The sequence below is a fragment of the Lolium perenne genome, chromosome 4 (assembly GCF_019359855.2).
Source record: "Lolium perenne isolate Kyuss_39 chromosome 4, Kyuss_2.0, whole genome shotgun sequence".
NCBI lineage: Eukaryota > Viridiplantae > Streptophyta > Magnoliopsida > Poales > Poaceae > Lolium > Lolium perenne.
The window spans coordinates 363,614,702-363,686,790 of NC_067247.2; the positions used below are offsets into that span (position 1 = coordinate 363,614,702).

The 72,089-nt window shown below is 41.3% G+C and overlaps 3 protein-coding genes across 3 annotated transcripts; 1 reads left to right on the forward strand and 2 right to left on the reverse strand.

Annotated features, from left to right (window-relative positions):
- The first annotated feature begins 312 nt into the window (after nt 1-312).
- On the forward strand, nt 313-5,837 carry LOC127296751 (4-coumarate--CoA ligase-like 1). The gene is made up of 6 exons (XM_051326957.2): nt 313-1,457; nt 3,142-3,334; nt 3,677-3,819; nt 4,991-5,058; nt 5,188-5,290; nt 5,436-5,837. The coding sequence occupies exons 1-6, from the start codon at nt 435-437 to the stop codon at nt 5,565-5,567; spliced, it is 1,662 nt and encodes a 553-aa protein (XP_051182917.1). The 5' UTR covers nt 313-434; the 3' UTR covers nt 5,568-5,837.
- Nucleotides 5,838-6,067: 230 nt separating this feature from the next.
- On the reverse strand, nt 6,068-7,653 carry LOC127347944 (uncharacterized). The gene is made up of 5 exons (XM_071818305.1): nt 7,299-7,653; nt 7,025-7,213; nt 6,803-6,891; nt 6,474-6,709; nt 6,068-6,349 (listed from the first exon to the last, which is right to left on the reverse strand). The coding sequence occupies exons 1-5, from the start codon at nt 7,611-7,613 to the stop codon at nt 6,300-6,302; spliced, it is 879 nt and encodes a 292-aa protein (XP_071674406.1). The 5' UTR covers nt 7,614-7,653; the 3' UTR covers nt 6,068-6,299.
- Nucleotides 7,654-9,566: 1,913 nt separating this feature from the next.
- Nucleotides 9,567-21,198, reverse strand: LOC127296750 (alpha-mannosidase At3g26720). The gene is made up of 29 exons (XM_051326956.2): nt 20,821-21,198; nt 20,644-20,727; nt 20,327-20,415; nt 20,050-20,224; nt 18,966-19,085; nt 18,551-18,637; nt 18,409-18,480; nt 17,977-18,090; nt 17,206-17,306; nt 17,020-17,113; nt 16,717-16,884; nt 16,542-16,631; nt 16,408-16,473; nt 16,215-16,271; nt 15,841-16,060; nt 15,621-15,754; nt 15,333-15,401; nt 15,184-15,243; nt 15,000-15,071; nt 13,625-13,672; nt 13,358-13,477; nt 13,035-13,100; nt 11,991-12,103; nt 11,828-11,912; nt 11,346-11,456; nt 11,170-11,265; nt 10,165-10,212; nt 10,014-10,082; nt 9,567-9,925 (listed from the first exon to the last, which is right to left on the reverse strand). The coding sequence occupies exons 1-29, from the start codon at nt 21,031-21,033 to the stop codon at nt 9,707-9,709; spliced, it is 3,060 nt and encodes a 1,019-aa protein (XP_051182916.1). The 5' UTR covers nt 21,034-21,198; the 3' UTR covers nt 9,567-9,706.
- Between the last annotated feature and the right edge of the window lie 50,891 nt (nt 21,199-72,089).

The following is a 72,089-nucleotide window of genomic DNA, read 5'->3' on the forward strand; positions in this document are numbered from 1 at the left end:
TTAGGTTTTACGAACAAAAGGGGGGGTCATTTCTGTTTGTAACGCATCTCCGGCACCTTTTCTGTCTATTTACCCGCATGTTTTAATTTATCTTGGACTCGTACCAGTGACTATGATCCACTTTTTTGCGCTTGATACGTAGTTTTGAACAATTTTCTAAGGTAGGTTTGAACAGTGTATTTCCAAACTTTGTCAATTAGTTTTTGCACGTGGTTTCGTCCGACCGTGAGCGAATCAGATCGATCATATGACACTACATAACACAGAGAGTACACAACATTGTACAGCGAACACGATAGCGTCGGGACTCGGCGGAGCCACCGGAGCCGGAGCTCACCACCACACCTCTCTTCTTCTCCCATCCCATAGATTTGGATTCTGCGCGAGCACAAACAAACCAGCAGACAAGGACCCGAGCAAGTACACTCGGCGCGATGGCGACAACCGTGGCCGTGCCGGCCGCCGGCTACGGCGCGGACGGCGTGTACCGCTCGCTGCGCCCGGCGGCGCCCATTCCCTCCGACCCGGGCCTCTCCATGACGGACCTCCTCTCCCGCCGCGCCGACGCCTGCCCGTCCGCGCTCGCGCTCGTCGACGCCGCCACGGGCCGCTCCCTCACCTTCGCGGGCCTCCGCTCCGCCATCCTCTCGACCGCCGTGGCCCTCGCCTCCCGCGCCGGCGTCCGCCCCGGTGACGCCGTCCTCCTCATCGCGCCCAACTGCGTTCTTTACCCCATCTGCGTCTTCGCCACCACCGCGCTCGGCGCCGTCGCCAGCACCGCCAACCCGCTCTACACCCCGCGGGAGATCGCCAAGCAGGCCGCCGACGCCCGCGTCAAGCTCCTCATCACCGTCCCCGAACTCCTCCCCAAGGTGGCCGGCCTCGCCCTCCCCGTCATCCTCCTCGACGACCCCGCCACACCCGCGCCTCCCGCCTCCAACGTGACCCTCTACTCCGACCTCGTCGCCGGCGCGGACGAGACCCAGTACCGCCGCCCGCCGACCAAGCAGAGCGACACGGCCGCGCTGCTCTACTCCTCGGGCACCACGGGGGACAGCAAGGGGGTCGTCCTCACGCACCGCAACTTCATCGCCACCTCCACCATGGTCACCTCCGACCAGGACCAGCGCGGGGAGGGGCCCAACGTCTTCCTCTGCTTCCTCCCCATGTTCCACATCTTCGGCCTCTCCGTCATCACCTTCGGCCAGCTGCAGCGCGGCAACGCCGTCGTCGTCATGTCGGGCTTCACCATGGACGCCGTCATGAAGGCCGTCGAGCGGTACCGCGTCACCAACCTCTTCTGCGTGCCGCCTGTCATGATCGCGCTCGCCAAGCAGGGGATGGCCGGGAAGTACGACCTCAGCTCTCTCAAGTACATCGGATCGGGCGCCGCGCCGCTCGGCAAGGACGTCATGGAGGTCGTTGCCAAGAACTTCCCCAAAGCCGAGATTGTTCAGGTAACTCTCATTCGCCAATTGCGCCGCACTACTCTACCTTCAGAAATCGCAATCACTTTTCAGAGTCTTTTTTCTTGTGCTTATGTGGGGACTGAATCTTCCTTTTCTTGTCCTATGGCTTAAAAGTTGATCAAGTAGGAATCTTTTGTTGATACAACGCACTAGATTATTAAGAAGCTTTAGAGTGAACAACAATATGAAACAGATGAACTGTCCTGTCCAGCTTGATTTTGCCATTGAAAACCCGGAGAGTGACATTTTGGATGTGAGCGATTCCAATTTTTTGTCCTGCTAATACCACTTGATTAAGACACAAGATTGCCATTTTTTTCTCTTGGAATGTATGCACTGTGCAGCTACACGGCACTGATACCTCTAATAATCAGCTGTGCGGATACTTCTTACTGCATATTAGTAACCCGTATGTATGGAAGAGGTATTTGCATCAGAATACCCATATCGAGCATCGGTGTTACATAAGTATTTTGCCGTGGCTGTTAATATGGAACAATTCAGTGCTGTTCCAACTTTAATGCCAAAGTCAACTATGTTTTTTTTTAACAAAATGCCGAAGTCAACTATTTGTTTGCTAACTTATAAAAGTAGCCTTGGTACCTTTGGAATCATCATCATGCTGTTTTATCATAACTATATATTTTTGATCGAAGCATCAACATGGGAATAGAAATGTATCTTGTCCCAATGTCCCATATAATAATAAAATGCATGGTCTACCTTCAGAACTCGCAATCACTTTTCAGAGTCTTTTTTATTGTGCTTATGTGGGACCGAATCTTCCTTTTCTTGTCCTATGGCTTAAAAGTTGATCAAGTCGGAATCTTTGTTGGTACAATGCACTAGATTATCAACAACTTTGGAGTGAACAGCAATATGAAACAGATAAGCTGTCCTGTCCAGCTTGATTTTGCCATTGAAAACTGGAGAGTGACATTTTGGATGTGAGCGATTCCAATATTTTGTCCTGCTAATACCGCTTGATTAAGACACAAGATTGCCATTTTTTTCTCTTGGAATGTATACACTATGCAGCTACACGCCACTGATACTTCTAATTTGTGCGGACACTTCTTACTGCATATTAGTATCCCGTATGTATGGAAGAGGTATTTGCATCAGAATACCCATATCGATAGTCGGTGTTACATAAGTATTTTGCCGTGGATGTTAATATGTAACAATTCAGTGCTGTTCCAACTTTAATGCCGAAGTCAAGTATGTTTTTTTAACAAAATGCCGAAGTCAACTATTTGTTTGCTAACTTATAAAAGTAGCCTTGGTACCTTTGGAATCATCATCATGCTGTTTTATCATAACTATATATTTTTGATCGAAGCATCAACATGGGAATAGAAATGTATCTTGTCCCAATGTCCCATATAATAATAAAATGCATGGTCTACAGGCAAGACGTTTTTATTTTCAAATTGCACTGGCAGTTTAACCATTTTGTTGTGGTGACTGCATAAAGCCTGATGCTAGCAATCTGTAGCCAATTTCAAAACTAATCTAAAGTGGTTCAGTGGTTTATTGCACAGCACACTTTGTTGCATCATGTAGTACTATGGCTTTATTCTCTCATATATGGTGGTACCTGATACCTGTAAACAATCTTATGTACTAGTACATATCTCAAGTTGTATTGTGTGTTATGTACCTCTGGCAGGGCTATGGTATGACGGAGACTTGTGGGATCATATCACTTGAATTCCCAGTAAATGGAAAGACTCGTCGGTTTGGGTCAACTGGAGCGCTTGTCATTGGAAATGAAGCAAAAATTGTCGATGTAGAGACTCTAAAACATCTGCCACCAAATCAACTAGGAGAAATTTGTATCCGAGGACCACACATAATGCAAGGTGATTTTTTTTTATTGTGCAAGGTGAAAATCTAGTTCTTGTACCCTGTCTCTTGAGACCAAACAAGAGCTTCTTCCAAAGAAATCAGGCCTCATTTGCTTGATCAACTATGACATAATACCGACCTTAGTGTAAAGGATGTTACAATGAAACTTTAGAGATTGTTGATATTTTTTTAGTTAAGCAATGAGGTAAAACTTTCACATGTTTATTGACAATGTACAGTTTACAAAGACCTAGTGATTTTCTTTAACATGAAACTCTAGTGATCATGAACAACTATTCAGTCCTAAAGGGAGTATAGGGCCAGCACTTCTACTTACTTGAGTCAATTTTCTGTAGGGTATTTCAACAATGTGCAAGCTACTGACTTTACAATCAAGCAAGGGTGGTTGCATACTGGTGATCTTGGATACTTTGACGAAGAAGGCCAGCTTTATGTTGTTGATAGACTTAAAGAGCTGATTAAGTACAAAGGTTTTCAGGTATTTTTATTTTTTAAAATACTCATATATTTTTGCTACTCTATGATCCATCAACAAAGTAGCGGTTCAAAGTGCTAATCATTTCTTCAGTACAAAATGCAATCATAAATTGAAGAATACAAGAGGAACACATTGGAACTGGGCTTTGGTTTTCATCACCTAGACAAGGTTATGAGTGCAGTGCATAGTGTTGTTTGAATAGGTGCCCAGTAAAATGAATGTGAGGAACATAACATTTAACGCTAAGCACAGTTTTAGTACTGCACTGATTAGTTTAAACAAATTTGCAGTGCATTTAATATGTGGCTTCTGCTGGTCTGTTTTAACGCGAGCAGTCATTGGCAAAATGAACTGAGATTAGTTATGTTAAGTATACTTAAGGTTAAGCACACTTTCAGTGGTTAGATCTGATCAGAATGAGGGAATGGTCACGGGTGATTTGCTGAAGAAAGAGAGGAACAGTGAGCTGAAAGGATTTTGTTTAGAAGGGCTCAACGTAGTTGTTGGCCAGCATTGAATTTAGCATAGCTATTGCCTATTGGGCTGGCAGCTGACAAGTAATACGGGATCATTAAAGGAAAAAAATATGAGTCATATACCCTCATATCCCAAGGGGTCATAGGGCTGAAAATATAATACAGGGGCGCATTCCGGTGCTCCTTGGCATTTCTCCATCTACTTAGTACTACTTTTGTTAGTTCTATATGTAGCCAAACATCACTGATAGGGTGTTCGATGAGTCTATGAGACTATGACCCCTTTCTTGTGCATGTTGATAGGTTGATAGCACAGCAGACGAATGTGAGATTATTGTGTGACATTATTCACCACAATACATTATCAATTCGTCTTGAGCAGACCAAGAGCCCATGACTTCCCTTCTTTTTTGCGGAAATTCTTCCTCTTATGCCATTACTACTGAGTTGTGAGTTTGTGACTAATGAGTTTAAAGTTTCACTAAACTTACTTTTTATAGCAAAACACTTATTCATCTTAACTTAATCATGGGGGTCTTTTGTGTTATCTGAATGGTAGCCTTTTTGTGAGCATCCAATCTAATTCTTCGCGATAGGAACTCATCCTTTTGCACTAGTGTTTTCTTGTTCGAACACACATCAAAGTTTGTCATCTTTACATAAACCTCTCATAATTTTTATTTTTTTATATGTAGATTGCACCTGCTGAGCTTGAAGGATTACTTCTATCTCATCCAGAGATTCTAGATGCTGTCGTTATCCCGTAAGTTGTACCTTCTAAAATTTAATTGTTTCCAGCAGCTTTTGAGTGCAAAATGTCGCGACCTTGTCGGTCTGGGCTCCTTTGTCTGCTGTTTCTTATCTTTTGAATTGGATTTGTGCCTGTTTCAAGGTTTCCTGATGCTGAAGCTGGAGAAGTTCCTATAGCTTACGTTGTCCGGTCAACTTCGAGTTCATTGACTGAAATTGATGTGCAGAAATTTATTGAAACTCAGGTAAGGCTGACTGTGGACTCCTTTACTAAATTGTTATTGTGGAGTACCTGTGGTCGAACACCATCACTAGCATGAAACATGGCTCCTCAACTGCATAGTTCCCATGGTAATGCACTTGTAATTTTTAACTTACATCACATTTCAGGTCACGTACTACAAAAGGTTGAAGAGGGTTACATTCGTGGACAGCGTACCAAAGTCAGTTTCAGGCAAGATTTTGAGAAGAGAGCTCATCGCCAAAGTCAGATCGGAACAAGCCAGATTGTCCAAGCTGTAGCAAATCTGCTGCTTCTTTCTGTTCCAGAGCAATTCTTGCTGCTAAATTTTAAAGCTTCACAACTCTACAATGTCAGGAGGTTTACAAATTCCTGAGCTGGAGCTTTCACTTTGTGCCCTGTGTGTGTTGCAACATGAGTTTCAATCTCAACATTGTACAGAAGTTTGTATGTGACAAAAATCATTGTTCGGCAAATGTACCAGTGTTCTATATACTATATATACAGGGAATGCAAAAAAAATGAATATGAATGGGTAAACGTTATGCGTATTTTACATCTATTCATAGAAAGAATGCATATGTTCTTGTTCAGTCGAATCGTAAGTACCCCAGGTGCTCATGGTCGCAATATTTGGCTCCTGAAGATCATGGCAAAACCAAACATTATTTCAGAATGTTCTGAAGATGGAAGCAAATTATTGCCTGAGAGACAGGATTCTGATCACTTGGAATCTCGGAGATCGTCCAAGATGTAGCAAATCTGCTGGTTAGAGGAGGTTTACAAATTCCGGAGTCGGAGCTTTCGCTTTTGTGCATTGTATTATACAATGGAACAACATAAATGTTAATCACAACATTGCACAGAAGATTGTATGTGACAAAAACCATAGTTCGGCATATGTACAAGTGTGTGTTATACTATCTATACAACGAATGCAAATAATGAATGTGAATGGGTAATGGCTATATGCACTCTGCATCAATTTATAGAAAGAATGCATATGTTGTTGTTCAGTCGAATCGTAAGTACCCCTGGTGCTCATGCGCCGCAAAATTGGCTCCTGAAGATCATGAGAAAACCAAACATTAGTATTTAGAATGTGCTGAAGGTAGAAGCCAATTCTTGCCTGAGAGACAGGGGACTCCGATCACTTGGAATCATGGAGATGCCTAGAATTTCTTTACCTGTGTATGTTGAGCCTATCATCCTCGTGCTTGTCATCACCGCTTCAACAGATGGGGGAACGGGAACGGCGGCTCTGATCATGTGAGTTTGTTGGGCGGTTGTTGCTTGGGCTTCTTGTTCATCCCCTTCGTTACTGGCACGAGGCAATGGTAGCAGAATCAGGGAAGGATGTGTGTACAGCATTTTGCCGTAGCTCCTCTCCAGAGTTCCCTTCTCAAACTGGAGGAAGAAAGTCCTGTAGATTCCGATGAAGCATTAGCACTAGATTATTAATACCGGGCCTTCTGCCTGCTAGCTAGCTAGGGATACGAACTGAGAGCAGCCATACTTTTCTGTAACATCTGCGATCCGCCGCCATGGAAGATGCATTCCTGGTGGAGGTGGATCAGCACGGTATTGCTCCGACGAAGATTTAACCTGCACAAATCAATTCGATAACTACAGGTGCCCATATGTAGATTACATGGATCATGGGAAACTACTGACAGACATGGTAACCTCTCAAAGAAAGATGTATAATGGGGAGGGACAGCAACAAATATATACTTGCCTGGATTCTCAGGGTATCGAATCTCGCGTCGTTGAAACACGCTTCCATGGTCTTTATGTTGGAGCAGAGGATGTTGATCTTGATGAACACGTCGCGCACGTGCCGTATGGCCCGTATCTGGCACACGATCTTCTTGGGCTTCTTGTACAGGAACTTGGCGAAGATTTCGACCTCATCTGTTCGAACGATCTAGAGGGAACACGGTAATAATCAACAAGACAATCCAAGCAAGAAAGAAAGAATTGCGATAATGAAGCAAAGATGAACCATGTACGTTGTGAGGGCCGAGCTGGAGCAACCGCACGGCCACCTTCCCCAGCCTTCTGCGGCCCATCCTCTTCTTCGCCGGCTCTCCCAGCTCCTCATCCTCAGCCCGACAGACGGCAACTTGAGTTCCAGCCGCGGCGGATCGCATGAATTTGATCAGTCGTAGCAAGGGCGCGTCGACCTTGAGTTCCAGCCGCGGCGGCGCCCTCTTGGCGTTGGTGCTGTAGTGGCACAGCATGCCTGCGGCCTCGTCGTAGCTCGTGCCACCACCGGTGGCATCCTCGGCGGCGGCGGCATGCTCCGGCGGCGTTGAGTTTGGCATGTCACCAGGTTGTGGATACACTGAGGGTGGGTCGTGCACGACGGCCGAGGGAACGGGAAAGAAAAGGGACCTGCTTTGGTACGTGGGTATATACGTGTCCAGTGGGTGCACGAGCCGTTGTAGATTGGACCCGCTTGTTTCTGCAACCGTGTGGTGTGCATGAATTACAGGGGAAACTCAGGCCGGTCTCCTACTACTCCGTATTGCCTCACAGCTGTGGTTCGGCATATAACGTTCAGTTTCCAAGACCTTATGGGATTCATGTAAAAAAAAGATCTTATAGGATTATACACGTGCATGGAGAGCCAAAATATATTTATTTTTTATAAAAATAATATATTAATATCAAGAAGATATCGATTACATTCCACTTTCCAGCAAAAAAAAAATGTTAAGAGTCAAGTCATTAAAGATGCACACGACTAAAAATAAAAAACGTGGCACCTACCAATGTGACAAACCACTTGAAGTAGCATGCATGAAACAACACTACTGCAAAGCACCGTTCACCAAGCTCACAATCACCACGCGCATGGTTTTTACATGGACATTATCACACATATGAAACTGTATCGGCACGATACACTGTGTAGTATCACCTTCCTCTCATCTATTGCTTCACCCAAATATAATTGCTCGCGCGCATTGTCTTGACATAGACATTGAGAGGGAGGTGGCGCTGGCAGAGGAGAGGAGATAGGCACTGCTACGGTGGAAGCTACTGATTCTCCAAATCAGTTTGGCGTCGCCGTGGGCAGTGGAGCAGATGGATAAGGGGTGGCCTATCACGCGCATTGTCTTGACATAGACATCATCACACGGCCAAAAAAAACCTTGCCTAGGCACCTATTGGCATATCATCATATTTCCCGCTCAACATCACTTAACAGTCTCAAACTTGACATGTGCCACTGAAATACTTTCCCTAACCTTCGGAGAGTGACCATTGTGACATACCTCGTCCCCATCAGCAGCAAAGTAATCAAGACGATGTTGCTTGATGCGCCGATGGCGTGTGGATCAGAGATACACACATGTCGTGTTGTTGATAGGAACAAGCATGACCCGGGGCCGTAGCGGCACACCGGCCGGCTCGCAAAATCCAATATAAGCCATTGTACTGATGGTAATTCTTGGAGTAATCTCCAAACCTTGCAAACCTTTTTAGAGTAAATTTCATATCTTGGAAGCTTTCGGGTGATCGCCTAGGGTTTCGTGATAAACACAAGAATAACAAATAAACACTTAAGGGGGATTTCAAATCGGCTTGGTGAAATTGTAGATAGGGGCTCCTTTTCTTTCCATCAAAGTTTTGATGAATCTTGAGCAATAAGGGAGGAGCTTAGCCAGCTTGGGAGCTTGAACAATGGTGGATTAGAGAGATTTCAAAGCAATTTAACAAGATAGATTGTGGTATACCTTCGAGATCCAACCTAGAGATCCTGAGCTAGGACTTTGGGCCGCCAGATTGTAGTTGACACTCCAGGAGAATCTCTTGGTGAACTCATAGCAACTAAGTCGCTCCTGAGCACTGCCTCGATTGATGGAGCCCCGGAGGTCCAATCTGTAACATTAAGGGCCTGTTTGGTTTGGATGGGATTGAGGTGGATTGGAAGGTGTTGACCTGTAACCGAACGAGGCCTAACTTGGGGGTTTTCTCGAATCGCGGAGGTCCAATCTAGACCATTCACTTGCGGCCTTTCTCAAACGTACATGGAAAATGGATATTTTCTGATAAATTTTGTTTCCATGCTCGAAATCACCACATGATCCCCTTTATAGGGCTGGATTCCTTCAACCATACTGAGTACGATAAATTGGCGAAATTTAAATATGTGTCTTCTCGTTTTTCTATGCAGGTTCTGCAAGAACATATTCTTTCCAGCCATATAACACCTATCAGTCCACCGAAGATCACCAAAACTGGTGGTGTTTTTTCAAAGAAGCTGATGATGATTTTGAGATAACCATGGCCACATTATTTCTTATTGCTAATCACAAATCACAAGAGGGGTCAAGCTTTACAATGCAGCATTTGAGTAAAAAACACATTACAACATCACTGATCATTGCAAAGCCACCTCCGCAGAAGCTCACATCACATGTTCTGTGAACCCGTGGTCGAAGCTGATAATGAATGTGCGGATCTCCATTGGTGCCAGCTCGACGATGAGCTTGGAAGGATCCACAGATCCTCCACGGACCACATCTTCTTTTGGGGGAGGCCCTTGCACCTTCCATTTCAGCCTCTTCTTCTCCATGGAAGCGCGCTCTTGGTTTGCTGATAGGCTCGTCTCGATGATCTTCCCAATCTGGAGCATTAGGGTTGAAAAGAGATTGAGAACATTCATGAAGATTGGCATAAAATTGTAAATCTAAGCGAAGTTTAATGAAGATAACCTTTTTATCTGGGAATACCCTCTTCAGCTCGACACTTGCCGGAGATGAAAGAAGTTTATGCTCCTCAGCCTATATGAACAGCACAAAATACTTACAAAAGAGAATAGTATCTAGTTGGAGCAAGAGAAAGTAAATGACCAGAGTATGAGACCTCATATAGGTGAGCCAACCGAACAAGAACACTTCCGTCTTCAAGCTCCTGTACCATGCCCAACCATTTAACGCGCACAACTTATAAAATGTTATATATATTTGTAAACGAGGAAACGAATCTAAATACCATGTTCATCTATTTTCTGTGACATATACATACATGAGCACATAGATGCATTTGTTGCAGCTAACTGGCTGATATTACTTGTAGCCACTACAACCAGCAAGATTGCACCATTGCACACACACAAACAAACAGTAAACTACTCAAAGAGTTGCATGTCCTCTTGAATTCTAAAGGATTAGAAAACTACAGGAATCTGGACCGAAGAGTATATATTCCCTTTATCGAAATAAAAATCTGGACCAAAGAGTGCTGACACCATAGGAAACAGAGGAATTGTAGAAAGATGTTTGAGTGAATGGAAATTTTCTTCTGACATAGAGTGCAAAGAAAACCTTAGGAAACGTTCCTAAGGATTCCAATCCTGCAAATCAAACTGATCATCTACAAGAGAATTGCCACTATATCACTAAAAAAACCAAGCTTGCCAAAAACATTACTAGCGGAACTCTTGCTTTTAAGGATCCAAATCATATCAAAGTCTTTGATGAAAGGAGCCCTATTTCAAGGATCTGGGTTCTTGTGGGGGTTAGAGCTTTATGTTGATTGATATGACTGTCTAAATGGTGTTATCTATGACAAAAGGAAAGGAAATTTCTGCACATTCTAGTAGCAGGAGTTCATGTTGGATGACAGCAAGAGAATGGAAGTTGTTGCCAGTGCATGTATGTCACAACATAGGTGGCACTACTGTATTAGGCTATGTATGTCCTAAGTTTTTCAGTGATTTGTATCTTATTACTCCTCGTTTAGTTTGTGTGTAAGTTTCGAACCTTGCTAGAGAAAAGAAGGTGTGTGAACTTTTGATGTACTCATTGGTGAATAGACATGTATAATTAAACATCTTTACTTATTTGCTTAAAATCAGGAACGACATACCTGAAGGGTAAGCAATACAACATTTTCAGGTAAGCTATAAGTCGGATCCATTGCAGAGAAGGATGGAACATGTGAATTCACCCAATTTCCCCCGTCCTGAAAAAACAGGTAGGGCAATGTTCAATATGAGAATAACGGTTAGATCAATCATAAGGGCAACAAACCCCATACTGTACCTGCTCTGAGAACGCAAGAAGAAGTGGGGAGTATATTTCCTGACCAAATGTACGACGCCACCTAGCCCCTTCTCCTTGTGGGTCAATTTTGAGATAGTATTTTCCTTCAATCTGTTAGTATTGTAATAAGTTGTTTTCAATAATGCTTCACAAGATGGTGTGCTTGCAAATAATATATGTGCTATGCCACAGCAAATACATCTTTAATAAATATGCTGATAGGATATGATCATAGGTAAGTAAACTGCTTCCTCTATGACAAGAGTTCACCAAGCCAATAGTTATAAACATCCATATTACTTTGATACCATTGGCTTATTGTCCTTATCAAGCTAGAGATACAAGTATCCTCTTCAATGATGTATTCTCATTAGAAACAATTTAATGCATATGTTGCTAATAAGATTAAATTTCAGTAGCAACTAACTGGCTTGATTTCTATCGAAAGCACATGGTCAGAAAGATAATTTTCTTTTACTTACAACTAGTCCTTCACATTGACTATTGGAACAGACTGTCTCATTTAATGCTTCTCCAACACCGCGGCCATCATCATGGAGTAGCCTCCTACACAAGGAGCATCATGAAAGAAGCAACAAACTGTGCAACTATGCTCCTTGACATCTACTCCTACACAACGAGTACCTGTGTAGCATTAGCTCGATCTGGCCATCTTTTATGCTCGAACCTCCAACAGACCTGTCCACAAGTACAGACAATTCTTTGCTGCCATCTTCCATATAAATTCCAAGATTAACCTGAAAATAAATGCAGAATTATAAATCGGTTTATGCATCAGTCCCAACGCAATCTATAAGAAAATATAAAGTTTGCGTGTGTGGATTCTCCTCAATGTGATCTCATACCTGAAAATAAATGCAGAATTATAAATCGGTTTGTGTCAGTCCCAACACAAACTATAAGAGAATGTACAGAAAATTTGCATGTGCGGATTCTCCGCAATGCAACCTCATACAAATCCTAGTTTCTTCAAATATTTACAAAACTATGAATAACCTGAGTCTGAGCATTTTAAACTGTCAGCCTTTTGTAATCACCAATAACCCCTCACCTAAGTTTTCCAAATATCGCCAAATATTAAATTCTTATGTCACCATGTTTATTTTAAAGAGCAACTTCCTATGTTCACCAGGTGCAAAGAGCTTCTTTAGCTATCATTAAATGTTTGTTGCCATCTTCCGGTAGAATGAATAAGTAAAAATATATCAAGTACAAAGTAGCCCAAAACTCCACCAAGGATAGATACCAACAACAAGCAAAAATAAGTAGAAACAGAGCGGAAAATGCAAAAATGAACTCCTGCTCACTTTCAGGTATTGACTTGATGACCGGAAAGGATTAAAGATGATAATTCTTAATGATACTAAATTTTATCATATAAAATATACTACCTCCATCCCAAAGCTTAAGGCTTGTATTATTTTTTAAAATTCAAACTATGTCAAGTTTAACTAAGCTTTTACCAAAAATCATTAACATGCAAAATATAAAATTAATATCATTAAATAGATAATGAAATATATTTTCGTATGGTATCTACAAAATATTATATTTGTTGATAGATTGTTCTAAAAGTTTGGTCAAACTTTACTTGGTTTGACTTTTCAAAAAAAATATAAGCCTTAAGTTTTGGGATGGAGGTAGTAATAGAGTAAACAAAGAGCTCACCGGATAATAGTTTCCAGCAATAGGTTGGTTCACTTCGATTTTCCATTCCGAGCGATAATCCCGTACCTAGAAGAAAAAAGGATACCTTATAAACTAATATACTAACACAGGTATGACATAATCGGGCACCATTACAACAATAATTTCCAATTGCAGTTATCCTCTATGACATTGTTTAGTTTCTCCTCTCCCCTTTCAAAACTAGCACATGAATCACCGACAAAATTATTTCTGAACTCTTTTTTGTGTTCAAAATACCTTTATTGGAAGGACAATAGATATGTTTTGCATGGAAAAAAGAGTAAAGTTCCAGTGTATCATACCCTTTTGATGAAATCGCGTCCACTGGAATCAGTATAAAATGTTTTGTTTGTTGCCATGCTTGTAATGATTTCAGTTGATAGTTCTTTTCCATTTCCATCGTTTACTGGTATTGGTCCAATCTATGAATAAGAGAAGTTACTCATGAGATGTTAGAAATCTGCAATGGGGGAAAAAGAAACAAGACGAACAAAGTATCATGCAAAATGTGAAGGGTTAATTGCCTAAACGAACAAACCAATACAAGGTGCATTTTATTGAGTACTCACTATGAATTCGGTTTCCACGTAGTCTTTTCCCTTGTAAACCCTGGTGATCTGTGCAAAGATAAGAAAAACTATGTCAATTATCAGAATACAAAAAGTAACAATCGGCTTCAGTGCAACCCCCCCCCCCCCCCCCCCCCACACATTCAGTTATTTTTTCTGAGGACGAATAGAACCTTCCATATAAAAAACATGCATTGCCTGATACGTTCCTGCAAAATTTTCAGAAGGACATGAGCGATAGGCGCACAATCACTTCGAATTAGAGCCTGACTAACCCATGTAGTTGTCCGCAGATTGCTGCTGCCCGTAGGAATTAGTTGCAGGAGATGTTGTGTCCATCAGGACCAAGATCTGTGCGTGATTGGTTATATTACGACGAGTTGGGGAGCTACTGCTGGTTTCAGCGGCCAGCGCTGAAGGACAGCAGACACGGAAGAGGGCCAATGATGAAGCTAAAGAGGAATCGATGATTAGATATGCATCATGTCGCGAGAGTAGGTTTAGGTGTGCGTGAGGAGTTAGCCGAGTCAGTTGTTCACAACTGTTTCTTCAGTTTCTTGTAAAATGCTTTTCTATCCTTCTATAAAGATATGGTGCACCTTTGAAGCACTCTCGAAAGAAAAGAAAAAAAAGATATGCATCACGTGGGAACGCCGAGCAGCACGAGCTGCAGTGGTTCTAGTCGTGCATGCGCATTGCAACTGTTGTACTTGCGTGCGTGTGGACTACTCGGCAGTGGCACTTGGCTGCATTGTTCCTCCCAGTGATTAACCTAGTCACCACATCCTTTCTCCTCGTCTCCATTATGTCGCATCGTTTCTTCTCTGCCAAAGTGCCAATGTCCGGTTCTGAATATTCTTCGACGGGTGTTTTTGTTTTCTCGCCAAATGAACAGACCATATTACCCTTATAACTTAAGTGTGTAATTTTAATGTCTGTTGATTTACATCAATATCAGCAAGCTTTTCAAAGGAGGTTTAACACAGACCCCCAAAGGTAATTACTTGTTTTTTTTAGATGAAAAGTAATTGTTTGCTGATTGACAAGGAATCAGGAATGAAAGCACATAATGATGTCAATATTTTTGTACTTTTAACCTCACATTTCTTCCACATGCCATTTCACCTGAAATCATATATAGGTGCATTCCTCTCATCTAACCATATGACAATCATGGATGCAAGAGATGTTGAGTGAAGAATAATAAGTCTATGGGTCTAGGGCGAAGAGATCATTCTCATTGCTGTTGTAGCAATGGAAATGTGAGCTATAAAATTGTTATGAACCCTAAGATATGTAACAAAAACAAAGCAAAAAAAAAAAAAAAAAAAAAACTACATGGTGGTGATAGACAAACAGTTTTCATATCAATAACCTGATATATCCATGAATTAATCCGCCGATGCACTTCATCCAATATTGGTCCACGCATAATCGTGGGAGGGACCTTGAAGTGGGAAACAAAAATTCATGTAAGACCAATAATGCAACTTTTAAAGATATCTTAGCAGGTACTGCAATGCACGTTATTATAAAGATATTTGATCCCTGCTTCATACCTGACCATCAGTGTTGATAGGAACAGTACCATTAGGGCGAAATATGTATGCTCCAGAAGCCTACAGTCCAGGAAAAAGCAAATAAATGACAGTAATAGTAACTGCTACATTTGGGGTAAAATGGATAACTTGTAGAATCCCTAGTGCACCTGAGGATCACTTCCGTTTCCATCTTGTCCTACGTAATACTTGTACTTCTGCTCGAAATTTGCTTCCACCTTGGAATAAATTAATGGCACTTCAGTACAAATGATTCTAGATTACAAGCAAAACTAAAAGAAAATTTTCATATCCAATACTACAATGCACATATGAGCTCCTACAGAAGATACACCTGGCAATCTTATGAGTATGCATCTTTATTTATTTAAGATAAAAGCAGGCCAAGAGGTAAAACCATTCCAGACTGAAAATAATGCTACGCGTCGGCAAATTACCCGGGTCTTGCTATCAGAGTACAGGGATAATTCTCCAGCTGCATCATATTGAAGTTTCAAATGCCCTTGCCCAACTTGCAGATTGCTATTTTCACTTCCATGAGAGTGTAGGGTGGATATTGTAGAAACAATTGCTGGAACCACAATAGAAAAATTGTCAAACTTTTTGAGAAATTCTTTCTAATTTTGACACATGTCAAGACGAAAGACATGAACTCACCTGATCTCTTTCCGCTTGAGACAAAATATGTGTTGAAACCAAGTGGTGGTACAGAAACAGGAAAAGCAATCCAAAACTTGGGTTTTGCAGCAGGCAATGTGCCCAAGTAAGCCTTGACATGTTTGTCCCGCATGTACAATGAGGCATTAGCTATAGGCAGAAGTTGTGATTCAACTTCTCTTCCCTCCGAATCATGAACCACAATTGAGTCGCTCATAACCTGTAAATTATGGGCACATTTAGTTTCATTCTAAACTTGAGCAGGTTCATGGCTGTGGCATTATTCACTAAACAAAACTTTTGCAATGACACAATGGATTAGCAATAAAAATCCAACAAAATATCTTGTTTTCGAGGGAATAAAAAATGCATACTGGTATGCGAAGGATATCCTCTCGTTTCCATCCAAGAGAGTTGTAGACAAGAACAACCTGTGACAGAAATGTTGAAAACAAAGTGATATAGGTTATACATATTTCCTTTCCAAGAAAGTATCGTGGAGTAATTGAAAAGCTACACAAATTTCATCTCTAGAAGATTCATACATGAGTTGAGACCAGAACTCACCAAGCTTTTGCCTTGAGAAAAGTTCATCTCAGAAGGGGGGCAATATGTAATGTTTAGGAGAGGACACTGGAAAAAGTAAATGCTGTCATTTTTAACTAGTAAGAGAATTTTACAAAGGAAACATGCATACTGACCTGTCCAAAATTTGTCTTTAGGGATGAGCAGTGAGATTTTGAGCCTGACTCACTCAAGCAAGCTAGAGAAGTCGAAACCAGCTCCTCGGCCTGGGAATGATCAAACCAAATCAATCCATCAAATCTCAAAACAAAACAACAAATATGAATTACAACAATTTTCTCGAGAAGTTACTTTCTTATAGCCAATTGACAATCTCTTCGCATAATCATTTGCAACGTGTTGCTTCTCTGTTCCTGTAACAGCATCGTGGTGCTGCGCAAGAGCTAGAGCATCACCTAAACTATCTGTTGTGATACCTGAGTTGGTTCTACCATTGAAAAATTCCAGCTGCCTAGCTGCCTGAAAGAGAAAACATATTGACCTTTACTCATATGACTTATGACTTTATGAGCGCTACCAAGTGACCAAGACAGCATATCATATGGTTTTTAGGACATCTGGAGGACACCGTATGGAAAGAGGAGATCAAACTACCAAGTAATATCCACTCATCATGCGGACATATTGTTTTAAGGCAGGTCTGCTTGTGAAGTAACCTGTCCAGTATGCATTCGGGTTATCTGCATATCTGATCAAAGAAATAGTCATATGAATGTAAAAGGAACAGAACCACAAGAGCTGAGATAGTGGTGCAAATTATGAACATAAGAGACAACATACGGAAAGAAATCATTAGTCTTGAGAGGCCATGGCTCATTTGCAGCAAATTTTGCATCAGTGTAAATGGAAGGTGTAGAGTACAGAGCATTGACACGGCCATCCTGGGGTATGGTCAAAAAGAAAAGGCATGGTGAGTTCTAATGCGTTGACAGGTATTTTAGATGAAATGTCAGCACTGTCTAGCTATTTTCCACTTTAAATTGCTCAAATAAAAAATCAACATGCATAAATAGCAAGAAAAAGAAAGGATGGAGCACTTGCTTAAGCAATTTATGTCTTTAGTTTTAGTTAAATGACACAAGAAGAAAAAAATCAAATGCATCCCGCTATACATTCATATATATTGATGCGAAAAGATTGAAACATTTCAATGTATTGCATAATCCATAACTGAAATAACCATGATGGTGAGAGCTCAAGAGATATGATTAAGTAATGCTGTCATTGCAACTTTCTGATTGAACCAACAAGTTACTAAGGAAATACTCCCTCTAATTCACAATACAAGTACGTTAGCACAATGACACAGCCCTGAAAGTAACACATTGACATTTCATTCTTAATAAGCTGTTTCAAACGAAATTAATTAGTATATATTGTGAAAATGTATGTCATGACAAATCCAGCAAGATCAATTTGATATTGTCTATGTTGGTAATTTTTTCCATACTGATGGTAACACCTAAACTTTTATTTGGCTCGCATAATTTGTAATACTTATATTATGAATCAAAGAGAGTAGTCAAGTTTTGTTCATGGCTCATACTTTACCTTGTTGACATAATGAATTAACTTGTCCATCTGTCTGAACCAACTTTCTGCGTACTGATATTTGAAGTCTGTTCCCATCGTAAACATGATATGGTTTGTCCTTGTGATATTAGCCTAGAAAAAACAGATGGAAATGACTATAACTTAGGATGATAACTTGTACTACTGAATAGAACAATAACTTTAAGTCTTCCAGTATGAAATATTGTGGTCCAATAATAGCTTTTCAGCATGGAATGTGAAGGTCAAAGTAACACAGAAAAAATGAAGCTACATTTGAATGTCAGACATGAATTTGTGACTGCAACCAGACGGCCGTTCTAATTCAATAAGTTTGTAGTACACTAATGGCTTTTCATCCAACATATACAATACAACTGGGCGAAGTTATACATCAGCACAGAAGTACAAGCACATGAGTCGCTAATGTACCTGTGCCAGAGCTGCAGCGACAAAATCATTCACTCGTTGTTCAACGTTGTAATCAAAAAGAAGCGGGTCATCCTGCATAGACAAAAGTAATAAAAATTTGCCTCATCCCTGGTGTTGGATAACTGAAGTTGTATCAATTTACCTGGACGACAGGGGATTCAGCATCAACTTCAAAATAAAAGTCACCAGGTGGTGGTTCATAATTTTTCGGGAAGATGCCAGCAAAAATCTGAAAGAAAATGATCAGTTTTCCACCATTACATATGAAACATATTGTACCAAAAATTAAGAACTATCAAAGTGATTGTTGTACGAGAAACCTTGCACTAGTGCTGCCTATTCATTAAAAATATAGAAACTGTTACAAAATATGTACATGCAAAAGGTCACGTTTTCGATTTTTAACATGCCAGCTCGTGAGGTGTGGACTAATCCCAGTGATAACTACTACTATGACCCCCTGGGTGCGTCCCGTTGGAGGTTGGACAAGATACCCAAAGGCCCTCATCATAGGGATCTAAAGCACTTACATTATGGGAAAGGAAAATGGTACTTACATCAGCTGATGAGCCAAAGGTCTTAGAGCCCCTCCATACGACCTCAAGTTCTTTTGTCTCCTTCCTTGTGTCACGATCTTGGTAATCAATCCGGAAAAAATAAAAAGCATCAAATCCTACCTGAAAGATAATAAAATGGGTTACACGGTTATATTACATATGCATAGTAGCCCTGAGTCCAGTGTAAGGTTGTGAAATATTGAGAGCAGAAAAGATGAGCTTGTAGAGAGAACAGACAAAACAATCATGACAAGAGAGAATTGATTTGGGAAATTGGATGCACAGTTTAAGTATAAACTCGAAGGAGCACAAGGATTTGTCACTTGACCTCTCAAATATTAACATAGTCATTAATCTGTTATTGTGCTCTTAATTAATTCTTTCATATCGAGCAACCGTCTCTTGGTTACTTATATCTATCTTTGGATGAGATATTGACCCCTCAGACTGCTATGGCCATACCTCATTGTTGTATATAGGCTCACTCATGTTCTCCAACTTCTCCTCCAATAAAAGTAGAAGTCCTTATGAAATTACATTTAGTATAGGAATCATTAGTCATACATCTACTAGTCCCGATAGGATTCATGTCCTAATAGGCCATGAGTCACCTTTCTTATCTAATTTTTTACTCAGCCATCTCTTTGCTGTTAAGTCTGATATGTCTGTCAGAACACAGCAAGCATAGCTGTAAATACACCAAAGTGGCCGAGTTGTGTATATTCAACAATTATGTTGGATGGTCAAGAAGTGTTGTTAATAACATCACTCTTGAGTCTTTATGGGATTCATGATGGCATGCTCTACACAAGTACATGTACTAACAGTACTATATCTCAGTGTTTAGGTGTTACCGTATTCAGGAAGTTAACAGCTATGATGAGTGATGACTGGTTAGTATGGTAATGGAACTAAAAGGTATGATCCTGAGTGGGAAATTCACCCTATCAAACAAAACTACAAATGGGGTGTATGCGGGAGTACCAATGCACCATATAAAGAACTTTGAGTAAGGTTTTAACTGTGAAAGCGTCGTAGTCACACGAAAACTGAAAGTAAGACATAAATGGATAGAATGGAATACTTCTGCCCCGAGGAGGTAAGCCTGAACTGCAGAGTGCCCGAATGGATCGATCTGCCAACCAATCCTTGGAATCTGACCAAACTCCTCCTTGATGAATCTGTGCCCCAGGGTAGTCTGGTCTATCATGTCAATGTAGTGTACGGTCGCCTCGTCGTGCATGCACATGCCCCCATTTCTTCAGCATTACAAGCAGTAATATGTCATCAAATATAGAACAGAGACATGATTGCCAATGCAACCTAAAAAGGAGAGTTTGGAAGAAGAAGAAGGAGCATACATGAATTCCAACCGTCCAGAGCTGATGAGCCCCTTCACCGTATCCTTAATAACGTCGTTTTGCTGCCTCCACCATCTCTGGAAGAACGCCTGCATCCATACAAAACGGTTACTAAGGAAAAAAAATCACACCACTGAGACCCAAAACTGAACCCACATGTGTAACAGCCCCGTCCATATGGTTGTAGCAGTTGCTGATCTAACTTCAAATTTTACTCTGACTAACACGAAATGGAGCCTCCCAGTTCCACAGCTCCAAGCTTCTCAGTTTCAATTTTTATATGGTTGCGCAGATCAAGATGGAAACTTGTTGCTTACCTGCTCGACGTAGATGAACTTGCGGTTCTCGTCCTTGAGCAGGGCCGGCACAAGCGAATCCAGCACGTTTTGAACGCAGGCGCCCTGCGACCAAAATTGCCCAAATTCTGGTTTAACGGCATCCATCCAGGGTAACAAATCTATAGAAAAGGGAGAACTCATCGGAGCAGCACAAACCTGGATGGAGTTGTTTGATCCAACATAGTACTGGTCGACGGTCTTGAGCCAGCCGACGTCGTCGTGGGTGTGGGGAACCACGTGCACATTCAGCTTCCCCTTCACCACCCCCGCCGACGTGTTGTAGGGGATGTACACCCCCTCGCTCCCGCCCCCGGGGCCGAGCAAGACGGCGGCGGCGACGAGGAGAAGGGCGACCCTGACGGGTCCCATGGCGGCGGCGACCACCAGGAAAAGCTTCTGGAAGGGCGCGAGGGCGGCGGCCGGTGGTGGTCGTCGGGTTGCGAGAGTGACAGCGAGCCCCAGCCGGCGAGGTCGAGTAGCTAAGAGCAGCAGGAGCGGGACCCACCTGGCGGAGCGTAGATGAAGGTGGTTGCGCAACTTGCTCGCTCTGCCACGTAGGCTTCTGCGTGGATCGTGTTGTGTTGTCATTGCATTTAAAGGGACCCGCGCCTGCCACTTCCTTTATTTTTGGGTATGGTGTTCAGTCAAATTTTGCGAGAGTATATTAAGCAATCAAACATAAAGTTTTGCCGTGGCGTGCTTAGCAGTTAGACGATCGGTTATAATATGGTACGTACTACAAGTGATATAATGTTAAGGATAATGGAGCAAGTCTTTTTCCAAAGATATCATAAAGAAGACACTATAGTGTCTTCCGACTAGTACACTGGATGGTGGAGTGTCTTTGTTTTTGAAATTGCTACAGAAGAAAATGCTACTAGTATTTTCTCTGGTTGAAAGCGGGTAGCGGGTAAAGTAAGCACACCTTTCTAATGCTACAGTATAATGAGGCAAATAGTATTCTCCTAGGGTATAGAATAAATATTTCCAACAGTACGTAGAAGGGCACAATATTATTTTTCATGTGTTAACTGATTTCTCGCCTAATTAATTGACCGAATTGCTTATTAGTCGCTAATTGCTTACCGTAGAAGGAAGAAAATGATTAAAAAAATAAAAATAAAACCTTCGAGATTCCTGTATGTTACACAACCAACTATTAGGGAAAATTAACAACTTTGAATTTTAAATTTTTCCAAAAAAATAGAAAAAAGGTAAAATGACATTAACTTTTGCATACTACATCGAAAGAAATGTATAATATGTCGAAATGATCATGGGAAAAAGTTACATCCAAATTCACTAGGTTTGTTCGGTTAGCCAATTTTTAGATTCTCAAAATTCTAAATGGAAATATAAAAACAAGAATATTTTAGTTTGTGCTAGAAATTCAGGATTTTATATTTATATTTTTTAAAATATAATAATTACATCCTGCATAGAGATTATTATTACTTGATTATTGATGCTTATTTAAATAATTTTTTAAAATTCAAAATAATAAACAGTTGTGATATCATGGTCTAATGATTAATAGGATTGATATGGTACTATAATCAGCAATATTTTGTGAAGAATATGGAAGAGAAACCGGAAGGAACCAAGATGTTAAGCGTGCTAGGGGTGGAGGATGGGTGACCCGGGTTGAAAGTTTGACTATGAGGGTGTAATTTGATCTAAAATTAGGTGTAGTTATAATTAAAATGATGCATGTGATACGTTAAAAAATTTGAAATAAAAAAATTAAAAAAAATTCAAATTATGTTTTCAAATAATTTGAAGTTAACAGACGGGACGGTGTGGCCTGCGCCGAGGCCATGTACGATGATGGCCACTGTCTACGCATAGGGCTACGTCGAGGGCCCACGTGTCTCTGCCGAGGCGGACCTTCGCCGAGGAGCTATGCTGGCGGTGGCCCTCGACGTAGACTACGCCGAGGGCTCTGGACTGTCGGTGTAACGCACCATTCTTGTAGTGCAAGTTGATCAAAAGATGGACTGCATGCGGTGAGAGGCGACGTGTGTATAAGGCTCGTGGAGTCTGGAATGTGTCGTGGATTAATCATGTACCAAAAGGCATCGAGCAACGTGGTGCTAGGCTGATACAGCGCGAGGTGGAGCATGATTGCAGTCGATATATTCGGTTGGGTTGGACTGGATAGTCTAACGGATACAGAAGACGCTGAGGATGAGCGACAATGACGTAGGAGCGTGATGGCTGATGGCATTCCAATTCCGTGGCGTGGAAACATGTGGCGCATACCTAAGGGTGCGTGCTTCAACATGCAATGGCGCGGAGTTGATTCAAGACGGTGCACACGTGGAAACTTAAAGTCGACAGGGCGCGGGGTTGGATGACCCTCTGCCAAGGAGTCGTGTTGAAGGTAGAGTTGGAATCTAGTGGAAGATTCCACTCCGCTGATGGAGGAGCTACGACGTAAGTCGACAAAGACTCGGAGCTTATTTCAGTAGGAAGCGAGAGGCACGTTGTTCGGACTGGAACTCAAGGTTCGAGAGATGCGTGGGACTCGGCATCGGCCAGGTATGACTGATGAATATGCAGTGGGGCCAGAGATGGTGTGGGTTCGCGACCTGGGAGGTCTTTGCCAAGATTGCGGACACTCGGCGCGGTGATAGCGACGAGGCGTGCGGTAAGCATGAGACACAACGACAGACCATGGCACGAGCAGTCAGACAGTTGGTTTGACGTGTGTGTAGGGGTGCTGAAGTAGTGTTGGTGAATACCGGGTTCAAGTTGGCGACTGGGTCTATCGAGATTCGGTCATAGGGAATCTGAGAAAGTGTTTTGAAAATTCTGAAATGTAAAAGGTACATAGCCGTATATTCTACGATGTTCAATGCACATGGGAAAGTGCATGTGGCAAGATGCAGAAGGAGGCGGAGTGTTGTAGCTACTGGACATGGAGAAGACTATCCAAAAGGATGAGATAATTGTGGATTTTACTAAAGGAGACTCAATGGCGACCCTGAAATTTCTTCAAGTTGGAAGCACTTTAACGTTGATCAGTGGTCAGTATGTGATGGTGCCGAACGGAAAGAAGGACCTACAGTTGCAGGTGGAGACATGTGGAGTCAGGGAGTAGCAGCAGAGCTCATGGAAGACAACTCGAGTCCGGAGTACAAGGAGGTTTGACGCTTAGATGAACTCAAGGTGGCGAAGAATATTCGCTAAAGTGAAGTTTGTTGTGTTTGTGTCAATTATTAGTGTACGAGTTGAGTTACGTTTAGAATATGAGTTGTAATAGGTGTCGATAGATTACCTGTAGTGTTCGAGTAAGACTTTAGTAGACTGGACCTCCCATATAATGTGAAGGGCACCACATGTTGTCACTCGTGACGACTTGGTAGAACCAAACCCGCAAGGGCAGCAGGCAGCTTGTGCCGACGACCAAGGCGGTCGGTACAGTGGTATCAATGGGGAGGAGCGCCCGTAGTCATGCCCGAAGTAGGCAAGTTGTTGAACTACGTTAACAAATCTTGTTGTCGTCTTCGCTATGTGATTGTTTGATTCTCGGTAGATCGACTATGCGCCTTCGACGGTAACATTTATTGTGTTCTTGTTCTTTGTTCAAACTTTTTGTCTCTTGCTAGACTATGGATTGTTCCAAACAAATTTAGTCATGTTAATATGATTTCAGGCGGTGGCCTTGTGGTGCATGTGGACTTAATGAAATGAAGTGTGTTTTCAGGGCCATGTGTGGAAAACATCAGGAATGGGTGGGACAGGCCTTCGACTAATCTAATTGTATAATCACTGGAGAACAACCAATCCTATCAATTAGTTGAAGGCCATGCATGGTGTAGCGTAGCAGCTTCAAGCGAAGTTGCATGACAAAGATTTTTCATAAGGGAGCTTGATCCCACAATAGCTTCACCTTTATCATTACGAATAATCGTGTTTGCAGCTCCTGATCCATTGGGGAAATTACATGCATCAATATTCAGTTTTTATGCATTTAGTTGTGGCTTGTTCCAAGTAACCTCCTTTGGTTCTGCATTTTCATAAGCACCACAGTAGTTCACTTTAAGAGCTTGAATAGAGAAAGGAGTTTGGGTTGGATGGGCAATCTTTTATCCCTTCACAAACTCTACTCTTTGCCACCATATATACCATACTCTACACAAATTAACTCCTTCAGGTTAGCTATGCCATTTTCGCTTGGCATAAAGTTTTGGTTTCTCAGAATTTCCTCGAGAACCACCGAGCCATATAGCTGTGGTGACCCTGCATACCACTGCATGTTGTAGTATGCCAGTCGTTGATATAACATTCACGAAGTACCATTCCGCAAATATTACATCCCTCAGAGTAGTACAACAGAACATAGCAGGTCCATAACTCATTCATTTATTATTACAAACATCATACACATATCGTCTCGGAGCTCCTCTTGGGTCCTAAGAGGAATACTCCTGGGTTCGAGGCGAACCCAACTTAGCTTACAATATAAGAGTCTCATTAAGTTATACATTTATTTTCTCGAGCAGCTAAATACCAAGAGTTCGGGCTGCTCGGCTACTACTACTACTGGATGTTTCTAGGCTTGATCTCCTCCGGAAGCCTCCCCGGTTCCGTAGACGATGAGGTAGTCTACGCCCTCGATACCTCCAGAGAGGTCTGGTTCTTCATAGCCGATGATCTCGGCTCCTTCAGTGTTGTCGTAGTCCTCCTCCAGACGATTCAGACAATCTAAGCATGGGATTTAAGAGTGGTATGAGTACGAGCGTACTCAACAAGTTCATTATAGATAAGAGGTGTTTAATGCACTAGCTACGATATTAGATCAGAAAGTCAAATACCAATGCAAGTTTTGATAAACATTTCTTCAAGAGGTTGCTTTTATTTCCAAGAGCTATGTCCGTCAGCCTTCACCGGTTTACTAGAACTTCATGGAGTTCCTTTCCGGCCGCGTTCGCAGTTCCTCATCCCGGAACAAGGAGTGACAGTCACGATTCTTTACACTGCAGAGGTGTGTTGCTTTACCCATAAGAGATCTTAACCTTGGTGCCAACCGGCAGCTTTCCGTCCACACTTCCTTCGGTGTGAGGCCCGGTATAAGGTCTAGCCAATCATGTTCCTCCGCTACCTCGAACACCCACCCTTTGTTGCATGCCCCGACCACGGGTCCACGCGGTCCCATTATTCCCATATATTTCGGGGTGGACCCCGACCACGACGTCGATGCGGGATCAAACCAAACTCCTTCGCCGGTAGCTGCAACCCATCATAGACCGCAATACCGTGGGGACTTAGGACTCCCAGCCTCACCATCTTGCTCCTTCGGGCGACAAGTGTACTACGGACAATGCCGTGGGGACTTAGGACTCCCGACCTCACCGACTTGCCCCCTTGGATTACAAGTGTACTACGGTAGAGCGCATCCGTTGATGAACGAGAGGTGGAAACACTTTTGACTACTCCGTCCCACTCCGGATCTTATGGTTAACACGGGTATTACGGCACAAGAATCACTGGCGACATTTGTTGTTTACTCCTAGATGGATATAAACCCTTGCAATGGAACCTCCACCATATCAACACAATCCATGGTTCCATTGCCCACCACATAGTCATATTCATAGTTATGAAAGTAGTGATTTTGGTTTTTATGCAATAGTGATAACCATAGTACTTTGCAAGTAATTTGATAGAAGTACATAATTGACATGAGCAAGTGATGAACTTGCCTGAACACTGCAAAGTTTTGCAGTTGGAAGGTGTGGACTGACCCTTGTCCTCTGTCTCTGAAAAATAGCATCATTGTCCGATAAGGGCAATGGTTAAAGAAGCAATTATGCATGATTCAGTTTTAGGGTTTGTTCCCCTTAGATGTCGTTGTTATTTTATGAGAGAGGTTAATACTAAGAACATCTTGTAGATACTTGATTTAGAGTAAATACAACCTTGAAATATTGTCAAGGTGTTTTTAAAGTCCAATTGCATTAATGGACTTAATTTTCATTAATGAAAATAATATGTGAGATTTAAATTATTATTTAATTCATCAAATTAAGACTTATTCTTAATTATCTCCAAAAATTCTCTTTGATATTTTATTTGGATAGAGAATTTTATGCTGATTGATTTTCATATTTTTAATTATTGTTTAGTGCGCTTATCAATTTTCTATTGAATTTTAAAGTTCTTGGTTTTTAAATGAATTGTGAAAAGTCACAATTGCCCACAGGCCCACTGTCGAGTGGAGCCCAGTGGGTTGGGTTAGACCGGCTCGGGTCCGACCGACCCGAGCGGTCGCTCACTCGCTCACTCTCTCGCGCCGCTCGACCTAACCCTAACCCTAACGAGCTCTGGCGATTCTCTTCGCCGCCGTCTTCTCCGATTTGTTCCGGCCAGCTCCGGCCGTCGCCGCCGGCGAGATCGGGTGGATACGATCCGCCGCTCGACGGCGAACACAGCTGGTCCGCGCCGATTCGGTCTTCGTCCTCATCATCGGGCGTCCTCATCTCGCCTGCGATCTGGCCGTGGCTATTCACGGCGCTTCGTCGCCCGCCGTCGATCCAGCGCCGTGGCCGTCTTTGGAGCGCCCCCTGCTCGGCGATGCCGGGCCGGGGCGCGGCTTGGCATCGCCCTGGTGGCTGTGCCGCCGTGCCGCCATGGCACGCCGGTGCTCGCTCGGTACATGTCCTATTGCTCTCCTCCTCTCTCTCTGTCTTGCCCGCTCTTCATCTTCATCCTCTAGCTTAGGCGTGGCTGCTCCACCTCATGGAGGTGGTTGCCATCTTGATGCTCTCTTTGCTCCAATCGAGCTAGACATCTTCTTTGTGCCTCTGCTGCCGCCATGGCCTAGCTTGGGTTCATGTGCTTGTACTGATGCTCATGCTCCTGCTAGCTTCACTACTGTGATGTGCTTGCCTGCCTAAGGCATGTGCTATTTCTGTGTGATGCTTTGCCATATCTCTGTGCAAGAATTCCTAGTCTAATAGGTTGCCATGCTCTCCTTTCTTGCTTAATTCTCTCTCTGTGGCGCTATTCTTGTTACTAAGCTTGCTAGATATCAAGTGTGTTCATGTATGCTGCTCTAGCTTGGGTTCTGTGTGTATTACTTGCAATTTGGCAAGTTCCAGAGCATTAGTGTGTTGTTCCTTGTGCTCAAATTCAAGAGCATGCTCAATTGAGCATTGCAGTGGGCTTAACTGTATGATTCAGTGATTATGGGTATGTGCTTTATTGGTTTAGCAAGATCCAGTGGTTCATCAAGCCTTTGATGTGCTTCTGGATACAATCATATGATTATTACTATGGTATCTGTTTATTCAGTTAAAGTTTGTGTGTAATTCTTCAGTGGCTGATTTATTTATGATGCTAAGCTTGGCTTGTAGCAATCAGTAGCATGAGTTAGCAAGCTCTGATGATCATCTAATCATCATTAGCTTGATGGTTAACTGCTGTGCTTCCTACTGTGGCTAACTGGTGCTTATCTTGGTGTCTGGGTATCACCATGCCTTGTCTTTGGTGTAGGTCAATGGCTCGATCCGATTACTTTTGTTGCTTGCAGTGATCCACTGGATCATTAGCAAGTGTCTGTTTCATGATTTACTTGTTAATATCAATTATCTGTGTTGCCTTTATTGATTGAGTGGATAATTGATGTGAACTGCTGAGCAGTAATGATCATATAGATTGTTGAAGTGAAGCTAGAGGGATGCCAACATCAGTTGAGTACCCTAGCTCCTTTTTGAACCCATCTGGGTAATGATAATTATTTATGGCTTATCTGTGGGCTTCTGTGAAGTGGTTGAGGTAACCCTGACAGTAATTCCTTGCTGTTAGGGTGGCTCCCACCAGTGTTGGCTTACTTTGGTGAATAGATGCTCACTGGCTAATTACTTGGTGAATTACCAGTGGCTTTGGTGTTGATAATTAAGATAGGCACATGCTGCCTATCAGTCTGATGGTTTAGCTAGACTAATAGGTGCTTGGTGAATCTGGGTGGCTACATAGGATTAAATCCATGCTGGATTTCTCTGGTTGTGACACTGTGTTGTCACAACCAGTGTTCCCTGGTTTGATTTCCTTCTAGCCTTGGTTGTACTTGCTGGCACCAATTGGTTTAGTAACCAAATGATGATACATCCAGGGTTTCATACCCTTCTTGCTTCTGTGTGATTGATGCATATGCTTATATATGAACAAAACCATCTGGTTTGTTCATGATGCTTGGTATACCTCACTCCAGCTCCTAGAATTTGATGTTGGTGTAGAGGGTTTGCTTCTGTGTGGTTCTTGTGGTTGATTTACTTGCCCTGCTCCTCCTGGTGAGCTTGATGCTCCTTGGTTATGTGCTGTGGTGGTGAAAATGTGTTGAACAGCAGTGGCTGTTCAAGCTGTCCTTGTGTTCTTGGCTGTTCTTGGTGACTTACCAATGCAGTTCTGTCGATGAAATGATCTAGGGTTTACTGTGGCAAGTTTTATATGCTTCTGGCTTGCTCTGTTGGTCGACAGCACTACCTGCAACTTGTGGTGACTCACTCTGGTGTGTGTGTTGTTACACATGCACACTGCCTTGTGTGCTACCTGGTTGTGTGTGTGTGCAAGTCCAGCTTGGGACTTGTGCTGATGGGTTGGATCAGCTAATGAGAACCTTGTTCATATCCACTCTTCACAATTTTTGCTAACCTGCCAAGTGGTTTTGCCACTTGGCTTAATGATCTCTTTGTTATGTATGTGTGCAGGTATCAAGTGCTGATCAGGATGAATTCAAGATCATCAGGATCAAAGAATTCATGAAGATCACAATGTAGTTTAGGTCATTTAGATAACTTGTAATTTTCCTTTTTCTTTTTCTATTTATTCAATTCTTGTAATGTGTTGTAATTCCATAATTCAAATCTGAATATTGTAAAGACAATGTATTATGTGTGTGATGATCAATAAAGCTCAAGTTTTCCTTATTGAGCTTAATGTAATTGTTGTATTACTCATATTCTTGCTTAATGATAATTGTTTGTGAAATTGTCTTAAATTTGAATTATGTGATGATCATTTAATGTTTGAATTTGAAATTCAAATTCAAATTTGGTTTGAATTCAATCAAACAACTTAACTTGTAATTCAATCATGCAACTTATGATTTCAGTGCAATATCACTTCTCTCTTCTCAAAACCCTAATTTTAGATAAGTAGGAACAAGTTCATCGCACTCTCGAAACCCTAACCCTGTAGGATGTCGAGAGAGAAACCTGTCCCCCTTCGATGCAGTTTTGTTTTAAAAGCGCGAAATTTCCCCGTAATTTACAATGCAATGCACATCCCTTTCTAAAATCTACCCCTCGATCGTCTCTAAACCTGGGATATTATAGCCTTTCCCCCTTAAAGAAAACTTCGTCCCGAAGTTGTGGTTGTAATACCTGAAAAGTTCGGGGTATGTTTTCCTCAGGTCTTCCTCCTTTTCCCAGGTGGCTTCCCTCTCAGGATGATGCTTCCATTGTATCTTGCAATACTTTATAGCTCGATTCCTGAGTTGTTTCCAGTTTTCCTCGAGAATCTTCGCTGGCTTCTCGATGTATGTCAAATCTGGTTGTAACTCGAGCTCTTCATGTGATACTGGTTCATCTGGGGTCTTCAAGCATTTTCTGAGTTGCGGCACATGAAATATGTTGTGAACCTGAGATAACCTTCCCGGTAGTTCCAATTCGAAGGCTATCCCTCGGTTTTGACTCAAAATCTTGAAAGGTCCGATGTACCTAGGGCTTAGCTTTCCTTTTACTCCAAACCTCTGAAGTCCTTTCATCGGGCTCACCTTAAGATATACCATGTCTCCAACTCGTGGCTCCCAAGTTCTCCTCTTTTGATCGGCATAACTCTTCTGTCGGCTTTGGGCTATCTTGAGCCTATCCCTGATAATGTCAATGATTTGTTGCTTTTCCTTGACATAATCAGGGTTGAACTCTTTGCTTGCTCCGGCTTCATACCAACATATAGGTGATCTACACTTTCTTCCATACAGAGCTTCAAACGGTGCCATCTTGATGCTGCTTTGATAGCTATTATTGTATGAAAACTCTGCTAGTGGTAAGTGCTCCTCCCACGATCCTCTGAAGTCTAGGGCACAAGCCCTAAGCATATCCTCTAAGATCTGGTTGGTTCTCTCGGTTTGTCCTCTGTGCAGGGATGATAGGCGGTGCTATAGTCCAACTTGGAACCTAAAGCCTCGTGTAGTTGCTTCCAAAATGCTGACGTGAACACGGATCCTCGATCCGACACGATCTTCTTGGGTACTCCATGTTTACTCACGATCTCTTTGATGTAAAGATCGATGAGTTTCTCTCCTTTATCCTGCTGGTTTACCGCTAAGAAGTGTGCACTCTTAGTCAACCGGTCCACGATTACTCATATCATGTCCTTCTTTTTATTGGTCATGGGTAGTCCGGTGATGAAATCCATCCCTATCTCCTCCCATTTCCATTCTGGAATAGGTAAAGGTTGTAATTTCCCTGCCGGACTCTGATGTTCAGCCTTCACTCTTTGGCAGGTATGGCATTCCGCCACATATTGTGCTATCTCTCTCTTCATGTTGTTCCACCAAAATAGCTCCTTTAGATCCATGTACATCTTTGTACTTCCCGGATGTATGGAATATGGTGTTTGATGGGCTTCCCGGAGTATTACTTCCTTGATTTCAGCAATATCCGGAACACAAATTCTCTTCTGGAACCATAATGATCCAGATTCTCCGCGGTGAAATTCTGATGGTCTTCCCTCATCTATTCTTCTCATCTCCTCCACGATGAATGGATCGTCCAGCTGACCCATCATTATCTCATTCTTCAGGTTCACATTTAGCTCATCGGCTACTTGCAAAGCTGATAGTCCTTCATGAGCTTCCTTCTCCCAAAGTTGTATTTCGACTTGACTTATTTCCTTCCTCAACTCCGGTGATATTTCTTGTTCCACTCCTCCGGTGCTCTTCCTACTCAAGGCATCTGCTACAACATTGGCCTTTCCTGGAGTGTAATTGATTGTCAAATCATAATCCTTGATCAGTTCAAGCCATCTTTTCTGCCTCATATTGAGTTCCTTCTGAGTGAAGAAATATTTGAGACTCTTATGATCTGTATAGAGCTCACACTTGGCTCCATAGAGAAAATGTCTCCAAGTTTTGAGTGCAAATACAACTGCTGCTAACTCCAAGTCATGTGTTGGATAGTTTACTTCATGAGGTCTGAGTTGCCTTGATCCATAGGATATTACCTTCCGATCCTGCATGAGTACGCAACCCAATCCGTGCTTGGATGCGTCATAGTACACGGTGTAGTCCTTGCCAACTTCCGGAACTGCTAACACCGGTGCCGTGGTGAGTTTCTCCTTTAGAGTTTGAAAACTCTTTTCACACTCCTCTGACCACACGAATGGTGTGTTCTTTCTTAACAGCTTTGTCATTGGTCCTGCGATCTTGGAGAATCCTTCAATGAATCTCCGATAATATCCTGCCATTCCTAGGAATCCTCGGATTTCCTTGACAGTCTTGGGTGCTTCCCATTCCAGAATCTTGCTACTTTGCTCGGATTCACAGCTATTCCATCTTTACTAATGACATGACCAAGAAATTCCACTTGATCTAGCCAAAATTCACACTTGCTAAACTTGGCATAGAGTTGATGTTCTCTTAGTGTTTGCAACACTAATCTCAAATGTTCAGCATGTTCGGCCTTGTTCTTGGAATAGATCAAGATATCATCAATGAATACGATGACGAACTTGTCTAGATATGGCATGAAAATCTTATTCATGAGATTCATGAATATTGCTGGGGCATTAGTTAATCCAAAAGGCACTACAAGGTATTCATGATGTCCATACCTTGAGACAAAGGCAGTTTTCGGAACGTCTTCCTTCTTGATCTTTATCTGGTGATAACCGGATCTTAGATCAATTTTGGAAAAGACTCCCGCGCCTCTAACTTGATCGAATAGATCTTGTATTCTTGGAAGTGGATACTTGTTTTTGATTGTGACGTTGTTCAGATTCCTGTAGTCTCCACACATCCTTCTTCCTCCATCTCTTTTATCCACGAAGATCACAGGTGATCCCCATGGTGAAACACTTTCTTGTATGAATCCTTTCTGTTCCAAGTCATCCAGTTGCTCCTTAAGTTCTTTCAACTCCTTGGGCCCCATCTTATATGGTGCCTTAGCAATCGGAGTCGTTCTGGAATTAGGTCGATAGTGAATTCTATCTCCCTATCTGGTGGCATACCTGGTAATTCCGCAGGAAACACATCCTGGAATTCATTCACTACAGGTATATCCTCTAACTTCACCTCCTTCATGCTGTTCAACTGTAGCTCAACTTCAATCTGTGTATGTTTGTCGCCTTGGTAGATCATTCTACTTCCATCGGGGCTTTTCAAGGATACCGTCTTGTTCACACAGTCGATCAATGCTCCATTAGCTTCCAACCAGTTCATACCAAGAATGACATCAATGTCCTTCATCGGTAAAATGAACAGGTCCGCGTCAAACGCGCACTTATTGATCATGATGACTTGTTTTTGTTTGGTGTGGGTTACTACTATCGTTCCCCCCGCGGAAAGTATAGTTATGGGTGTATCTAACTTAGTGCAACTAATCCCATGTTTGATGATGAATTGCTGAGAAATGAATGATGTAGTTGCACCAGTATCAAAAAGTACTTTGCCAGGATGAGTGAGTATCTGGAGCGTACCTATCACCGCCTGATCGGAGTTGACCACCTCCTCCAGGACTAGTGCGGTTTAGCTTGCCGAATGGCTTGTTTTTCTTCCAGTTCCCTCCGGTGTTTCCTCCTCGGCTTCCTCCTCCTCCAGACTGACCTCCTCCATTCTTCTTATTGGGGCAATCCTTCATCATGTGCCCCTCCTGACGACACCCGAAGCAAATGATTCTGGGTTTGCGACAGTCCTTCGAAGTATGTCCTTTAATTCCTCAAATACGGCAAACTATTTGGTTTGCAGTCTGAAATGCTTGATTCTTCCTACTACCGTAGTAGTTGTTGTTGTTGTTGTTGTTGTTGTTGTATCTTGGCTTGAAATTCAAGCTGGTATTGGGCTTGTTATTGGAAAACCTCTTAGGCTCAAACTTGGCCTTCTTCCTCTTTTCCTCCTGCAGTTGTTTGAAATCATCTTCCAGAGTGATGGCGGCATCCACCAACTCTTGAAACTCCGTCGCTCTCATCATCCGGAGCTGTACCTTGAACTGGGGACTTAACCCCCTCAAAAACCTCTTCTTTTTCTTGTCCTCGGTGTTGACTTCATCAACAGCGTACCGGGACAGCTTTGAGAATTTCCTGACATAAGTCAGGATGGCCTTGTCCTTCTGCTCGAGACTTTCGAATTCTCGACGCTTCAGTTCCACAATACTTTCAGGGACATTGGATTCCCTGAACTTCCTTGCAAACTCCTCCCAGGTGAATACTTTTCCAGCCGGATAAACGGCTACGATATTGTCCCACCATGATGTGGCGGGTCCACACAATAAGTGTGTAGCATAACGGACCTTCTCCTGGTCATTGCAACCAACCGTGTTGAGCTTTCGCTCAGTGTCCATAAGCCAATCTTCCGCATCCATTGTCTCGGGCGCGTATGCGAAAGATATAGGCTTGGTGTTCTGGAAGTCTGCTAAGGTGACTCGCGGATTCTCGGGTCTCTCTACCCTGTTCTGTTGCAGCAGCTCCTGAAAGAATTTGTTCTGCTGCTCCAACGTTGCACGTTGTCTCTCCTCCACCAGCTGCATGTACTGGACGAAATTCTGCTGCGTCATGGGTGGTGGTGGTGGTGGAAACTGATTCCTGGCTGCTTCATCAGCCTCTTCCTTTTGCTTTGCTTCGCGCTCCATGCGCTGTGCTTCGGTCTCCTCTCCTAACGCTCCCGACATAACCCCCTAGTTACGCAACACAAGATGATACTCATAATTACTCCATGCGCAAGTTTTCTGAGCTCAACTTTGTGCACAGAACTAGTCACGCAATGGAAATCAAGAAGCAAATCCAAATCATACAAAACATATACCATGTATATACATACTTAAGTGGTCTTATTACAATACTCAAGTCGATGTGAGTATGCAAACTCACTTATTAAAGTATATGTACAAATTTCTACAAATATTACACACTACAATACACGTGGTACTTGTGTATTGTAGTCCCGCCTTCCTTGGTGGACTCTAGTCGATCTTCACTCCCGGTACATCCCAGGCTTCCATCCGATCGAACGTGTCGTCCTCCTGATAGACCCTGGAACATAAGGTCTCCCCGTCGGCTGGTAATCAGAATCGGATGATGATCCTAGGGAGAAATCAGTGTTCACAAACTGATCGTTGAGTGCATCATAGTCCACCCAACGGGTGTACTCCCCGGTGGTTCCACCATAGGTATTTCCAACATTTGTATCCGACTCAACCTGTGTCGGATACCCTCCATCAACTCCTCCATTACTGGGATGACTCTGGTTCTGGGTTGTGGCGTCATCATTCATCTCTCCGTCATAATACACTGAAGTACTATGAGTTCCCGTATCAGATCCCCAACGCCAACCCGTGGAATTTTCTATAGGAGTCTCGGAACGCTGATTGTTTCCGGATTCCTCTCCGCCCTCATATCCCCCATAGGAACTACCCAAGTAGTTCCCAGGTGTAACAGGTGTAGGTTCACGCTCAAGAGGATCAATACTAATGTAGTCACCAGCTGAGTAAACTGGTGTGTGCACCACATTCTCCATAGGTTCTTTCCCCCTAATCTCCTCCTTGGGTTCAGTAAACTCCTCTAGCATCGTATCAATTGCTCCCGTCAGATGATGGTTCAACTGAAAGAGTAATGATATGAAGTTGCGGCTATTATCCATGTATTTTGCAGCTGCTATTGGTTTGCGTTTTGCATATTTGTAGTGGTTAAGCATGGGATCCTCTTCCTCCTGATTATGAGGAATGTGGGTGAATTCGGAACCCATAAGCTCTTTCGTCTTATGCTCCCGAATATCTGTGATGGCTCTCATAACGGCTATATGGTAGGCTGTGTTGATAGTTCTGGCTTCACCTGCTGGCATTACTACGCTCATTCCCAAAGATTCGGGAAGTCGCAGTCCTACCCTACACTTGGCCAATACAGTACCATCATAGTACATGTATTTCTTTACTTGGATCTGGGGATCACACCCAAATTCAAGTAACATGGCACGTAGAATATCTGCAAGTCCTCCTTCATATTCACTCAGTGTGGAATCCATCACTTTCACGTTTCGTCCTGGGCGTGAACTTGCCATGTTGGCTGTAGAAACAGAAAGAATATAAGATTAGTAATAATGCATCAAACTAGAGATAATAAAGAATTATCACGCTAAAATTTATGATTGTTGTATTCTCAATTGAATATACACCATATTTTTAGAGAATTCTTTACTAGTCCTATTTGACTCCTAACGTTTGGTCCCATTTACTAGGTTCCAACCTAAGGTCAAAGCTTTTGCTCTGATACCAACTGTGGTGACCCTGCATACCACTGCATGTTGTAGTATGCCAGTCGTTGATATAACATTCACAAAGTACCATTCCGCAAATATTACATCCCTCAGAGTAGTACAACAGAACATAGCAGGTCCATAACTCATTCATTTATTATTACAAACATCATACACATATCGTCTCGGAGCTCCTCTTGGGTCCTAAGAGGAATACTCCTGGGTTCGAGGCGAACCCAACTTAGCTTACAATATAAGAGTCTCATTAAGTTATACATTTATTTTCTCGAGCAGCTAAATACCAAGAGTTCGGGCTGCTCGGCTACTACTACTACTGGATGTTTCTAGGCTTGATCTCCTCTGGAAGCCTCCCCGGTTCCGTAGACGATGAGGTAGTCTACGCCCTCGATACCTCCAGAGAGGTCTGGTTCTTCATAGCCGATGATCTCGGCTCCTTCAGTGTTGTCGTAGTCCTCCTCCAGACGATTCAGACAATCTAAGCATGGGATTTAAGAGTGGTATGAGTACGAGCATACTCAACAAGTTCATTATAGATAAGAGGTGTTTAATGCACTAGCTACGATATTAGATCAGAAAGTCTAATACCAATTATTTTCTGGCGCCGTTGCCGGGGAGGAAAGGTAAAAGGCACTCATACTTCGGTTCCAGGTTAAGTACTTTTCTGGCGCCATTGTGTTTGTGCTCGAAGCTATTTCCTTTAGATCCTGCAATTGCAACTTTTTGTTTCTTGTTTACACTAGTTAGGCATAATGGAAAACAACAAAAATATGAGAGATCTTTATGATCTTTATCTTGAATTAGGACATGATGTGTTTGAAGAGAGAATTAAAAAACCCATGGAACTTTATATGCATGCTAATGGGAATGTTATTAATATGAATGCTTTGAACACTATTGTTACTAATGCTATGGAAAATTCTAAGCTTGGGGAAGCTGGTTTTGATGAGCATGATCTTTTTAGTCCCCCAAGCATTGAGGAGAAAATTTACTTTGATGATACTTTGCCTCCTATTTATGATGATTATAATGATAGTAGTCTTTTGTTGCCGCCTGTTATGGAGGATAAATTTGATTATGAATACAATATACCTCCTATATTTGATGATGAGAATAATAATGATAGCTACTTTGTTGAATTTGCTCCCACTATAACTAATAAAATTGATTATGCTTATGTGGAGAGTAATAATTTTATGCATGAGACTCATGATAAGAATGCTTTATGTGATAGTTATATTGTTGAGTTTTCTCATGATACTACTGAAAGTTATTATGAGAGAGGGAAATATGGTTGTAGAAATTTTCATGTTACTAAAACACCTCTCTATGTGCTGAAATTTTTGAAGCTACACTTGTTCTATCTTCCTATGCTAGTTACTTTGCTCTTCATGAACTTGTTTATTTACAAGATTCCTTTTCATAGGAAGCATGTTAGACTTAAATGCGTTTTGAATTTGCCTCTTGATGCTCTCTTTTGCTTCAAATACTATTTCTTGCGAGTGCATCACTAAAACTGCTGAGCCCATCTTAATGGCTATAAAGAAAGAACTTCTTGGGAGATAACCCATGTGTTATTTTGCTACAGTACTTTGTTTTATATTTGTGTCTTGGAAGTTGTTTACTACTGTAGCAACCTCTCCTTATCTTAGTTTTGTGTTTTATTGTGCCAAGTAAAGTCGTTGATAGTAAAGTTCATACTAGATTTGGATTACTGCGCAGAAACAGATTTCTTTGCTGTCACGAATCTGGGCAAAATTCTCTGTAGGTAACTCAGAAAATTATGCCAATTTACGTGAGTGATCCTCAGATATGTACGCAACTTTCATTCAATTTGAGCATTTTCATTTGAGCAAGTCTGGTGCCTCGATAAAATTCGTCAATACGAACTGTTCTGTTTTGACAGATTCTGCCTTTTATTTCGCATTGCCAGTTTTGTTATGTTCGATGGATATTTCGATTCCATTGACTTTCAGTAGCTTTGTGCAATGTCCAGAAGTGTTAAGAATGATTATGTCACCTCTGAACATGTATATTTTGATTGTGCACTAACCCTCTAATGAGTTGTTCTAAGTTTGGTGTGGAGGAAGTTTTCAAGGATCAAGAGAGGGAGATGATACAACATGATCAAGGAGAGTGAAAGCTCTAGGCTTGGGGATGCCCCGGTGGTTCATCCCTGCATATTTCAAGAAGACTCAAGCATCTAAGCTTGGGGATGCCCAAGGCATCCCCTTCTTCATCGACACATTATCAGGTTCCTCCCCTGAAACTATATTTTTATTCCATCACATCTTATGTGCTTTTCTTGGAGCGTCGGTTTGTTTTTTGTTTTGTTTGAACAAAATGGATCCTAGCATTCTTTGTGTGGGAGAGAGACACGCTCCGCTGTTGCATATGGACAAATATGTCCTTAGGCTTTACTCATAGTATTCATGGCGAAAGTTTCTTCTTCGTTAAATTGTTGTATGGTTGAAAACGGGAAATGTTGCATGTGGTAGTGTATAATAAAATACTTGTAGAACATTGAGCTTTGATAACTTGATTCTTTGCAAATGTTTTGAGGTATTTAGATGGTAAGGCTTGCTGGATAAATAAGTTAAAATTAGTAGTGGATTGTTGTCTTTAAGCTTGTGCCGTACTACAAACTCTATTTAAATAGTTGAAGGCGTAGTTGGACTTGATAGCTTTCCATGTCTGAGAGTTCATCGTAATAACTAAGTTGTGCTGAAGGTCGAGGGAGCTAGCGGGGTACTTGTGCCACCGTGAATGGCCCTCCTTGGAGTAAATTTTAATCATGCTCTTAATGATGAACCTGCTAGTTGTTTGCAATAAGCTTGTGAGTTCTTTTTGACTAATGTTAAGCTACGGTTTTTGGCACTTCCACCATCCAAATTTGCTAGCCTCTTGATCTCGTGCATTGCCTTTTGCTCACATTGAGAATTGTGCATACTTTGCCGGTACATCCAAACCCGTGGGAGAACTTTCTCTTGTTCTCCTACACATAAGCCCATACATCTCCTCAAAACAGCCACCATACCTACCTACCACAGCATTTCCATAGCTGTTCCGAGATATATTGCCATGCAACATCCATTTTTACATTACATGCCATGTTGTCATTTATTATTTATATATATTGCTTTGCATGATCATATACAGCTGATGTGTGGTTTACCCATGTTACGCTAGATCATTGCACATCCTGCTACACTGGCAGAGGCATACAGTTTCATACATCATGTTTCATTCATTATGAGCTATTTGTACCAAAAAGTGTGTTGTCATATTAGGATGTTGCCCCTAAAAATGAAAAGAGCCGTGGAGGCCATCAAAAAGAAAAAAAAAGAGAAGAAAGAAAAAAAATGAAAAGAAAGAAAAAAAAGGAAAAGGAAAAAAAAAGAATAAAGAAAAAGGGGGTAGCATTACTATCTTTTATCCACACTTGTGCTCATGTTTTAGCACCCGCATTATTCATAGTCATCATTTGTGCTCATGTTTAGCACCTACATTCATATGAGAGAGTTTTCATGTTTTACTAGTATAACTATGTGGGGAATTTACACTATAGAACTTAGGTTGTATATTCCAATGATGAGCCTCCTCAAAAGTGCTCTAGGTCTTCGTGAGCAACCAAGTTGGATGCACCCCCACTAGTTCCATTGGAGAGCTTTCATACACATATAGCTCTATGTGCATCCGTTGCATGGCAATCACTACTCCTTGCATAGCTTCGATCATAAGGCTTCCTCTTGTCTAATGGTCATTTACAGCTTTGCAAGCCTTTCTTCCATTTGGCCTTCCAAACCCCCATTAACGTTCTTTATGCCATAACATCCTGGTGCTAATACCAAATGCTTGCGCTCACCGGTTGAGTAGACTTCGAAACAGTTGATTCATGACGTTCATGTTTATGTTTACTTGACTGAATCCTTCTTATGTTGTGAAAATTTACTTGATGCTTGGAATGAAGGATAGAACTTCTATGCTGAATACTTAATACATCTTTAATGAACTTTGTACGGTTGCATGTCTTTAAAGCAATAGTTCATGAAAACTTCTAGCTTGTCTAACTCTTGCATTATCATCTCTTATGTCAATATAGATACTTGCTTTGAATGATTTGATCTCAGCTCATATGCTTTACAAATAGTATGATCAAGGTTATGATGGCATGTCACTCCAGAAATTATCTTTGTTTATCGTTTACCTGCTCGGGACGAGCAGAAACTAAGCTTGGGGATGCTGATACGTCTCCGACGTATCGATAATTTCTTATGTTCCATGCCACATTATTGATGATATCTACATGTTTTATGCATACTTTATGTCATATTTATGCGTTTTCTGGAACTAACCTATTAACAAGATGCCGAAGTGCCGATTCTTGTTTCTGCTGTTTTTGGTTTCAGAAATCCTAGTAAAGAAATATTCTCGGAATCGGACGAAATCAACGCCCAGGTTCCTATTTTGCCCGGAAGCATCCAGAACACACGAGAGCCGCCAGAGAGGGGGCACAGGCCCACCAAACCCTAGGCCGGCGCGGCCAAGGGGGGGCCCACGCCCCCCTATAGTGTCGGCGCCCCTTCGACCTTCTGACGCCGCCTCTTCGCCTATATAAAGCCCCTGGACCTAAAACCTCGAGACGAAAAAGCCACGGTACGAGAAACCTTCCAGAGCCGCCGCCATCGCGAAGCCAAGATCTGGGGGACAGGAGTCTGTTTCCGGCACGCCGCCGGGACGGGGAAGTGCCCCGGAAGGCTCCTCCATCATCACCACCGCCATCTCCATCAACGCTGCTTTGTCTCCCATGAGGAGGGAGTAGTTCTCCATCGAGGCTCGGGGCATGCGGTAGCTATGTGGTTCATCTCTCTCCTATGTACTTCAATACAATAATCTCATGAGCTGCCTTACATGATTGAGATTCATATGATGATGCTTGTAATCTAGATGTCGTTATGCTAGTCAAGTGAATTTTACTTATGTGATCTCCGGAGACTCCTTGTCCCACGTGTGTAAAGGTGACAGTGTGTGCACCGTGTGGGTCTCTTAGGCTATATTTCACAGAATACTTATTCACTGTTGAATGGCATAGTGAAGTGCTTATTTATATCTCTTTATGATTGCAATGTGTTTTGTATCACAATTTATCTATGTGCTACTCTAGTGATGTTATTAAAGTAGTTTTATTCCTCCTGCACGGTGTAATGGTGACAGTGTGTGCATCCGTGTTAGTACTTGGCGTAGGCTATGATTATGATCTCTTGTAGATTATGAAGTTAACTATTGCTATGATGGTATTGATGTGATCTATGCCTCCTTTCGTAGCGTGAAGGTGACAGTGTGCATGCTACGTTAGTACTTGGTTTAGTTGTGTTGATCTATCTTGCACTCTAAGGTTATTTAAATATGAGCATTGAATATTGTGGAGCTTGTTAACTCCGGCATTGAGGGTTCGTGTAATCCTACGCAATTAGTGGTGTTCATCATCCAACAAGAGAGTGTAGAGTATGCATTTATCTATTCTGTCATGTGATCAAAGTTGAGAGTGTCCACTAGTGAAAGTATGATCCCTAGGCCTTGTTCCTAAATACTGCTATCATTTGCTTGTTTCTTTGTTTCTTTGCGTTACTCTTACTGCGTTACTACGCTTGTTTCTTGTCCTGGGCAAAGCACTTTTCTGGTGCCGTTGCTACTACTTATTTATACCACCTGTATTTCACTATCTCTTCGCCGAACTAGTGCACCTATTAGGTGTGTTGGGGACACAAGAGACTTCTTGCTTTGTGGTTGCAGGGTTGCAAGAGAGGGATATCTTTGACCTCTTCCTCCCTGAGTTCGATAAACCTTGGGTGATCCACTTAAGGGAAAACTTGCTGCTGTTCTACAAACCTCTGCTCTTGGAGGCCCAACATTGTCTACAGGAAAAGGAGGGGGGCGTAGACATCACCAATGCAAGTTTTGATAAACATTTCTTCAAGAGGTTGCTTTTATTTCCAAGAGCTATGTCCGTCAGCCTTCACCGGTTTACTAGAACTTCATGGAGTTCCTTTCCGGCCGCGTTCGCAGTTCCTCATCCCGGAACAGGGAGTGACAGGTCACAGTTCTTTACACTCTGCAGAGGTGTGTTGCTTTACCCATAAGAGATCTTAACCTTGGTGCCAACCGGGCAGCTTTCCCGTCCACACTTCCTTCGGTGTGAGGCCCGGTATAAGGTCTAGCCAATCATGTTCCTCCGCTACCTCGAACACCCACCCTTTTGTTGCATGCCCCGACCCTGGGTCCACGCCGGTCCCATTATTCCCATATATTTCAGGGTGGACCCCGACCACGACGTCAGTCTGGGATCGAACCAAACTCCTTCGCCGGTAGCTGCAACCCATCATAGACCGCAATACCGTGGGGACTTAGGACTCCCCAGCCTCACCATCTTGCTCCTTCGGGCGACAAGTGTACTACGGACAATGCCGTGGGGACTTAGGACTCCCCAGCCTCACCAGCTTGCCCCCTTGGATTACAAGTGTACTACGGTAGAGCGCATCCGTTGATGAACGAGAGGTGGAAACACTTTTGACTACTCCGTCCCACTCTGGATCTTATGGTTAACACGGGTATTACGGCACAAGAATCACTGGCGACATTTGTTGTTTACTCCTAGATGGATATAAACCCTTGCAATGGAACCTCCACCATATCAACACAATCCATGGTTCCATTGCCCACCACATAGTCATATTCATGGTTATGAAAGTAGTGATTTTGGTTTTTATGCAATAGTGATAACCATAGTACTTTGCAAGTAATTTGATAGAAGTACATAATTGACATGAGCAAGTGATGAACTTGCCTGAACACTGCAAAGTTTTGCAGTTGGAAGGTGTGGACTGACCCTTGTCCTCTGTCTCTGAAAAATAGCATCATTGTCCGATAAGGGCAATGGTTAAAGAAGCAATTATGCATGATTCCAGTTTTAGGGTTTGTTCCCCCCTTCCGATGTCGTTGTTATTTTATGAGAGAGGTTAATACTAAGAACATCTTGTAGATACTTGATTTAGAGTAAATACAACCTTGAAATATTGTCAAGGTGTTTTTAAAGTCCAATTGCATTAATGGACTTAATTTTCATTAATGAAAATAATATGTGAGATTTAAATTATTATTTAATTCATCAAATTAAGACTTATTCTTAATTATCTCCAAAAATTCTCTTTGATATTTTATTTGGATAGAGAATTTTATGCTGATTGATTTTCATATTTTTAATTATTTTTTTAGTGCTCTTATCAATTTTCTATTGAATTTTAAAGTTACTGGTTTTTAAATGAATTGTGAAAAGTCACAATTGCCCCTGGGCCCACCTGTCAGTGGAGCCCAGTGGGTTGGGTTAGACCGGCTCGGGTCCGACCGACCCGAGCGGTCGCTCACTCGCTCACTCTCTCGCGCCGCTCGACCTAACCCTAACCCTAACGAGCTCTGGCGATTCTCTTCGCCGCCGTCTTCTCCGATTTGTTCCGGCCAGCTCCGGCCGTCGCCGCCGGCGAGATCAGGTGGATCTGATCCGCCGCTCGACGGCGAACACAGTGGTCCGCGCCGATTCGGTCTTCGTCCTCGTCATCGGGCGTCCTCATCTCGCCTGCGATCCTGGCCGTGGCTATTCCTGGCGCTTCGTCGCCCGCCGTCGATCCAGGCGCCGTGGCGGTGCTGGAGCGCCCCCCCTGCTCGGCGATGCCAGGCCAGGCGCGGCTTGGCACTGCCCTGGTGGCCTGTGCCGCCGTGCCGCCATGGCACGCCGGTGCTCTGATCCAGGTACATGTCCTATTGCTCTCCTCCTCTCTCTCTGTCTTGCCTGCTCTTCATCTTCATCCTCTAGCTTAGGCCGTGGCTGCTCCACCTCATGGAGGTGGTTGCCATGCTGATGCTCTGCTGCTCCAATCGAGCTAGACATCTTCTTTGTGCTCTCTGCCGCCATGGCCTAGCTTGGGTTCATGTGCTTGTACTGATGCTCATGCTCCTGCTAGCTTCACTACTGTGTTGTGCTTGCCTGCCTAAGGCATGTGCTATTTCTGTGTGATGCTTTGCCATATCTCTGTGCAAGAATTCCTAGTCTAATAAGATGCCATGCTCTCCTTTCTTGCTTAATTCTCTCTCTGTGGCTCTGTTCTTGTTACTAAGCTTGCTAGATATCAAGTGTGTTCATGTATGCTGCTCTAGCTTGGGTTCTGTGTGTATTACTTGCAATTTGGCAAGTTCCAGAGCATTAGTGTGCCGTTCCTTGTGCTCAAATTCAAGAGCATGCTCAATTGAGCATTGTAGTGGGCTTAACCGTATGATTCAGTGATTATGGGTATGTGCTTTATTGGTTTAGCAAGATCCAGTGGTTCATCAAGCCTTTGATGTGCTTCTGGATACAATCATATGATTATTACTATGGTATCTGTTTATTCAGTTAAAGTTTGTGTGTAATTCTTCAGTGGCTGATTTATTTATGATGCTAAGCTTGGCTTGTAGCAATCAGTAGCATGAGTTAGCAAGCTCTGATGATCATCTAATCATCATTAGCTTGATGGTTAACTGCTGTGCTTCCTACTGTGGCTAACTGGTGCTTATCTTGGTGTCTGGGTATCACCATGCCTTGTGCTGGTGTAGGCTGTGCCTGATCCAGTGCCTGTTGTTGCTTGCAGTGATCCACTGGATCATTAGCAAGTGTATGTTTCATGATTTACTTGTTAATATCAATTATCTGTGTTGCCTTTATTGATTGAGTGGATAATTGATGTGAACTGCTGAGCAGTAATGATCATATAGATTGTTGAAGTGAAGCTAGAGGGATGCCAACATCAGTTGGGTACCCTAGCTCCTTTTTGAACCCATCTAGGTAATGATAATTATTTATGGCTTATCTGTGGGCTTCTGTGAAGTGGTTGAGGTAACCCTGACAGTAATTCCTTGCTGTTAGGGTGGCTCCCACCAGTGTTGGCTTACTTTGGTGAATAGATGCTCACTGGCTAATTACTTGGTGAATTACCAGTGGCTTTGGTGTTGATAATTAAGATAGGCACATGTTGCCTATCAGTCTGATGGTTTAGCTAGACTAATAGGTGCTTGGTGAATCTGGGTGGCTACATAGGATTAAATCCATGCTGGATTTCTCTAGTTGTGACACTGTCAGTGTTCCCTGGTTTGATTTCTTTCTAGCCTTGGTTGTACTTGCTGGCACCAATTGGTTTAGTAACCAAATGATGATACATCCAGGGTTTCATACCCTTCTTGCTTCTGTGTGATTGATGCATATGCTTATATATGAACAAAACCATCTGGTTTGTTCATGATGCTTGGTATACCTCACTCCAGCTCCTAGAATTTGATGTTGGTGTAGAGGGTTTGCTTCTGTGTGGTTCTTGTGGTTGATTTACTTGCCCTGCTCCTCCTGGTGAGCTTGATGCTTCTTGGTTATGTGCTGTGGTGGTGAAATTGTGTTGAACAGCAGTGGATGTTCAAGCTGTCCTTGTGTTCTTGGCTGTTCTTGGTGACTTACCAATGCAGTTCTGTCGATGAAATGATCTAGGGTTTACTGTGGCAAGTTTTATATGCTTCTGGCTTGCTCTGTTGGTCGACAGCACTACCTGCAACTTGTGGTGACTCACTCTGGTGTGTGTGTTGTTACACATGCACACTGCCTTGTGTGCTTCCTGGTTGTGTGTGTGTGCAAGTCCAGCTTGGGACTTGTGCTGATGGGTTGGATCAGCTCGGCAGAACCTTGTTCATATCCACTCTTCACAATTTTTGCTAACCTGCCAAGTGGCTTTGCCACTTGGCTTAATGATCTCTTTGTTATGTATGTGTGCAGGTATCAAGTGCTGATCAGGATGAATTCAAGATCATCAGGATCAAAGAATTCATGAAGATCACAATGTAGTTTAGGTCATTTAGATAACTTGTAATTTCCCTTTTTCTTTTTCTATTTATTCAATTCTTGTAATGTGTTGTAATTCCATAATTCAAATCTGAATATTGTAAAGACAATGTATTATGTGTGTGATGATCAATAAAGCTCAAGTTTTCCTTATTGAGCTTAATGTAATTGTTGTATTACTCATATTCTTGCTTAATGATAATTGTTTGTGAAATTGTCTTAAATTTGAATTATGTGATGATCATTTAATGTTTGAATTTGAAATTCAAATTCAAATTTGGTTTGAATTCAATCAAACAACTTAACTTGTAATTCAATCATGCAACTTATGATTTCAGTGCAATATCACTTCTCTCTTCTCAAAACCCTAATTTTAGATAAGTAGGAACAAGTTCATCGCACTCTCGAAACCCTAACCCTGTAGGATGTCGAGAGAGAAACCTTTCCCCCTTCGATGCAGTTTTGTTTTAAAAGCGCGAAATTTCCCCGTAATTTACAATGCAATGCACATCCCTTTCTAAAATCTACCCCTCGATCATCTCTAAACCTGGGATATTACAATAGCGGTCCATTAAAACTGAGTTAATTACTTGAGTTGGCCCCAAAGAATGCCAAATCTCCATAACTCTTCTGAAAGAAAAAATTAAATGGATAATATCCTCTGGGCCTTCAGAGAAAACCGGATATTGTGGTGACACGGGAATGTGTATGTATGCTAGAATTGCAATACCAGGAATAGTACCATGAAGGGCCTTCCATACAAAAAATTTGATTTTGCTTGGTATTTTTAGTTTCCATAGATTGTCCCAAACTCGATTCAGAGATGTTGGTCCTTGTTCATCAGCTCTAGTTAGCCTTCTCCCATTAATATGATTCCATTCGAAGTAATAAGCAGACTTCATCGAAAAGGAATAGGATTTTGTTAGGTGCCAAGCAACGAAGTCCTCATCCACATTCTGGCTCAAAGAAATCCGAAGTATTCTAGAAAGATCAGTCGGATTAAAATTATCATTGAGCATCTGCTCGTCCCATTGCATTGTAACGGGGTTGATGAGTTCATCAACAGTTCTCAAGAGCATTTGGCCCCTTGGTGTTTGAACCATCTAATCATGGCTCATAGGGATCGGTCTAAGCAGATATTTATTCTTTCCCCTATTACAACTCTCCAAATACACCCCATCTTAAAACTTCTCAGGCCCGCAATAATGTGTTGCCAAGTAAAAGAGGCACCCTTCTTCGGTCTAGCTTTAAGGATATCAAAATTTGGATAATATCCGGCTTTCAGAACTTGAGCATAAAGAGAATCTGGTTTAGTAACTAGTCTCCAGCTTTGCTTTGCTAACATGGCTAGGTTAAAGGCATGTAAATCTCAGATGAAAGGACACAAATGACGCGAGGGGGGTGAATAGGCAGTTTAGAACTTTTGCGAGTATGGCTTAACAAATGCGGGATAAAACTAGCGTTGATTTATCAAGCACAAAACCTATATAACTAGGGTTCACATATGTGCAGCAACAAAATATGCTAAGCACAACACGCAACTATGTGATAGCAAGATATATAACTTCAAGTAAGAAGGATATCACAAAGTAAAGTTCATAAGAAAATAGCTCGGGTATAGGAATAACCGAGGTGACTCGGAGACGACGATGTATCCCGAAGTTCACACTCTTGCGAGTGCTAGTCTCCGTTGAAGAGGTGTGGAGGACAAAGCACTCCAAACGCCACGAAGACCTCACCGTATTCCCCTCGACCCTTCCCACCAAAGGGGAAGACCTCGATCCACTATGGAACCTTAAGGGTGGTCACCGAACCCGCACAAAGCTTGGGGAAATCTCCGCAACTTAATTGGAGGATCCCATATACTGCCACAAAGTCCTTGCACTTTAAGAATCCCCACAACTTAATTGGAGTCCCCAAGTACACCACTAAGCAACAAAGCTACAAACTTGAGGCAATCTCCACAACTTAATTTGAGACCCAAAGAACACCACAAAGACCACTAAGCCGTCTAGGGTTCCAAGAACCCAAGAGGAAGAACCTTCTCACTTTCACTTCCATGAATCACCATGGAAAACTCAAACCGATGCACCAAATGCAATGGCAAGAACACCAGAAAGATGCTCAAATCCTTCTCTCTCGAATTCCAACAAAGCTATAAAAGTTGTTGGGGGAATAAGAGAGGAAGAATAAAATAGGAAATCCACAAAGAACTCCAAGATCTAGATCTAGTATGTTCCCCTCACTTAGAGAGGATATTAATTGGTGGAAATGTAGATCTAGATCTCCTCTTACTTTCCTCTCAAAAAGATTCAAGAAGCATAGGAGGAATAGAGAGGTAGGGCAAGCTTTTGAGGTCAATAATGGAGGAGAGAGGTTATGAATCAAGCCACACGCCCAAGGGGGAAGAAGCGGGCCTTTTATAGGTCTCCCCCATGAAATATGACTGTTTTGCATCACTAAGACAGGAGATTCTGGCCTAGAGGGCCGGAGACTCCGGACCTTCAGGCAGGGAGTGAGTCACGCTTCGAAACAGAAAGATCGGGGTCTTTATCGGAGTCTCCAACCCCCCAAGACCGAAATCTCTAGCCTTGCACCGGAGACTCCAGCCCAGACCGGAGACTCCGTTCCCCGGGAAAGACTGAAACTGAAACGACCATAACTTGAGCATCTAGACTCTGATTTTGATGATCTTGGGCTTGTTTTGAAGCTATAAACAAGCTATACAAGATCATGCAGAGAACCATCATAGTACAGAAATTTAGGACATAAACAAATGGGGATAGGTTTAACCTATCTATAAGTGACAAACCGGTAACACCTCTAATTAATATGTAAAATGCAACAACTTGAGTTAGGAAACTCCGTTTTAGGTGAAACCACTTTTGTTGTAAAGAGAATTACAAGGGTTACCCTACAAAGAGTAAAAAAATTAAGAACAAGTGGGGTATAGTTTTCCAAGAATGCAGAGGTGAAACCTCTCAATACAAAGAACCGTGAAAAAATCTAATATCAAAACGCAACAAGTATTTCATGCGAAATCCGTTTTTGATGAACTAGAGCTTTTCATGAGAATGAGCACAAGATCTAAAACATCACATGGATAAGATCCAAATAACAACCAAGAAAGATGATGCAGGGATGCAACGGTTTGAGCTCTCTCCGAACGATGCGATCTAGTTACTCACTGGAGAGCCCTCTTGATAGTACGGCCACTATCCTATAAACCGGTCTCCCAACTAAATTACGAGACTGGTAAGAAAGAAACCCTATCGAGAGCAAATCTTAACTTTGCGCATTCCAGTTGAGCTCGATGATGACAGTTTTGACCAGAACAAGATGGAAAGCCTTTCTTGATTGTGATTGCTTGGTGAAGTCTTGCAATTATGATCACCATATGGATGGCAAGCTTGATGGTAGAGCTTCTTTTTCGGTGCATCTTCACATATTCATGATTACCCTATGGATGGCAAGCTTCAGGCGTATGATCTATTCGAGTTGGCTCATCTTGAACTTGCACCTCATTTTTTTCTTATTGGAACCTTGAAGGCAACATATGGTTCAAGCATTGCCTATGGACAACTCCTACAAATATAACTCAAAGTAAACATTAGTCCATAGGGATTGTCATTAACTACCAAAACCACACATGGGGCTCCATGAACTTTCATCGGAAACCCATCCCTCCCATTTTATTGGGAAAACACAATGTACACCATGCATTCCAGTGCATACGCTTCTTCTCATCAGCATCTCTCCACCAGAATGACCCCATCGCATCTGCCATCTCCTTACAGAGATTCTTCGGGATATTAAACACAGCCATAGCATACACATGAATGGATTGGGTAATAACTTTTAAGAGAATTTCCTTATCCCCCGTAGACAAGAATTTTCTTTCAATCCTTCTATCCTCTTGATAATACGTTCTAGTAAGTATAAGAAACTATCAGATCTGTCCACACCCACAAGAGCAGGTGAAAGGACGCGGATGTCGCCTAGAGGAGGGGGTGAATAGGCAGTTAAAACTTTTACGAGATGGGCTTAACAAGTGCGGAATAAAACTAGCGTTTACTTTGTCAAGTCCAAAGCCTATATAATATGGTTCACCTATGTGCACCAACAACTTATGCTAAGCAATACAAGCAACTATGTGATAGCAAGATATATAACTTCAAGCATGATGGCTATCACAAAGTAAAGTGCATAAGTAAAGAGCTCGGATATAGAGATATTCGAGGCACGTGGGAGACAATGATTTATCCCGAAGTTCACACTCTTGTGAGTGCTAATCTCCAGTGGAGAGGTGTGGTAGCTTAGTGCTCCCGAACGCCACAAGAGGCTCACTACCTCGAGGTACACCAAGGCCACAAAGGCCTCACCCCAAGATGCGGTACTCACACCACACACCGAACGCCACGAAGGCGCCTCACCTAAATATCTGGTGACCCTCACCACGAAGGCCTAGGTCACGGTTCCACTAAGGGATTTCCTTCGAGGCGGAAACCGGGCCTTACACAAAGATTGGGGCACACATCCACAACTCAATTGGAGGCTCCCAACAAATCTCCACAAAGGCCTAGAATCCGTCTAGGGTTCCAAGAATCCAAGAGTAACAACTTTCTTGCTTTCACCTCCACGAATCACCATGGAGAACTCAAACCGATGCACCAAATGCAATGGCAAGAACACCACAAAGATGCTCAAGTCCTTCTCTCTCAAATTCCAACAAAGCTACAAAAGCTATTGGGGGAATAAGAGAGGAAGAACAAAGGAATTCACAAAGAACACCAAGATCAAGATCTAGAGAGTTCCACTCACAAAGAGATGGATTTGGTTAGTAGAATTGTAGATCTATATCTCCTCTTCTTTTTCCCTCAAAAAGATTCAAGAATCATTGGAGGAGTAGAGGGATGTGGCAAGCTCTCAAGGTCAACAATGGTGGAGAGCCAAAGGAGTAAGAAGAAGTGGGGAGAAAGAGGAGGAAGAAGGCCTTAAATAGGGGTGTCAGATTTCTGCCCGTTGGGGCCAAAATCAAGACAGGCCGACAGTGCCGGCCTTGTGCCACCGGCAGTGCCGGGGTGGCCGATAGTGCCGGCCTTGTGCCACCGGCAGTGCCGGGGTGGCCGGCAGTGCCGGCCTTGTGACACCGGCAGTGCCGGAGTGCTCCCGGCGGTAGTTCCGACCCCCCTGTTTTTACCCAAACACCCGATACAAAAACCTTAAGAACTTTTGCATCTGGACTCCGATTTTGATGGTCTTGGGATCGTTTCGAAGATAGTAACAAGCTCTACAAGATAATGCAGGGAACCATCATAGTCCAGTAAGGTAGGATATAAATAAATGGTGAAAGGTTTGACCTATCTAAAAAAGACATACCGGTAAAACCTCCAACCTCGAAAATGCAACAAGTTGAGTTAGGAAACTCGGATTTAGGTGAAACCAATTTTGTTGTAAAGGGGATGAAAAGAGCTACCCCACAAAGAGTGAAAAGCTTAAGAACAAGTGGGGTAGGTTTTTCTATGTATTTTAGAGTGAAACCTCTCAATACGAGAAACCGAGAAAAACTCCAATATCAAAAATGCAACAAGTGATTCATACGGAATCCGTTTTCGATGAACTAGAGCTTGCTATGGAAGTAAGCACAAGCTCTAAAACACCACATGGATAAGATACAAATAACAACCAAGAAAGATTATGCAAGGATGCAAAGGTTTGAGCTCCCTCCGAAAGATACGATAGAGTTACTCACTCGAGAGCCCTCTTGATAGTACGGCAACTAAACTATAAACCGGTCTCCAACTACACCATGAGACCGGAGAGAAAAAACCCTATCAAGAGCAAACCTTAACCTTGCATGTTCCACTTGAGCTCGATGATGACGATCTTGACCGCAACAAGATGGAACACCTTTCTTGATTGTGCTTGCTTGACGAAGTCTTGTGGATTACTCCCCCATAATCCACCATGGGAGAGCTTCTTCTTCGGTGCAACTTCACTTATCCATGATCACCATATGGATGGCAAGATTCAAGCATATGATCTCTTTGAGTTGGGTCATCTTGAACTTGCACTTCATTTCTTCATTCTTCATCATGTTGATGTCTTGAAGTAACTTGAGGGCTCACTTCATCTTCAAGACATACTTGACACTTGATATCCTTCATCAATTTCTTATTATTGCAACCTTGAAGCCAACATATGGTTCAAGCATTGGATATGGACAACTCCTACAAATATAACTCAATGCAAACATTAGTCCATAGGGATTGTCATTAATTACCAAAACCACACATGGGGGCTCCATGCACTTTAAATCTCCCCCATTTTGGTAATTGATGACAATCTCTTTGAGAGGGTTTATATAAGAAATTTAAGTAACAAACAAGTTGACTACCTAGAGCAAACTCCCCCATAATATATGCAAGAGCATACATTGACATTCAAAGCCTAGTGGAGTTTTCTCTAAATATTCAACTATGCAAAGCAACAAGATGCAATGCAATAAAGGCACATGCTTAAGCACAAAGCAAAGACATAACCAAATTCCCTTCAACCCTCCAAACTTCTCCCCCATTGGCACCAATTGCCGAAATGGGTGAAAATTTTAGAAGGCCAATATAGTGAGAGTTCCTCCATAGCGTGTGCATTTCTCATAATTTGAGTGGAATCAAATGCACGTATTCAATGACGAATATTCGGAGGAAACACGCTATAGATAGGATCAAAGATTGCAAAAAGATAACAAAGTCAAGAAGCTTCAACAAATGAAGCAAGCAACCAAGTGAACCACAAAGAAGATACAAAAAAAGATCGATATTATGATAAGATCAAGAAGATTTCTCTAAATAATATGAGAAAGCTCCCCAAGGTTTGTGCACAAAACATTAGAGTATACAGTGCACAAAGATACCAAGTGAATCAAACTCTAATGATCATCACTCCCATAATATAATTCAAAACAAAAGATACCAAGTGAATCAAACTCTAATGATCATCATAAAATAGTGTGTTTAATAGAATGAGGAAGCTCCCCAAGGTACATGCATAAATTAAAATGTTTCATTTGAATACAATATACATAACATGGAATCCTCACTTCCCCATTACCATTTAAGACACAAACATTTTCAATAGATCATAGATAGAAAATTAAGCTTAACACTTGAAACAAACAAATGGTTGAGCAACAAGTAAGAGGCACCATAATAAAAGGATCAACCTAGAGGATATGTGAAAGGCATGACAAAGAATATTATAAGACTATTACAAAGATGAGCAAAAAGCATCATCATAGTCTTCAATGAATTATATTGCTTAGCATGACCACTCAACATACAACAAATAAAAAAAGATATCAAATGGAGATGTATCATCTCTTATGTGTATCAGTTTCTCTAAGTGGGCAAAATCACTAAGAAGTTTATCCACAAAGAAACATGCACACAAAATAGATACACAAGAAATATAGCATGATATCCAAGACGAAGTCATGCAATATACCAATAAGAATTTTTGCTTAATAGAATGGCCAAAGGCTCAATTTTATCTTATTGTACATTCATGAACTTCAACCATAAACATATCAAATACATCACAAATATCAACAAGGGTGTAATATCCCAGGTAATGGGGTTACAAAAATAAAGGAAACAGATGTGTGCATTGCATTCATGCATAGAAAATCTGGGGAATTTTCGCGCTTTAAAGTAAAACAGTCACAGTAGCTGAAGTTTCACTTGACCTTGGTGGAATTGAAGTAGCTCATCAAGTCAAGCGCTATAAACCTCAATATGACTTTGTTAAAACCTTGTTTTGATTTGATCTAAGGGGTTAGATCAAATGGAATTAATATTCAACACAACAACACTTTACTCAATGATCAATTGCTTGATCTTATAAAAGATTATAATATGGAAATCCTTGTCATCACTTATGAACACCAATTCAATTGCAAATCAAGTAACAATAATTGGAGAAACTATTCTTCACTTATCTTCTCCATGTCGTAAACTAATCCTTGATCCTACCATGAACCCATGGTATTCATGTTACTTCAACATTGGAAACATGATAAGGAGATCAACTCTAGAAATATATATTCTTCTCTATTCCAAATTATATCACATCAAACCCATAGAGGAGAGAGTTCTATATTACTAAAGAAGCAATGGAAAACCTTAAGCTAAAACCTTGGATATACATCCATGTAATCAAATCATCATCTTGCATAGAAACCCTAGGATCTTATTCAAGATATTTCCTAGAGAGATAATCCATTTATGTTAACCATAGATATTGGTGACCACATCATTCTCTATGGAGCCTAACCTTAAGTTAGTATTAAAGTCCTTCCCCAAATGAGAGAGAGACCACTCATACCAATCTTAGCTTTACCTATTTAAGAATAAAGGACAATCTTTGAACTAAAGTATTAGGAGATTAACCATTTCATCTTGGAGTGGTGAGACAACCTAATATCACATGGAATAATACCATATCCATGAATTGATAAAATAAGGAGGAGATTAATTTAACCAAGATAGCCAAGTGGAGTTTTAGACTAAATGCCTATTGAGATATTAGAAGTACACCATAAACCCTAGAATAACTACTCCTAGGAAAGAGAGCTCAAGCTTTGGTGCTACACTCAAGATAGTTGAGGCAACACTCAAATCTAAGGGAGAGAACTATCCATATGTCCTGATGATTAAATCATCATTCCTTTAGTAGAACCCTAACATAATATCTCAGGCATTCTCCTGGGATATAAACTTTAGAGGCAACCATAGTAGTCTCATTCAAGAAGGCAAATTAGAAGAGCTATACCTTAGTTCATCAAGACAATACTTAAACCTGGGAGTGAGAAACCTTAATTCTTGAGAGATAACTTAGAAGCCAAACCTTGATCATTATAGATTGAGTGATGATCATAAAACCAAAGAACTTGAGGTAAGGATATTAAGAACAAGTGGATCATGCCTAATCCATGACCATGCTTTGGAGAAATAGGAGAATAATCCAAATGCTAACACTTATATGATTAGTACATATTAATTCACCACATGAAATCATAGGGAGATCACTAGTAATCAAATCCAGGCTTATATCCCAACCTTAACTTGTGAACCACTTGGTGATCATAAGTAGAATCCTACCATATCCATACTTCAGAAGTTAAACAACCTAAGAAAACCTTAGAGTTAAACTCTATACTTTATATGGTGAGAAACCATATATCCATATGACCCAAGTTAACTATAAAAAGAACTATAACCAATGTAGTTACTTAAATGATAAATTAAGGTTAACAATAGAATCCAATTGGTAGAAGATAAAACTAATTCTCAATATCATAGTAACTAGAGGAGAACATAAAATGTTAAGTAAACAACCACCCTATCATGGTTAGGGGAGATTAAACCCTAGTACATGCAATATGGTGTCATCTCAACTCTACAACCCAGAATTATATCTCAAACCTAGTTGTGAATAACTTGGGTGATTACAATTATAAAACCAGACCATAATTGAGATTCAAACCAATTGCTCATTAGATAAATTCTATGCTTCACTAATTAACCCTAAGAAACATCTAGTGCTTAAACTCATAATTAAATCCATGGGTGGTGATCAACCCCTTATCTCTGTAAATAAAGCCCAACCTTGAGGAGAGTAATGCATACTCTAGGATTTTAAGTTATATTTAAAATATAGTACTAATACTAACCTTTATTTTGGGTTATTATCAAACCTACAAAATCCTAAGAAAATGTTGCTCACATGAAATGCCAGTGATTAATTCCTCAAATGGAAACCAAGACATAGTAACAATCTCTGAAATACTTTGAGATGAAAATATCAACTCTCATAATTCTAAACAGAATTGATTGCATAATGAAAAGAGAATTAAAGTAAAAATAGAAGATTATGTCCAAATGCTATTTTAATTGAATTCACAAATATGCAAGTAATTCAATATAAAATATGAATTCAAAATAGAATAGGGAAACAATAGTTAGTATACTAAATCTTGAATGAATTAGCATAATTACAAAGATCTGCAAATATAATTAAATTCAATTATGAGATTAAAATAGAAAATATACAATAGGAGAAATAAAAACAGAGAAAAAAATAAGGGAAATACTTACCTGGCCGTCGCAGCCTCAAAGAAGCGGCACAGCGAAGCCCAGCACTTCGGCCCAAGCCACAGCCCATCATACCACCACGCACCCCTTCGTTTAAAAAACAGAGGAGAGGGTCATCCTCATCCTCTCCTGCGCTCGAGGAGGACAGCACGACGATGTGCTTCCCTTCCCCTCGTCGCTGGCAGCATCTCCTCGTCTGAGTGCGTGACGAGGCACACTCCCGAGCCGTATAAAACCCAAAACGACGAACCCTAGCCTCGATTTCTTCCTCTCTTGCTCAATTTCTTCTCGGAAGGAAACCCTAGCCCGCCCCGGTCACCTTCATCGTCACCGTTCGGAGCCTCCTCAGGCCTCGACGCGACCACCATCAGCACCGCCGTGGTCGACTTGCTATTCCTGCAAGAGGAATCGAACCGCCGTGCTCGGAATCACCGTCGACGAGCTCGTCTCCCTCAACGCCGGTACCGACAAATTCCAGCGATACAAAGCTCCATTAACCTCGCCGCCTAGCTCGTCGTGCTCCTGGTGAGCATCTCTACCGCACCGCAGGCTCGCTTTGCTCAGTAGCGCCTCGTAGAATCGCCGCACCAGTCACCTGTGTCCGCCGCCGCCGCACCTTGTCGTCGAGCTTGCTCCGGTGGTCATTAGCGGGCGGCGCTGGCACCAGTAGCTTTGCCCTGGCATGCTGAGTCGATTGGAGTGAATAGCCCACCCGCGCAAGCCCAAAATCGGCGGCGATCGCCGATTCCCGCCGGCCACCGTGAGCTCCTGGACATGGTCTCAATTTTGACCAGTCCACGCTCACGTGGCAGTCCACGTGGACCTCTGGCCCACCGGTCGGTTCCTACGTGGGTACATTAGCCGGGTGTGTTTAGTTATTTCCTTTTAAATTTCAATTCAAAAATTACTGCAACTTTGCAAATTTATATAAAATCCATATTAACTCAAAAAAATGAAAATAATATATCAAAATTCTTAGAAAACTAAACTCTATCCAATAAAAATATAAAATGAAATTTTTATTTTTAATAAAAATTCAATTATTTAATACTTGTTATTTAAGCCTTTAATTCTAATTCTAAATTCAATTAAAATTCAATAATTAGTAAAAAAATTCCAAAAGTAAATAAAACCAGTAAATAAATAAAGAAAACATTAAAACTAATTTTCTTTATTTTTTTATTATTTTGTTAAAGCATTATCAGAGGGAATTAAACCCTGATTAATAATTACCCTAATTATTAATTATTGAAAATTAATAAAATACCAAATCCAATATTATTATTTCAAAGTTATTAATAACTTCTAATCTATTAATGAAGTTATTAGGTTATAAACTAAATAGTAATTATGCAACCCTAGTTCCATAAAGAAGAAAACTAGGAACTCATCATTTCAGGTGTAAACCCAAAACCCTAATTCACTAGAAACCTTAGCTCCACTATTTTATGTGTGAACCCTAAATTGTTTCCAAACCTAAACCCAAGTACCATGTGATCATGTTACTTCATTAGTTATCATAGATTCATATCTAGCAACTAAATACTAGTTCAAATCCACATAAAATATGGGAACCCTAACACTGCTAATTAGTATCCCATGTGCTCATCTTATCAGACCTAGATGATCAAATAGGAACACCTAAGTCTAAACCTTAATTCCTATCATCAAAATGTTCAACCTTACTTATACCTATATACCATCACACCCTTGTGATGAACCATAATAGCAACTATACCTGCTATTTTGTATTACATACCATATTCCACTAAACCCTACTAGTGTGAGATACTTATGAACCATCCTATTTAGGAACCAACCATTCTCTACTTAGAGATCCAATGGCTAATACAAGACAACCTCAACCTTAATTGTAATACTTCTTATTAATTAAGAAGTATGTTCTTCAAAAGTTATCATTTTAAAGAAAATAAGGAATCATCATCAACCCTGCCTCATAGGAAATATAAACCCTAGATAGCCATCACCAATAAGATGAAACAGTCCTGATAGCAACCTTGTATGAATAATTGCTTAGGATGCCTAGGCTTAACTCAACCTTACCAACCCTAGGTGTTGATGAATCCAACATTGTTGGGATACATCTAATACTTACTCCAGAAACTAAATGAAACCATAGTCAACCATAGAACCTGATAAGCGTACAACACGCGTCCGTTGGGAACCCCAAGAGGAAGTGTGATGCGTACAGCGGCAAGTTTTCCCTCAGTATGAAACCAAGGTTTATCGAACCAGTAGGAGCCAAGAAGCACGTTGAAGGTTGATGGCGGCGAGATGTAGTGCGGTGCAACACCAGGGATTCCGGCGCCAACGTGGAACCTGCACAACACAAACCAAGTACTTTTGCCCCAACGAAACAGTGAGGTTGTCAATCTCACCGGCTTGCTGTAACAAAGGATTAGATGTATAGTGTGGATGATGATTGTTTGCAGAGAACAGTAGAACAAGTATTGCAGTAGATTGTATTTCAGTATAGAGAATTGGACCGGGGTCCACAGTTCACTAGAGGTGTCTCTCCCATAAGATAAACAGCATGTTGGGTGAACAAATTACAGTTGGGCAATTGACAAATAGAGAGGGCATGACCATGCACATACATATTATGATGAGTATTGTGAGATTTAATTGGGCATTACGACAAAGTACATAGACCGCTATCCAGCATGCATCTATGCCTAAAAAGTCCACCTTCAGGTTATCATCCGAACCCCTTCCAGTATTAAGTTGCTAACAACAGACAATTGCATTAAGTATTGCGCGTAATGTAATCAATAACTACATCCTCGGACATAGCATCAATGTTTTATCCCTAGTGGCAACTGCACATCCATAATCTTAGAGGTTTCTCTCACTCCCCCAGATTCACGGAGACATGAACCCACTATCGAGCATAAATACTCCCTCTTGGAGTTACTAGCATCAACTTGGCCAGAGCATCTACTAATAACGGAGAGCATGCAAGATCATAAACAACACATAGATATAAATTGATAATCAACATAACATAGTATTCTCTATTCATCGGATCCCAACAAACACAACATATAGAATTACAGATAGATGATCTTGATCATGTTCGGCAGCTCACAAGACCCGACAATTAAGCACAATGAGGAGAAGACAACCATCTAGCTACTGCTATGGACCCATAGTCCAGGGGTAGACTACTCACACATCACTCCGGAGGCGACCATGGCGGCGTAGAGTCCTCCGGGAGATGATTCCCCTCTCCGGCAGGGTGCCGGAGGCGATCTCCTGAATCCCCCGAGATGGGATTGGCGGCGGCGGCGTCTCTGGAAGGTTTTCCGTATCGTGGCTCTCGGTACTGGGGGTTTCGCGACGAAGGCTATTTGTAGGCGGAAGGGTAGGTTAGGGGACGTCACGAGGGGCCCAGGAGACAGGTCGGCGCGGCCAATGGTGGGGCCGCGCTGCCTACCCTCCTGGCCACCTCGTGGCCCCACTTCGTTGACTCTTCGGTCTTCTGGGAGCTTCGTGGCAAAATAGGACCCTGGGCGTTGATTTCGTCCAATTCCGAGAATATTTCCTTTCTAGGATTTCTGAAACCAAAAACAGCAGAAAACAGCAACTGGCACTTCGGCATCTTGTTAATAGGTTATTTCCAGAAAATGCATACCTCTTTTGTATGTACTAGGAGGGGATGTATTGCAGTCAGTGGTGAACAACTTACTTCATAATGAGTTACTGCAGTTGCCAATAATAACTGGGGATCCTAATTTCCCTATTTTACAGTATGCTGATGATACTTTGCTGATTATGCAAGCTGATGCAAATCAATTGGAAATCCTTAAAGAGGCTCTGTGTAATTTCAGTAAATCCACTGGTCTATATGTTAACTATCACAAGTCTTGCCTTCTTCCCATAAATATTTCTGATGAACAAGCACAAGATTTGGCTGGAGTGTTTGGATGTGTGGTACAGAGCATGCCCTTTACATATTTGGGACTACCTATGGGAACAACTAGGCCTAAGATACAGGATTTAATGCCTTTGGTGGATAGATTGGAAAGAAGATTAGTGGCCACCTCAACTTTCTTGGCTTATGGTGGAAGACTACAGCTAATAAGATCTTGCTTGAGCTCAATGCCTATTTTCTTCATGTGTTCTCTGGATATTCCTCCTGGCATTATTAAGCAACTCAACAGAATCATCAGGCATTGTCTATGGAGTGACAGAAAATCTGATTCGAAAGGTAAATCACTAGCAGCATGGGACATGATCTGTAAACCCAAACAGAAGGGAGGTCTGGGAATTTTGGATTTTAAGAAGCAGAATGAGGCTTTGTTAATGAAGCATCTACACAAGTTCTATAACAAGGAAGATCTACCATGGGTGAAATTAGTATGGAGTTATTATCCCAATGGGGTTCCTCAAGCTACAAATCTGTGTGGGTCTTTTTGGTGGAGGGACATTATGAAATTAGTTGATAAATACAGAGCAGTGTGTACTGCAACAGCTGTGGCAGGTGATTCTATTCTTTTTTGGAATGATAAATGGAATGGGATTCTATTCTCAGAGAAGTACCCAAGATTGCACTCCTTTGCTTTGGACACTCTGCTTTCTGTCGAGGAAGTAATTCAATGTCAAGACAGATCATCTCTCTTCTATCTTCCTCTGTCCCAACAAGCTTATGAGGAATTCAATAACCTGCAGCTTTTCCTTGACACCATTAGTCTGAACAGCTCTGGTACTGATGTTTGGGTAACAATTTGGAAGCAGGGTATTTTCTCAGCTCAACTTTTCTATAATCACTGCTTTTCACATCTGCCAAATAGTACATTGCATTCATGGATATGGAAGTGTAAAGTGGTCTTGAGAATCAAGGTTTTTGCATGGCTCTTGGTCAGTGATAGGTTGAATACTAGGGATATGTTGCGCAGAAGAAACTGGAATGTCACTTCAGACTTTACTTGTGTGTTATGCCCCACTCATACTACTGAAGATTGGATACATCTTTTCTTTGATTGTAACTTCAGCAGGAGGATATGGAATTATTTACAAATTGAGTGGACACAGCATGACACAATTGAGGAGATGTTTATTGCTGCCAGAAAGGTGTTCTCCAAGCCTTTTTTCACAGAAGTTGTTATTTTAGCCTGCTGGCACATTTGGAAACAGAGAAATGGAGCAATTTTTGAGAATATCAGACCCTCCTTTGTTTCCTGGAAGAGACAGTTTGTGCATGAAGCCTCTTTGCATGTGCATAGAGTGAAAGACAAACATTCTGACATGTTTAAATCATGGATTGACAATCTCTTGTAACTTTCTTCTTTTTCTTTCTTCTTTGTATATATCTTTCTGTACAGTTGGTTGAGTTTTAATAAAATGCTGTGGGGGTTTTGCCCCACAGTTTCATGGTCAAAAAAAAAAGTGTGCATAAAACATGTAGATATCATCAATAATGTGGCATGGAACATAAGAAATTATCGATACGTCGGAGACGTATCAGCATCCCCAAGCTTAGTTTCTGCTCGTCCCGAGCAGGTAAACGATAAACAAAGATAATTTCTGGAGTGACATGCCATCATAACCTTGATCATACTATTGTAAGCACATGTAATGAATGCAGCGATCAAAACAATGGTAATGACATGAGTAAACAAATGAATCATATAGCAAAGACTTTTCATGAATAGTACTTCAAGACAAGCATCAATAAGTCTTGCATAAGAGTTAACTCATAAAGCAATAATTCAAAGTAAAGGTATTGAAGCAACACAAAGGAAGATTAAGTTTCAGCGGTTGCTTTCAACTTGTAACATGTATATCTCATGGATAGTTGTCAATGTAAAGTAATATAACAAGTGCAATATGCAAGTATGTAGGAATCAATGCACAGTTCACACAAGTGTTTGCTTCTTGAGATGGAGAGAAATAGGTGAACTGACTCAACAATAAAAGTAAAAGAATGGGCCCTTCGCAGAGGGAAGAATTGATTGCTATATTTGTGCTAGAGCTTTGGTTTTGAAAACAAGAAACAATTTTGTCAACGGTAGTAATAAAGCATATGTGTTATGTAAATTATATCCTACAAGTTGCAAGCCTCATGCATAGTATACTAATAGTGCCCGCACCTTGTCCTAATTAGCTCGGATTACCTGGATTATCATTGCAATGCATATGTTTTAACCAAGTGTCACAAAGGGGTACCTCTATATCGCCTGTACAAAGGTTTAAGGAGAAATCTCGCATCGGATTTCTCGCTATTGATTATTCTCAACTTAGACATCCATACCAGGACAACATAGACAACAGATAATGGACTCCTCTTTTATGCATAAGCATTCAACAACAGTTAATTTTCTCATATGAGATTGAGGATATTTGTCCAAAACTGAAACTTCCACCATGGATCATGGCTTTAGTTAGCGGCCCAATGTTCTTCTCTAACATTATGCATGCTCTAACCATTCTAGCGGTAAATCTCCCTTACTTCAGACAAGACGGACATGCATAGCAACTCACATGATATTCAACAAAAAGTAGTTGATGGCGTCCCCAGGAACATGGTTATCGCACAACAAGCAACTTAATAAGAGATAAAGTGCATAAGTACATATTCATTACCACAATAGTTTTTAGGCTATTTGTCCCATGAGCTATATATTGCAAAGGTGAAGGATAGAAATTTAAAGGTAGCACTCAAGCAATTTACTTTGGAATGGCGGAGAAATACCATGTAGTAGGTAGGTATGGTGGACACAAATGGCATAGTGGTTGGCTCAAGGATTTTGGATGCATGAGAAGTATTCCCTCTCGATACAAGGTTTAGGCTAGCAAGGTTATTTGAAACAAACACAAGGATGAACTGGTGCAGCAAAACTCACATAAAAGACATATTGTAAACATTATAAGACTCTACACCGTCTTCCTTGTTGTTCAAACTCAATACTAGAAATTATCTAGACCTTTAGAGAGACCAATTATGCAAACCAAAAAAAGTGTGCATAAAACATGTAGATATCATCAATAATGTGGCATGGAACATAAGAAATTATCGATACGTCGGAGACGTATCAGCATCCCCAAGCTTAGTTTCTGCTCATCCCGAGCAGGTAAACGATAAACAAAGATAATTTCTGGAGTGACATGCCATCATAACCTTGATCATGCTATTGTAAGCATATGTAGTGAATGCAGCGATCAAAACAATGTATATGACATGAGTAAACAAATGAATCATATAGCAAAGATTTTTCATGAATAGTACTTCAAGACAAGCATCAATAAGTCTTGCATAAGAGTTAACTCATAAAGCAATAATTCATAGTAAAGGTATTGAAGCAACACAAAAGAAGATGAAGTTTCAGCGGTTGCTTTCAACTTGTAACATGTATATCTCATGGATATTGTCAACATAGAGTAATATAACAAGTGCAATATGCAAGTATGTAGGAATCAATGCAGAGTTCACACAAGTGTTTGCTTCTTGAGGTGGAGAGAGATAGGTGAACTGACTCAACAATAAAAGTAAAAGAATGGTCCTTCAAAGAGGAAAGCATCGATTGCTATATTTGTGCTAGAGCTTTGGTTTTGAAAACAAGAAACAATTTTGTCAACGGTAGTAATAAAGCATATGTGTTATGTAAATTATATCTTACAAGTTGCAAGCCTCATGAATAGTATACTAATAGTGCCTGCACCTTGTCCTAATTAGCTTGGATTACCTGGATTATCATCGCAATGCACATGTTTTAACCAAGTGTCACAAAGGGGTACCTCTATGCCGCCTGTACAAAGGTCTAAGGAGAAGGCTCGCATCGGATTTCTCGCTATTGATTATTCTCAACTTAGACATCCATACCGGGACAACACAGACAACAGATAATGGACTCCTCTTATATGCATGAGCATGTAGCAACAATTAATTTTCTCATATGAGATTGAGGATATTTGTCCAAAACTGAAACTTCCACCATGGATCATGGCTTTAGTTAGCGGCCCAATGTTCTTCTCTAACATTATGCAATGCTCTAACCATTCTAGCGGTAAATCTCCCTTACTTCAGACAAGACGAACATGCATAGCAACTCACATGATATTCAACAAAGAGTAGTTGATGGCGTCCCCAGGAACATGGTTATCGCACAACAAGCAACTTAATAAGAGATAAAGTGCATAAGTACATATTCAATACCACAATAGTTTTTAGGCTATTTGTCCCATGAGCTATATATTGTAAAGGTAGAGGATAGAAATTTTAAAGGTAGCACTCAAGCAATTTACTTTGGAATGGCGGAGAAATGCCATGTAGTAGGTAGGTATGGTGGACACAAATGGCATAGTGGTTGGCTCAAGGATTTGGATGCATGAGAAGTAATCCCTCTCGATACAAGGTTTAGGCTAGCAAGGCTATTTGAAACAAACACAAGGACGAAGCGGTGCAGCAAAATTCACATAAAAGACATATTGAAAACATTATAAGACTCTACACCGTCTTCTTTGTTGTTCAAACTCAATACTAGAAATTATCTAGACTTTAGAGAGATCAAATATGCAAACCAAATTTTAGCATGCTCTATGTATTTCTTCATTAATAGGTGCAAAGTATATGATGCAAGAGCTTAAACATGAGCACAACAATTGCCAAGTATCACATTATCCAAGACATTTTAGCAATTACTACATGTATCATTTTCCAATTCCAACCATATAACAATTTAACGAAGAAGAAACTTCGCCATGAATATTATGAGTAAAGCCTAAGGACATACTTGTCCATATGCAACAGCGGAGCGTGTCTCTCTCCCACACAAAGAATGCTAGGATCCATTTTATTCAAACAAAACAAAAACAAAAACAAACCGACGATCCAAGCAAAGCACATAAGATGTGACGGAATAAAAATATAGTTTCAGGGGAGGAACCTGATAATGTTGTCGATGAAGAAGGGGATGCCTTGGGCATCCCCAAGCTTAGACGCTTGAGTCTTCTTGATATATGCAGGGGTGAACCACCGGGGTATCCCCAAGCTTAGAGCTTTCACTCTCCTTGATCATGTTGTATCATCTCCCTCTCTTGATCCTTGAAAACTTCCTCCACACCAAACTCAAAACAACTCATTAGAGAGTTAGTGCATGATACGCCCAATTTGCATCACTATTTTGTATCATAATTTGCTGTTATTCATTGATATATTTCATATTTGGACACAATACTTATGTTATTTCATCTATTTTGCATGTTTCATCATTATTGGAGGATCGAGCACCGGAGCCAGGATTCTGCTGGAAAAAGCACCGCCAGAATGCAATATTTCGGAAGATCAACTGTGGAAGGAAATTATACCAAAAATCCTATTTTTCCAGATGACGAAGGAAGCCAGAAGGGGGAGCTGAGAAGACCCAAGGTGGGGCCAGACCACAGGCCGGCGTGGCCCATGGCCTGGCCGCGCCACCTTGTGGTGTGGGGGCCCCACAGCCTCTTTCGCCTCCTTTTCTTCGCGAAACCCTTCGTCCCGAAAACCTAAGCCACAGAGGGTACCTCGCGAAGAGTTACAGCCGCCTCTGCGGGGCGGAGAACACCAGAGAGAAAAGAGCTCCGCCGGGGAAATTCCCTCCGGGAGGGGGAAATCGACGCCATCGTCACCGTCATCGAGCTGGACATCATCTCCATCACCATCATCATCATCTCCACCATCATCACTGCCGTCTCCACCGCTGGACATCGTCACCGCCATAGCAATTTGGGTTTGATCTTGATTGTTTGATAGGGGAAACTCTCCCGGTATCGATTTCTACTTGTTGTTGATGCTATTGAGTGAAACCATTGAACCAAGGTTTATGTTCAGATTGTTATTCATCATCATATCACCTCTGATCATGTTCCATATGATGTCGCGTGAGTAGTTCGTTTAGTTCTTGAGGACATGGGTGAAGTCTAAATGTTAGTAGTGAACTATGGTTGAGTAATATTCAATGTTATGATATTTAAGTTGTGGTGTTATTCTTCTAGTGGTGTCATGTGAACGTCGACTACATGACACTTCACCTTTATGGGCCTAGGGGAATGCATCTTGTATTCGTTTGCCAATTGCGGGGTTGCCGGAGTGACAGAAACCTAAACCCCCGTTGGTATATCGATGCAGGAGGGATAGCAGGATCTCAGAGTTTAAGGCTGTGGTTAGATTTATTCTTAATTACTTTCTTGTAGTTGCGGATGCTTGCAAGGGGTATAATCACAAGTATGTATTAGTCCTAGGAAGGGCGGTACATTAGCATAGGTTCACCCACACAACACTTATCATAACAATGAAGATTATTTAGCCGTATGTAGCGAAAGCACTAGACTAAAATCCCGTGTGTCCTCGAGAACGTTTGGTCATTATAAGTAAACAAACCGGCTTGTACTTTGTGCTAAAAAGGATTGGGCCACTCGCTGCAATTATTATTCTCGCACTTTACTTATTCGTACTTTATTCATCTGTTACATCAAAACCCCCTGAATACTTGTCTGTGAGCATTTACAGTGAATCCTTCATCGAAACTGCTTGTCAACACCTTCTGCTCCTCGTTGGGATCGACATTCTTACTTATCGAAGATACTACGATACACCCTCTATACTTGTGGGTCATCAAGACTATTTTCTGGCGCCGTTGCCGGGGAGTGAAGCGCTATTGGTAAGTGGAATTGGTAAGGGAAATATCTACTGTTTGTGCTGATTTTATTTTTGCCTGCTGCCATAATTCATTATGGAGAGATCTTCTCTCGAATGTTTATTTGGAAAATCCGCTACTACTGCAAAGGTAGTGGATGAGGCGCCAGGTAAAGAAGAGATACCATACAAAATACCTATGAAAATTATTGAACGCGTAGTGAATAACCGTTATACTGGGGATGGAACTGTCCACCCTGGAGATCATTTACTGTTCTTGCATGAATTATGCAGTTTATTCAAGTGTGCAGGTATTGCTATGGATGAAGTGAGGAAGAAACTATTCGCTATATCGCTGTCTGGTAAAGCAGCGCATTGGTATAAATTACTGGATAATGGGGATTCTCTTTAATGGAATGATATTGTGCCCCGGTTTTATTCTAAGTTCTATCCTCCAAGTGAAATTCACAAGGATCGGAATCGCATATATAATTTTTGGCCTCATGATGGAGAGAGTATTGCCCAAGCTTGGGGGAGATTGAAGTCTTTAATGCTCAAATGCCCCATTCATGAGCTTCCTGGTAATGTTATTATTGATAATTTCTATGCAAGACTTTCTTTTGAAGACAAGACCTTGCTGGATACTTCTTGTTGGATCATTCACGCGCAATAAGGAAGAGTTTAAAAGGGACCTTCTTAATCGGATCCAGGAAAATACTGAAGGATGGGAGATCGACAAAGATAGAGAATCAGGTATAAATTATGATTACAAATGCATTGAAGCTTTTATGGATACTGATAAATTTTGTAATATGAGTGCTACATGTGGTCTTGATTCTCAAGTTGCTGCAAATCTTTATAAAGCTTTTGCCTCTCATTATGAATTGCCTAAGAAGAATTTTGATAAGTATCATGAACCGTATAAAGATAAAATTGATCCATCTATTAATAAATGCGTTGTAGTTGAAACTGTTGATCATGTTATTCCTGAAGCTTATATTGAAAAAACTCCTTTCCCTGCTAAAATGAAGGAGTACTCTGTTATAAATAGTGTGGTTCATAAAAGTGAAAAGAAACCTATAGAACCTGAAGAACAAATAAAAGTTGAACCTCTTTGTTGCAATAGTTAAAGATCTTGTGACTGAAAATTTGGAGGAAGGTCATATTATTTTCTGTGAAGATGCTTCTAATATTGTTTTACATCCTAATAAACCCAAGCAAGCTAGTGTTCCTATGCTATCTGTTAGAATTGGTGATCATTGTTATTATGGTTTATGTGATATTGGTGCAAGTGTTAGTGCTATTCCTTATGAGCTTTATACGGAGATTATGCACGAAATTGGTTCTTGTGAACTTGAAGATATTGATGTGGTTATTCAGCTAGCTAATAGAGAAACTATTTCTCCAATTGGTATTGTTCGAGATGTGGAAGTTCTATGTGGTAAGATTAAATATCCTGCTGACTTTTTGGTACTTGGTTCTGCTGCTAGTGATTATTGTCCTATTATTTTTGGTAGACCTTTTCTAAATACTTGTGGAGCTATTATAGATTGCAAGAAAGAGAAAATTTTGACTAAATTTGCTGGTGAATCATATGAGTTTAACTTTTCTAAATTTACCAAAACTCCTTATAAAGCTGATTTGCCTAGTAATGATTTTAAAATGGAACAGTGTGCATCTATTGTTCTTGTTCCTAATAATCCTTTGCAGCAACATTTGGAGAATAGCGAGAGTGAAGTTTTTAGGAAAGAAAGAGATGAGCTTGAGGAAATTTTTCTCCGCCAACCTATTCTTAAGCATGATTTACCGGTGGAAGATCTAGGTACAACACCACCACCAAAGGAAGATCCTGTCTTTGATTTAAAACCTTTGCCTGATAATCTTAAATATGCTCATATTGATGATAAGAAAATATATCTTGTTATTATTAGTTCTAAGCTTACAGAGTTTGAAGAAGAAAGGCTATTGGAAATACTGAAGAAACACCAAGGTGCTATTGGCTACACTCTTGATGATTTGAAGGGGATTTCTCCCTCTATTTGCCAACACGCCATCAGTATGGAAGAAGATGCGAAGCCTGTTGTTGAACCTCAGCGTCGTCTAATTCCTAAGATGAAGGATGTGGTAAGAAATGAGGTATTACGACTTCTTGAAGCTGGTATTATATATCCTATTGCTGATAGTAGATAGGTTAGTCCTGTGCATTGTGTTCCTAAGAAAGGAGGAATGACTGTTGTGCCTAATGATAATGATGAGCTCATACCTCAAAGAGTGGTTGTAGGGTATAGAATGTGCATTGATTATCGAAAAGTTAATAAAGTTACTAAAAAAGATCATTACCCTTTGCCTTTTATTGATCAAATGTTAGAAAGGTTATCTAAAAATACTCATTTTTGTTTTCTTGATGGTTATTCTGGATTTTCACAAATTGCTGTTAAAACTAAAGATCAAGAGAAGACCACTTTCACTTGTCCCTATGGAACTTATGCTTATAGGCGTATGCCTTTTGGTTTATGTAATGCTCCTGCTACTTTTCAAAGATGCATGTCTGCTATTTTTCATGGTTTTTGCGTGAGTATTGTAGAGGTATTCATGGATGATTTCTCTGTCTATGGGAATTCTTTTGATAATTGCTTGCGGAACCTTGATAAAGTTTTGCAGAGATGTGAAGAAACTAACCTTGTTCTTAATTGGGAGAAATGCCACTTTATGGTTAATGAAGGAATTGTATTGGGACATAAAATTTCCGAGAGAGGTATTGAAGTTGATAGAGCTAAAGTTGAAGCAATTGAGAAGATGCCCTATCCTAGGGATGTTAAAGGTATTCGTAGTGTTCTTGGTCATCTTTGGGTTTTATAGGAGGTTTATGAAAGATTTCTCCAAGATTTCAAAGCCTCATACTAATCTTCTTCAAAAAGATGTACCTTTTGTTTTTGATGATGATTGTAAGGAAGCTTTTGAAACTCTTAAGAAAGCCTTAACAACTGCTCCTATAGTTGAACCTCCTGATTGGAACTTACCATTTGAAATTATGTGTGATGCTAGTGATTTTGCTGTAGGCGCTGTTCTTGGACAGCGGGTAAATAAAAAACTGAATGTTATTCATTATGCTAGTAAAACTCTTGATGCTGCTCAAAGAAATTATGCTACTACTGAAAAGGAATTGTTAGCTGTAGTCTTTGCTTGTGATAAGTTTAGATCTTATATTGTTGATTCAAAAGTTACTATTCATACGATCATCTTTGCAATCAGATACCTTATGCAAAAGAAAGATGCTAAGCCAAGGCTTATTAGATGGGTACTTCTGTTGCAAGAATTTGATTTACATATTGTAGATAGGAAAGGTCTTGATAATCCTGTTGCTGATAATTTGTCTAGATTGGAAAATATTGCTTATGATCCTGTTCCTGTTAATGATAGTTTTCCAAATGAACAATTGGCTGCAATAAAGGTGAGTTCGCGAGACAGTCCTTGGTATGCTGATTATGCTAACTTTATTGTTTCCAAGTACTTGCCTCCAACCTTTTCAGCTCAGCAAAGGAGGAAATTCTTTTATGACTTGAGGCATTATTTCTGGGATGACCCACACTTATATAAAGAAGGAGTGGATGGTATTCTGCGAAGATGTGTTCCCGAATATGAACAACAAGAGATATTGAGTAAATGTCATGGTAGTGCTTATGGAGGACATCACGCCGGAGAAAGAACCGCGCAAAAGGTTCTACAATCAGGTTTTTATTGGCCAACTCTCTTCAAAGATGCAAGGAAGTTTATTTTATCTTGTGATGAATGCCAAAGGGTTGGTAATATCTCTAGACGCAATGAAATGCCTATGAATTATACTCTTGTTATTGAACCGTTTGATTGTTGGGGATTTGACTTCATGGGACCTTTTCCCTCTTTAGAAGGTAACACTCATATACTTGTTGCTGTTGATTATGTTACTAAATGGGTGGAAGCCATACCTACAAAAAGTGCTGATGGTGAGACCTCTTTAAGAATGCTTTTAGATATTATTTTTCCTAGATTTGGAGTTCCTAGATATATTATGACTGATGGAGGTTCTCATTTTATTCATGGTGGTTTTAGAAAGACTCTTGCTAGATATGGTATTAATCATAGAATTGCTTCCGCTTATCATCCTCAAACTAGTGGGCAAGTAGAATTATCAAATAGAGAGATTAAATCTATCTTGCAAAAGACTGTTAATAAAACCAGAAAGAATTGGGATAGTAAATTGAAGGATGCACTTTGGGCTTATAGAACTGCTTATAAAAATCCCATGGGAATGTCACCTTATAAAATGATTTATGGGAAAGCTTGTCATTTACCTTTAGAACTAGAGCACAAAGCTTATTGGGCTGTTAGAGAATTAAATAAAGATCCTAAACTTGCCGGTAATAAGAGGTACATTGCAATTGAGTTCTCTAGATGAATGGAGAAGTGAAGCTTATGAAAATGCTAAACTCTTTAAAGAGAAAGTTAAAAAATGGCATGATAGAAGGATTATCAAAAGAGAATTTAATATTGGGGATAAAGTCCTATTGTATCGGTCTCGTCTCAGATTCTTTGCAGGGAAATTACTCTCGAAATGGGAAGGACCGTATGTTGTCGAGGAGGTGTATCGTTCAGGAGCAATTAAAATTAGCTCTCTCCAAGGCAATGCCACGCAAGTGGTGAATGGACAAAGACTCAAGCATTATATCTCAGGTGATTCTTATAATGTTGATGTTGATATTATTCGAGTGGAAACACCGGAGGCTTTCATCAAAGGACAAATTGACGATCCGCGAACTCGACTTTGAATAGGTAACGATCTTGGTAATGAAAAGTTCGCAATTTACTTTCCGAACAATATTTTTGCTGTTTTTGGAAAATATGAAAAATTACGAGATCGAAACGGAGTGGAGGAGACGCACGAGGGCGTGCCACCATAGGCCGGCGCGGCCTGGCCTGGGCCCACGCCGCCCTATGGTTTGGCCGCCTCGTCGCCCCTTTCCGACTCTGGTTTGATCTGGTACTTTCCTTTTGTCGTGAAATTTTTTGCTATATAATCCCCCGGACCCCTGGAGGTCCGTATATCGTTTTCTCGACGTGTTTTGTTTCGAAATTTGTTTCTGGCTGGATCTGTTTTCAGTTTAGAAGCACCATGGTCTCCAAGAACAAGGGCAAGGAGCTTCCAGATGAAGATAATCAAGATCTTGAGTGGAAAGAGGAAGACAAGAGCGTCAAGGAAGAAGA

Coding starts and splice junctions, on each gene's coding strand:
- LOC127296751 (XM_051326957.2), top strand. CDS start 435: ATGGCGACAACCGTGGCCGTGCCGGCCGCCGGCTACGGCGCGGACGGC. Junction 3,335..3,676: donor AGGACCACACATAATGCAAG/GTGATTTTTTTT, acceptor AATTTTCTGTAG/GGTATTTCAACAATGTGCAA. Junction 3,820..4,990: donor TTAAGTACAAAGGTTTTCAG/GTATTTTTATTT, acceptor TTTTATATGTAG/ATTGCACCTGCTGAGCTTGA.
- LOC127347944 (XM_071818305.1), bottom strand. CDS start 7,613: ATGCCAAACTCAACGCCGCCGGAGCATGCCGCCGCCGCCGAGGATGCC. Junction 7,214..7,298: donor TCCAGCTCGGCCCTCACAAC/GTACATGGTTCA, acceptor TGTTCCCTCTAG/ATCGTTCGAACAGATGAGGT. Junction 6,710..6,802: donor ATCGCAGATGTTACAGAAAA/GTATGGCTGCTC, acceptor CGGAATCTACAG/GACTTTCTTCCTCCAGTTTG.
- LOC127296750 (XM_051326956.2), bottom strand. CDS start 21,033: ATGGGACCCGTCAGGGTCGCCCTTCTCCTCGTCGCCGCCGCCGTCTTG. Junction 15,755..15,840: donor CTCAAGCGGAAAGAGATCAG/GTGAGTTCATGT, acceptor TTGTGGTTCCAG/CAATTGTTTCTACAATATCC. Junction 13,673..14,999: donor TTAATTCATGGATATATCAG/GTTATTGATATG, acceptor ATCTTTGCACAG/ATCACCAGGGTTTACAAGGG.